At 47.7% G+C, this 71,130-nt stretch overlaps 5 protein-coding genes and 1 pseudogene across 5 annotated transcripts in view; 4 read left to right on the top strand and 2 right to left on the bottom strand.

Moving 5' to 3' along the window:
* Positions 1–787, top strand: part of LOC140265102 (olfactory receptor 14J1-like) — a 1,680-nt gene extending 893 nt beyond the window's left edge. The window contains exon 2 of the mRNA XM_072360983.1: positions 174–787. Within this exon, the coding sequence (XP_072217084.1) occupies positions 174–787 (614 nt within the window). The remainder of the gene's footprint in view (positions 1–173) is intronic.
* Positions 788–12,926: 12,139 nt separating this feature from the next.
* Positions 12,927–13,892, bottom strand: LOC140265179 (olfactory receptor 14J1-like). The gene has a single exon (XM_072361064.1). The coding sequence runs from the start codon at positions 13,890–13,892 to the stop codon at positions 12,927–12,929; it is 966 nt and encodes a 321-aa protein (XP_072217165.1).
* A 9,787-nt stretch (positions 13,893–23,679) lies between these two features.
* LOC140265186 (olfactory receptor 14J1-like) lies at positions 23,680–24,615 on the top strand. The gene has a single exon (XM_072361071.1). The coding sequence runs from the start codon at positions 23,680–23,682 to the stop codon at positions 24,613–24,615; it is 936 nt and encodes a 311-aa protein (XP_072217172.1).
* Positions 24,616–31,226: 6,611 nt separating this feature from the next.
* On the top strand, positions 31,227–35,408 carry LOC140265101 (olfactory receptor 14C36-like; annotated as a pseudogene).
* Positions 35,409–53,513: 18,105 nt separating this feature from the next.
* Positions 53,514–54,083, bottom strand: LOC140265100 (olfactory receptor 14J1-like). The gene has a single exon (XM_072360981.1). It carries the CDS (start codon positions 54,081–54,083, stop codon positions 53,514–53,516), a length of 570 nt encoding a protein of 189 aa, XP_072217082.1.
* Positions 54,084–62,389: 8,306 nt separating this feature from the next.
* On the top strand, positions 62,390–62,956 carry LOC140265099 (olfactory receptor 14J1-like). Its single transcript, XM_072360980.1, has one exon. It carries the CDS (start codon positions 62,390–62,392, stop codon positions 62,954–62,956), a length of 567 nt encoding a protein of 188 aa, XP_072217081.1.
* Positions 62,957–71,130: the final 8,174 nt, after the last annotated feature.

Genomic DNA, 71,130 nt, shown 5'->3' with positions numbered 1-71,130 from the left:
CCGCCGCCTGCACACCCCCATGTACTTGTTTCTCCTCAACCTGGCCCTCCTCGACCTGGGCTGCATCTCCACCACTCTCCCCAAAGCCATGGCCAACGTTCTCTGGGACACCAGGGCCATCTCCTACGCAGGATGTGCTGCACAGCTCTTTTTCTTTGTCTTCTTCCTCGCAGCAGAGTGTTCACTTCTCACCATCATGTCCTATGACCGCTACGTTGCCATCTGCAAGCCCCTGCACTATGGGACCTTGATGGACAGCAGAGCTTGTGCCACCATGGCAGCAGCTGCCTGGGGCGCTGGGGTTCTCAATTCCCTGCTGCACACTGCCAATACGTTTTCACTGCCTCTCTGCCAAGGCAATGTTGTCAACCAGTTTTTCTGTGAAATCCCCCAGATCCTCAAGCTCTCCTGCTCAGCCTCCATCCTCAGGGAACTTGTGCCTATCATTTTTAGCGTCTGTTTAGCATTTGGGTGCTTTGTTTTCATAGTTGTGTCCTATGTGCAGATCTTCATGGCTGTGCTTAGGATGCCCTCTGAGCAGGGACGGCACAAAGCCTTCTCCACGTGCCTCCCTCACCTGGCCGTGGTCTCCCTGTTTCTCATCACTGGCTTTTTTGCCCACCTGAAGCCCCCCTCCATTTCCTCCCCATCCATGGACCTGATGGTGTCATTTCTGTATGCAGTGGTTCCTTCAACACTGAACCCTATTATCTACAGCATGAGGAACAAGGAGATCAAGCACGCTCTCAGCAAGGTGTTGCAATACGCACTATTCCTGCTTCCATAAAGTGCACATTTTCCTCACACATTTTCCCAGTGATGGTTCTTTATGTTTTATGCATCATTGATTGTTTGATTGTGTGTGATATAAAAACCTGCAAAAAAATGTTACTGAACTTATAAATAAAAATTTATTGCAATTCTTTCCTACCTAATTTCCATTTTCTCACTCCAAGCGCTCATGAAAACTTGGAACCAGACTCCCTGGAAAAGTTGAAGGATTCCTAATAAGCTTTCAAAATGGACTTTTCCTTAGCTCTCCTCTCTCTTCTTACCTTGTCTGGGTCTGGGAGAGGTACAGCCACTGACAGCAGCACAACGTGCTCCTTTCATTCTTGCTCACTTTCCACTGCCACAGTGCTCTCACATCCTCTCATTTGTGCTGGACACAAATTTGTGTGTTTTGTGTGTCTCACAACCGTCCTGTTGTCTCTACAGCAGCACTCTGGGGCTGCAGTCAGTAGCCGGCAATATGAACGGCTGTGTCAGAGCTGGTCTTCTTGCTGGCACTGCCGTAACAAGAGGGCTCCTTCAGAGCAGGACCAGAGAACTGGAGGCCTCTTCCAGAGCTGGTGTAAGGAATAAACCTCAGGAGCTGCTCCCTGAGAAGACCTCGAGATCTTCTGGTGCTCTTCACTGAGTGACGGGGGCAGACTCAAGACAGTACTCAAAACGGGGACACACTGTTTTGAGGTTTAAATTATATGCATTGAGGTAAAAAGAAAAAGTATAACAATTATGACAAATATATTTATACATCTAAAAATATATTATATTACTACATATGTACCATACATTCATTTGCAAACATATATGCATAGATAATAATTTATATGAATAAATATTTTCAAATCCAGGACCTGTTGCAGGGCTTTTAACAGCCTCAAGCTCACTGTAGGAGCTGAAGGGGCTGATGGGCTGTTGCAGGATTTGGAGCAACTGCAGAGCTCATTGCCAGAGCTGGAATCACCACAGGACCTGTCACTGAAGTTGGAGCAGCCACTGGGCTCATTGGAGGGGTTGGAGTGACCACAGGGCTGTAGCTCCTGGCATGCCTCACTTCCCTTGGGAGGCATTTGCTTCATTTGATTAACTTCAATCCTAGAACCATTGAATCACCAGGGCTGGAAAAGACCTATAAGATCATCTAGTCCAACTGTTCACCTATTACCAATAGCTCCCAGTAAACCATGTCCCTCAACACAACATCCAGTCATTCCTTGAATGCCTTCAGAATCGGTGATTCCTGCACATCCCTGGGCAGTCCATTCCAGTGCCTGACCACCCTTTCCGAGAAGTAATACTTCCTAATGTCTGGCCTGAATCTCCCCTACTGCAGATTGCAACCATTCCCTCTACTCCTATGACTAAAGATACGAGAGAAGAGGCTGACCCCCAGCTCACTACAACCTCCCTTCAGAAAGTTACCGAAAGCAATAAGGTTTCCCTGAGCCTCCTCATATGACTTCAGGTTCAGGGACACAGACAGTGGTGCCAGTGCCAATGCCCTGTGACTAAAGCCCGGTGTCCGCCGCTGTGCTTCCCTGCTGCCTATTTCATGTCCCTCATCCTCCAGGTGACTCCAGATCTCCTAAATAAATGGCTGTGGTTAAGGCCATGTTTTCAGCAGGCCATCTAGACGCATGCTCCTGCCACTGCCCTCCAGATTTCTTCATCCCTTGCTCTTTGTTCACTCAGATACCTCCCAATTATCTGTCTGATTTCTGACTTTCAAGGGGATTACTCAAATTTTCTCCATCACTCCAACGTCTGATGGACAGTGTTGTCAAATCCTTCACCGTGACTCTATCTATCCTTTCATATCATTTTTCTTTTTCTTCTTTTCCTTTTTCTTCTTCTCTTCTTTTTTCTTTTTCTCTTTCTCTCTCTCTCTCTTTTTTTTTTTTTAAAGCACAATGTCTGAGTGATGTTCATTAATGTCAGTGAAAGTGAAAAAGTGATTTGAAGACAAAGATAGAAATGAATAACTTTGTACCCTCATTTACACTTTCACATACCCTCAAGTACACTTCCATTAGCCATTAACAATTACACTTTCTTATACCATCAAAACAGTTTGTCAAACAATACAGTTCTTCAGTTCCCATACGACCCTTAATGCCATATATCTTTCCATTAACAGTCTGTATTATTCAGTTATAAACACCTCAATGCAGAACCAGCACTGACTGTCCCACCTCCCTCACACACTTTCTCACAAGCAGAACATAGTATTACATAAATGGGTTGACACTCATTAAATATGATAATAAAAAGTGCTTTTTAAAGTATGTTAAGAGTAAAAGGAAGACTAGGGAAACTGTGGGTCCCCTGCTAAGTGAGGGGCGTGGTCTGGTGACAGGGGACGCTGAGAAGGTGGTGATACCAAAGGCCTTCTTTGTTTCTGTCTACAGTGAAAAATCTCTCAGGAATCCCAGGCCCTTAAGCTTAGTGGGAGGGTCTGGGGAATGGAAGACTTGCCTTTAGTCAGGGATGAGGTGGTCCATGAGCACCTAGGCCATACCAACGTTCATAAATCCATGGGACCAGATGTGGTGCATCTACGGGTGCTGAGGGAGCTGGAAGAAGTGACAGCCGCTCTCTATAATCTTCGAGAGGTCTTGGAGAATGGGAGAGGTGCCTGAAGACTGGAGGATAGCCAATGTCGCTCCAGTCTTCAAAGAGTGCATGAATGAAGATCCAGGTAATTATAGGCCAGGCAGCTTCACCTCTGTCCCTTGAAATGTGGTGGAACAGCTTGTGCTGGATGCCATCTCCAGACAGCTGGAAGAAAGGGAGGTTATCAGGAGTAGTCAGCATGGGTCCACCAAGGGGAGGTCGTGCTCGACCAACCTGGTAGCCTTCTATGACATTTTCACTGGCTTTGTAGATGGGGAGAGAGCAGTGGATGTCATCTACCTTGATTTCAGCAAGGCATTTGATACTGTCCCCATGACATTCGTATAACAAAGCTGAGGAAGTGTGGGATAGATGAGTGGACAGTGAGGTGGGTTGAGAACTGTCTGACTGGCAGAGCACAGAGGGTCGTCGTTGGTGGTGCAGAGTCTGGTTGGTGACCTGTAAGTAGCGGTGTCTCCCAGGGGTCAGGGCTGGGTCCAGTCTTGTTCAACATCTTTATCAGCAAACTTGACAAGGGAATAGTGGCCACCAACATCAAGTTTGTTGATGATAGGAAGTTGGGAGGATTGGCTGACATGCCTGTGGGCTGTTCTTCCATTCAGCGAGACCTGGACAGGCTGGAGAGCTGGGCAGTAAGAATCCAGATGGGGTTTAAAAAAAGCAGGTGTAGAGTCTTTCACTTAGGGAGGAATAATTGCATGCACCAGGACAGGCTGGGGGATGCTGGAGAGGAGCTCTGCAGAGATTGACCTGGGTTTCCTGATGGATGACAGGTTGGCCATGAGCCAGCAGTGTGCCCTTTTGGCCAAAAAGGCCAATGGCATTCTGGGGTGCATAGAAAAGAGGGTTGCCAGGGGGTCGAGGGAGGTGATCCTTCACCTCTAATCTGCCCTGGTAAGGACTCATCTGGAGTACTGTGTCTAGTTCGGGAACATCTTTAAAAAAAACAAACAAACAAAAAAAAAAAAAAATAACAAAAAACAAAAAACAAAAAAAAAAAAAAAAACATGGATCTCTTGGAAACACTGAAGTAAAGGGCTACAAAGATTGCGAAGGGTCTGGATCATCTGTCATATGAATAAAAGCTAAGTGAGCTGAGTCTGTTTAGCCTTGAAAAAGAAGTCTGAGAGGGGTCCTGATCCAGGTCTATAAATACCTGAGGTGTGGGTGGCAAAGTGGTGAGGCCAAACTCTTTTCAGCAGTGTGTGGAGACAGGACAAGGGGAAATGGCCGGAAACTGGAGCATAGGAAGTTCCACACGAATGTGTGCAAGAACTTCTTTAAGGTGAGGGTGACGGAGCACTGGAACAGGCTGCCCAAAGAGGGTTGTGGAGTCTCCTTGTCTGGAGATAGTCAAGACCCGCATGGACACCTAGCTGTGCGCCTACTTGGTGTTCCCCAGAGGTCAGTGCTGGTGACTTTCCTCTTCAGTTTCTTTATTGTTGACCTAGATGAGGGCATCGAGTGAAACCTAAGTAAGTTTGCAGATGACACCAAATTGGCTGGGAGTGTGGATCTGCCTGGGGTTAGAAAGGCCCTACAGCGGAATCTGGACAGGCTGGAGAGATAAGCTGAAGTCAATGGGATGAAGTTCACCAAGACCAAAAACCGTGTCCTGCACTTTGGGACGTGGAATGGACTTCCCAGGGGTGTGGTGAATTCACGGACCCTGGAGGTGTTCAAGGAATGATTGGATGTTGTGTTGAAGGACATGGATTAGTGGGAGCTATTGCTGATAGGTGAACATCTGGACTAGATGATCGTGTAGGTCTTTGCCAACATTGGTGATTCTATTATTCTATGCTATTGTGTCCTTGTCTGTGTGCCCTTTTAGTTTCAGCAAACACTCTCTGGGAGGACTCACCACGTCTGGAATTAGTCACTGACCACTAGAAATCTGGTGTTAAATTCAACAGATTTTAATGTGCTGTCATGATGCTGTTGTCTTTCAGGAGCTGTTGACCATGAAAATCCCAAACATCTCAGGAGAGACAAGTGGGAAGGATAAAGATGATATCCTCTGTTACTGAGCTGGGCTGGGCTCCTGAGACACAGGAAGCTCAACCAGGGCCATCTCCTACGCAGGATGTGCTGCACAGATCTTTTTCTTTGCTTTCTTCCTCTCAGCAGAGTATTCCCTTCTCACCATCATGTCCTATGACCGCTATGTTGCCATCTGCAAGCCCCTGCACTACGGGACCTTGATGGACAGCAGAGCTTGTGCCACCATGGCAGCAGCTGCCTGGGGCACTGGGGTTCTCTATTCCCTGCTGCACACTGCCAGTACGTTTTCACTGCCTCTCTGCCAAGGCAATGTTGTCAACCAGTTTTTCTGTGAAATCCCCCAATTCCTCAAGCTCTCCTGCCCAGGCTCCTACCTCAGAGAACTTGTTCTTGTCATTTTTAATGCCAGTTTATTGTTTGGGTGCTTTGTTTTCATAGTTGTGTCCTATGTGCAGGTCTTCCTTGCCGTGCTGAGGATGCCTTCTGAGCAGGGAAGGCACAAAGCCTTCTCCACGTGCCTCCCTCACCTGGCCGTGGTCTCCCTCTTTCTCTGCACTGCATTCTTTGTCTACCTGAAGCCCTCCTCCATTTCTTCCCCACTCCTGGATCTGACAGTGGCACTTGTGTACACAATGGTGCCTCCAACACTGAACCCTATTATCTACAGCATGAGGAACAGGGAGATAAAGCACGCTCTCAGAAAGGTGTTGCAACATGCACTATTCCAGCTTCAATAAAGCGCACATCTTCCTCACAGGATTCCCAGTGATGGTTCTTCATGTTTTATGCATCTTTGATTCTTTGATTCTGTAAATGTTATACGGCAATCTGCAATGAAATGTTGCAATTAACTTCTCTTCTTCTTTCCTGCCTACTTTCCATTTTCTCACTCCAAGAGCTCATGTAAACATCGAACCAGATTCCCTGAATATATTAAAAGATACCTAAAAGGCTTTCAAATAAAGATAATACCTTTTGTTTTCTCTCTTCCTACCTTGACTGGGTCTGAGGGAGGTACAGCCACAGACAGCAGCACAACGTGCTCTTTTCATTCCTGCTCTCTTTACACTGCCACAGTGCTCTCAAGTCCTCTCATTTGTGCTGGCCTGAAGGTCTTGTGTGTCTCACAACAGTCCTGTTTTCTCTACAGCAGCACTCCGGGGCTGCAGTCAGTAGCTGACAATATGAACGGCTGTGTCAGAGCTGGTCTCCTTGCTGGCACTGCCATAACAATAGGCCCCTTCAGAGCAGGGCCAGAGAACTGGAGGCCTCTTCCAAAGCTGGTGTAAGGAATATACCTCAGGAGCTGCTCCCTGAGAAGACCTCGAGATCTTCTGGTGCTCTTCACTGAGTGACAGGGACAGTTTCAAGAGTCTAAATGAGATCTGTAAGGGACTCAGGACAGTGCTGTGCTTTAGAATTTGTGGGTTGAAGTAAAGCTACTTACTGAGACAGAGAATAAAAAATGCGTAATCATTATGACAAGTACATGTATATTTGTATTTGCACACACATACATGTTATATATATGGTATATTTTCACATATAGTCAATATATGCTGTTGCAAACATATATGCATAGATACTAATATGTATGCATATAAGTTTGCAATTCCAGGACCTTTGGCAGGGGTTTTGACAGCCACAGGGTTCACTGTAGGAGCTGTAGCAGCCGCTGGGCTGTTGCAGGAGCGCATCTCATTGCCCTATCTGGAATCACCACAGAACCAGTGACAGAAACTAGGGCAGCCACTGGGCTGATTCGAAGGGTTGGAGCAACCACATGGCTGTACCTGCTGGCACAGCGCACCTCCTCTGGGAGGAATTTGTTTCATTTTGCTATAGCAGTACTTGGAACAGCTACAGGACCTGTTGCAGAGTGACTGCAGAGCTCATTATAAAGGGAGAAGTGACAGCGGGATCTGTCCCAGATCTTGGAGCAACTGCAGGACGTGCAGCAAAGCCTTGGAGCTGCTGCAGGGTCTGTGCCAGGAGTTGCAGATGCTGCAGCACTGTCTGCAGATCCAGCTCTCTTCCCCTTGAGGATGCTGAAGAGTGTTGAACACAGCTCAGTAGGTGTTGGCCAGGCCCTTGCACACTGCAGTCACTTGTGCCTCTATGGGATTACCAGGGCCACAGCAGACCTTCCCCCATATTCTACCAGGTTCTCAGGATTCTGCAGTTGTTCGGAGATGAAGTTCCAAAGCCCTGGGTTGTGCCCACCATTCCAGGCAGCTGCCCAGACCGTCCCAAAACCCCTGCCATGCAAAGCTGTCTCACCGTGGTTCAGATCTCTCAGTGATATTCTTGATTAATTGTTTAATCTGAGACATAACCTGAAACACATTAACGACATGTAGCAATGGGAGCGTGTAGGTTTGAGCTTCCCATGGATAGTCAAAATCCTCAGGAGCTATTGGAACTAGCTCTGGAGCTCCAGGGAAAGAAGAAGTGAGAGGGAGGCAGAGGGACTGCTGGAAAGTGTCCTCCTTTCTCTCCTCCTTAGCCAGACTCCCTAAAAAGACAAAGTATAGGGTGTAATTACTGATCATATCAACAATATTCCTTCCAAAACCCAAAGATGAACATAGAGCTGAATGTGCACAGAACTTCACTTTGTCAGCTGCCATTTTATCGTGATATAAACCAAGGTCAAACAGCATAGCAAAATAAATACCCGAATCCAGTTCCCAGAGTTGACAAACAGTGCAGCAGGGAAAACAAGCAGCAAGCAAGGAGCTGTGCAATGCAGCTTCATGAGAAGACACAACAAGCTCCACAAACAGGGAAACAATCAGCATCATGGCCAGCAATTCTGCAGCTTCCACAGAGCCCTGTGTTAACTCGCTCTGGACAGATGTGCTGTTATCTCAATCCTTGGAGCCCCACATCGGGCACCAAAATGATGGTGGTGCATAGGGTAACCTATTACAGGCTTGAAGCCATTTCCCCTAGTCCAATCATTAATGGCACAAGAGGCCAACCCCCAGCTCACCACAACCTCCCTTCAGGAAGTTATAGAGACCAGTGAGGTCTCTCTCCTGAGCCTCCACTTTTCCAGGCTGAACATTCCCAGCTCCTGCAGCATGGCTCCACCAGGCTCCTCCCAGACCCCTCACCAGCTTTGTAGCCCTCCTCTGAACACGTTCCAGGGCCTCAATGTCTTTCTTGTGCTGAGGTGCCCAAAACTGGACACAGTGCTCAACGTGTGGTCTCACCAGAGCTGAGTACAGGGGGACAATTACCTCCCTGTTCCTGCTAGTAACACTGTTTCTGATGCAAGCCAGGATGCCGTTGGCCTTCCTGGCCATCCAGGCACACTTTTGGCTCATGTTCAGCCAAGCATCAGTCAGTACCCCCAGGTCCATTTCCTCTATGCAGTCTTCCAGCCACTCCGCCCCAAGCGGGGTTGATGTAGCCAAAGTGCAGGACCCGGCATTTGGTCTTGTTGAACCTCATCCCATTGGCTTCAGCCCAGCTCTCCAGCCTGTCCAGATCCCTCTGTAGGGCCTCGCTACTCCCAGGCAGATCCACACTCCCAGCCAATTTGCAAACTTACTGAGGGTGCACTCAATGCCCTCATCCTGGTCATCAATAAAGACATTGAAGAGGACAGGCCCCAGCACTGACCCCTGGGGAACACCACTTATGAAAGGTCGCCAGCTGGATTTAACTCCATTCACCACCACTCTCTGGGCCCGGCCCTCCAGCCAGCTCTTTACCCAGCCTAGAGTGTACCCATCCAAGCCACGGGCTGCCAGCTTCTGCAGGAGAATAGCATGGGAGACAGTGTCGAAGGCTTTGCTGAAATCTAGGTAGAGCACATCAACAGCCTTTCCCTCATCCAGCAGATGGGTCACTAGATCATAAAAGGAGATCAGATTGGTTGGTCAAACAGGACCTGCCCTTCATGAACCTGAAGAACAACAAAACCGCTCTTGAAAACTATGTTGAAAGCAATGGGTGGTGGAACATCTAAGCACTGGGAAAAGCATCTGGCAGAAGCCACTTGGTTGGTCAATACTAGAGGATCTGTCAATCGTGATGGCCCTACCTAGCCCCCTACACACTATAGAAGGAGATAAGGTACCTGTTGTACATGTAAAGAACATGTTGAGAAAAGCTGTTTGGGTCCTTCCAGCCTCTGGAAAGGGAAAACCTGTCCGTGGAACTGTTTTTGCACAGGGACCTGGGTGTACTTGGTGGGTGATGCAGAAGGATGGGGATGTTCAAGGTGTACTGCAAGGTAAATTAATGCTGGGGGAGTGCAGTCAGTAATTCTATGTATCTATATATATATTTGCATGTGTAGTGTATTTTAGTTATTATAGCCATACATTTTGTTATATTACATTTAATCTATTTTATCATAGTTCATATACATGTATATATATATATGTATAACCATGATGTAATAATGTAGAATAAGGGGTGGAATGTCATGGTTTTGTGCTGTTGCTGTTAATATTCTACATCATGACATCATGTGCAGTATGAATCACACTTCAGGTATTTATAAACCTGGATCAAGTCCCCTCTCAGCCTTCTTTTCTCAAGGCTAAACAGACCCAGTTCCCTAAGTCTCTCCTCATAGGGGAGATGCTCCAGACCCTTCACCATCTTTGTGGCCCTCCGCTGGACTCTTTCCAAGAGATCCCTGTCTTTTTTGTACTGGGGAGCCCAGAACTGGACACAGTACTCCAGATGAGGCCTCACCAGGGCAGAGTAGAGGGGGAGGATCACCTCCCTTGACCTGCTGGCCACGCTCTTTTTAATGCACCCCAGAATGCCATTGGCCTTTTTGGCTACAAGGGCACACTGCTGGCTCATGGCCAACCTGTCGTCCACCAGGACACCCAGGTCCCTCTCAGCAGAGCTCCTCTCCAGCAGCTCATCCCCCAACCTGTACTGGTGTATGCAGTTTTTTCTACCTAGATGCAAGACTCTACACTTGCTTTTGTTAAACCTCATCCGGTTTCTTACTGCCCAAGAGAAGAGCTGCTCCAAAGTAATGCCTCCTCTTCTATTAACTGGGCTGTAAAATCAGAGGCGTATGTTGGAGGTTTGGCTGTAGAGGTCGAACATTGCCACCAACATCCTATAAAATTTGCTATTGTGTGACAGATGACAGCAGAGGGGCAGCCTGACAGAATGGCATCTGACATGGAGGTGCACATGAAGAAAAGGTTTGCCACTGAATTCCTCCAAACAGGAGACAGGTGCACTGGTTGACATCCACCAAAACTTGCTGAATGTTTCTGTAGACCAAATGGTGGATGTGAGCAGGGTGAGGCAGTGCGAGGTGTGTTTCAGCATTACTAAGTGTGGGTAACCTTTGCTTGGTACGTTTGCTTATGAGCATGGCATGTAGGCTCCTCTTCCCTCCCCTCAGTTTCCCATTGGTGTTCTCCAGGCTTCTCCTGACCTCCTCATGTCAGTCATCTCATTAGGGGCAGCTTTCCACCTACCAGCCTAGGCTCCAGAATGGCTCCTGTGGAACCTGGGTAACTTTAATCGGACCTTTGTGCAGGATTCCTTTACTACAGACCATCCTGGAGGCAGTGACCTCCTCTGTGTCCAAAATGGAAGAAGCCCTGAAGGAAGCTCTGATCAATGGAGTGGAATTGTGGTCAATGGAGTGAAATCCAGTTGGCGGCCGGTCACAAGCGGTGTCCCCCATTGCTCAGTGCTGGGACCGCTTCTGTTTAACATCTTCATTGATAATCTGGACGGGGGGATTGAGTGCACCTTTAGTAAGTTTGCAGACGGCACCAAGTTGGGAGGGAGTGTAGATCTGCCTGAGTGGAGAAGGGCACTACAGAGGGACCTGGAGAGATTGGATTGGTAGGCCAAGGTTAAGGCATGAGTTCCAATGGGACCAATTGTTGGGTCCTGCATTTTGGTCACAACAACCCCAGGCAACCCTACAGGCTTGGGGAGGTGTGGCTAGAAAGCTGCCTGATGGAAAGGGACCTTGGTGTGCTGATGGACATTCGGCTGAATATGAGCCAGCAGTGTGCCCATGTGGCCAAGAGGGCGAGTGGCATCCTGGCTTGTATCAAGAATGGTGTGGTGAGCAGGACTGGGGAACTCATCCTGATACTGCAATAGCATTGATGAGGCCAAACCTCGAATACTGTGTTCAGTTTTGGGCACCTCAGTACAAAAAAGACATGGAGGTACTGGAGCAGGACCAGAGAAGAGCAACGAGGCTTGTGAAGGGCTGGGAAAATCGACCCTATGAGGAGAGGCTGAGGAAACTGGGGCTGTTTAGTCTGGGGAAAAGGAGGCTGAGGGGAGACCTTATTGCTCTCTTCTAGTATCCATAAAGAGTTTACAGTGAGAGCAGGGCAAGTCTCTTCTTACTGGTGACATGTGACAGGATGAGGGGAAATGGCCTCAAGTTGCTCCAGGGCAAGTTCAGGTTGGACAGTAGGAAACATTTCCTTACAGAAAGGGTAGTTAAATGTTAAATGTTAAATGATAAATGTTAATGTAGACAAAACAGTGGATGTGAGCAGAGTGAAGCAGTGGGAGGTGAGTTTCAGCAGTGGTAAATGTAGGTCACCTTTGCTGGTGCAGATGGTTATAAGCAGGGCACATAGGCTTCTCTTCCCTCCCCTCAGGCTCCCATATCTGTTCTCCAGGCTTCTCCTGACCTCCTCATGTCAGTCATCTCATTAGGAGCAGCTTTCTACCCACCAGTATATGCACCAAGAATGGCACCTGTAGGTGATGGATAACTTTTCCCGGACCATGTGCAGGATTCCTATACCTCAGACAATCCTGGAGGCAGTGACCACCTCTGTGTATAAAACGGAAGAAGCCCTGGAGGAAGCTTGGAAACTTCTGACATGATAACCCATATCCAAGAACTTGTCCTGTGCAGGGTCTCACAGGGAATATGGAAGAGGGGACCTGACAACCAATCTGCAAACCAGCTGCTGCTGCTGGCCTCTCAGAGGCACTGACAGATGTGAGCCTGAAAGCACAGACCCCAGCCAGAAGCCCAGGGATGGCCCGTCAGTTCTTGCAGGCTGAAGGCACTGCACAGTTTGATGAACAGATGTGTGCTTCCTGCTGGACTGTGGGTTTCTGAGAACATCTGACCCCAAAAGCTCCAGTAATGTCTCACAAGAAGGACAGACAGAGTCACTGGACATCCTTTATTCTGTTAAGGTTCACAGAGAGCTCAGGGATATGACTTAGCAGAGGGATGTTAGAGTTAGGGTACAGTGGTTAGGCTGTGGTTGGACTTGATGATCTTCAAGGTCTTTTACAACCTGGATAATTTTATGATTCTATGTTTATGTGCAGTGTGTCTGGGCTACAATACAAAGGTACAAGCTGAATAAAAATTGATTTGAGTAATGATGTTTTACAGAAAAACATTACAGTACTTAAAAAAAAGAAAAGAAAAAAAAGAAAAAAAAGGAATAAATAACACACATAAAATGGACAGAACAACAATAAAAGAGAGTTTGATTCAGAAAAAAACTGCATTATAAGTCATGAATTCGAAAAGATGGGCCATTCACTGCTATTGAAACAAATTTGGAAATCACTTTCCTTATTGCATCTTTGACCTCCTGGTTCCTCATGCTGTAGATGAGGGGGTTCACTGCTGGAGGCACCACCGAGTATAGAAGTGCCATCATCAGGTCCGAGGATGGCGAGGAGACAGAGGGGGGCTTCAGGTAGGCATAAATACCAGTGATGATAAACAGGGAGACCACAGCCAGGTGAGGGAGGCATGTGGAGAAGGTTTTGTGCCGTCCCTGCTCAGATGGCATCCTCAGCACAGCAAGGAAGATCTGCACATAGGACACAACCATGAAAACAAAGCACCCAAAGGCTAAACTGACACTAAAAATGATAAGCACAAGTTCCCTGAGATTTGATTCTGAGCAGGAGAGCTTGAGGATCTGGGGGATTTCACAGAAAAACTGGTTGACAACATTGCCTTGGCAGAGAGGCAGTGAAAATGTACTGGCAGTGTGCAGCAGGGAATAGACAACTGCTACACCCCAGGCAGCTGCTACCATGGTGGCACAAGCTCTGCTGTCCATCAAGGTCCCGTAGTGCAGGGGCTTGCAGATGGCAACGTAGCGGTCATAGGACATGATGGTGAGAAGGGAAAACTCTGCTGAAAAGAAGAGGAGAAAGAAAAAGATCTGTGCAGCACATCCTGCGTAGGAGATGGCCCTGGTGTCCCAGAGGGCGTTGGCCATGGCTTTGGGGAGAGTGGTGGAGATGCAGCCCAGGTCGAGGAGGGCCAGGTTGAGAAGGAAGAAGTACATGGGGGTGTGCAGGCGGCGGTCGCAGGCTACGGCTGTGCTGATGAGGCCGTTGCCCAGGAGGGCAGCCAGGTAGATGCCCAGCAAGAGCCAGAAGTGCAGGAGCTGCAGCTGCCGCGTGTCTGCCAACGGCAGCAGGAGGAACTCGCTGATGGAGCTGCTGTTGGGCATCAGCTGTTGCTGGGCTTGGAGTCCTGCTCAGAGTGCAGAAGATAACGACAAGTCCAGACACTTCTCAGACACACTCCTCCTTCTGTAATATGATATGATTTTATTCTCCTACAGCAGTGTACATTTAGCACCACAACTTGCATTTAATTTCATGTATTTCAGCATTCTATAAGCAGAAGCAGCATATGGAACTCTAACCTTCCTCTTATTTTCTTATCATATCCCGTCTCCCTGGATTTTTTCATCTTTTTCATGTCTCATATCTTTACCCCAACTGCTTTTAGATCCCCAAACCCAGCCTCTGTGCCGTTCAACTTCAGTTTGAAAAAGCTGCTTGTTCGCAGGTTAAGTGAATTATTCATGTCTACTGAAAATGATGATAATTTCAATTGGTTCCATCCTTTGAGAAAGAGGAGACTGACAGCTCATCTTGTGTGACTGTTCACAAAACAAGCCATTGATTGAAGAAAAGTTCTCAGAGCTGTGACAGTCCCTATGAGATTTCTGCCTCCAATCATTTCTGCCTTCCCTCAGAACAGGAAATGGAAAATCCCATCCTTGGCTCTCCTCTCACAAAGTACCCTCACAAACATCCTGCTGTGCAGTGGAGCTGTGATCCCCCTGCCCCAGGCAGCAGCTGTGGCAGCAGAAGCCCTGCCGGGGGCTCCTTCCCCCCACACATTTCCCTCTGAACAGCAGGGACCCTGCTCTGCAGGACAGCCCTGGGCACCCGCCTGCAGCCCCGGCTGCTCAGCCTGCAGCCGTGCTGGGACACGCAGCCCTCAGGGCTGTGCTTTCATACTGCAGCACGGAAGCCCTCAGCTAAAGCAGAAGGCTTTTTCCACAGTAAAGAAACACTCAGTGCCTGCAGCCAGATCGGCTGCTAAATGTCCCAGTTTAGATAACCCTCTATGAAAAGCAGCTCATGGTCTGCAGTGAGGCTTACCGTGTCATGATCTGTCAGCAATGCTCCTGCAATGAGCTCACAGCCTGCTCACACCGTACACATCCTGCAAGCTCTCTCCCCTTTCTCTCCTCTCCTTCTGTCACCTGCAGGCTGTGCTGTGCACAAGAGCTGCTCCTGGGCACAGCTGTCTATCTGCAGCGCTGCCCTCTTGTATGAGCTCCCTGTGTCCCAGGAGCCCAGCCCAGCTGAGCAGCAGAGGACAACCTGTTTATCCTTCCCACTCGTGTCCCCTGAGATGTCCCTGGGACTTCTTGGCCAACATCTCCTGAAAGAAAACAGCTTCATGACTGTACTTTGAAATCTGATGAAGTAAACACCAGATTTCCAGTGGTCAGTGACTAATTCCAGTCATATAGGGAGTCCTACCAGAGATCGTTTGATGAAACAATAAGGGCACCCAGAGAAAGACAGAGAGTGGTGGACTTCCCCTGTGCAGGGCAGTGATCCATCTGAGTTATTGCAGGCATCTCATCCCTGAAGGGAAACCCTGACACTGAAATGGGATTCAGCTCCCCGTGGACTCATAGGAGCTTGGATTCCTCTGGTTCTGTTCTGATGTGCTCAAGGAGTTGCCTGCATGTGAGCTGCTGATCTGAGTCCTAGTCCTTCAGCAGGGAGGCAGTTGCTCACACACAGACACTGGGTGATGGCCAAGGTGTCTGGGCTGCTCCTGGATGTGTGACAGTGTTGTAAACCATGTGGGAAATCCCTGAGATAGAAACATCCTTTCTGAGCATCAGCTGGAGGCCAGATAGGGGATAGCACCGTCTGTCTGGTGAACTCACATGCAGCTGCAAGTGCAGCACAGGGCCTTCAGGAAAGCCATGCCCTAGGAGTGTCCTTGCTGCTACATACACTCCTAGACCCACAGTGGGACTAATCCCTGTGTGCCACCTTCTGCACACTAATACCATAGATGAGCTATCCAGTCAGGCTATGTCCAGTGATGCTTTCCAATCAGGATGTTTACTTCTGTGGGTTTTGCACTAATGAGAGCATCAACACATGATGAGCCAGAAATATTTGTAGAGTTGCAGGCCTGAGCTCTTGTTTGGGCCACAGAGACACAGTTAAATGGCTTCCACATCTGCACTGTAGCAGAAGGGGGATACCAAGTCTTTACAATGGATGGGCAGGGAGACAAGGAAGGGAGACTGCCCTTTGTGAGAGTGCACTGAGCTCAGCCTGGGGATGGCAGAGCAGCCAGGTCAGAGCTAATGGAAATGGCAAACAGAGGAGACCAACAGTGCCTGTTCCCAGCTTCCTGATCAGGATGAGCAAGTGGAAGGCACCCTTTGCAGGCAGATGGGAGCCTGATGTTGTCAGGCCCGTATCCCCTTTAGGGGCCTTTCTCACTCCAGTATCTGCTTTAGGGACAGAACAGCAGGGCATGTGCCATCCAGGAGATCCCTGGAGAGCACAGATGGAAGCTTCTTGACCAAGCCGTGGTGGAACCAAAGAGGAGAGGTGCTCTGCTGGATCTCATACTCTCCGGCAAGGAAGGTCTGGGGGTAACTGTGAAGGTCAAAGGGGCATCAGGCCATGAGCAAGACGCAAATGGATGTCTTTTTATTAATTAGTTAATTAATGTTGAGGCTGTAAGCTTAAATGATGATCATAAATGTCAATAAAACTGAGACAAAGAATTGAAGACAAAGATAGAAATCAATGAAAATGTGTTAACCCTTCTCAACATGAGAAAATCTCATGTGCCCTGTCCGTTTTGAGTTGTAAACATGAGTACTTGAGGGGATTTTGTGTCTGTTTTTCTTTTCCTGTGTTTACGATCTTTTCCAGAGCCGTGTTTGCAGGACACAGATGCCTTCATGTTCAGGGACACAGACAGCGGTGCCAGTGCCAACACCCTGTGACTAAAGCCCGGCGTCCGCTGCTGCTCTTCCCTGCTGCCTATTTGATGTCCCTCATCCTCCAGGTGTCTCCAGCTGTCCTAAATAAATGGCCGTGGTTAAGGCCACGTTTTCAGCAGGCCATCTGGACACACGCTCCTCCCACTGCCCTCCAGATTTCTCCATCCCTTGCATTTTGTTCAGTCAGATACCTCCCAATTATTATCTATCTGATTTCTGACTTTCAGGGGGATTACTCAAATTTGATCCATCTCTCCAAAATCTGATGGACTGTGTTGTCAACTCCTTCACCGTGATCCTATCTATCCCTTCCTATCTATTCTTTTTCTTTTTCTTCTTTTCTTTTTTCTCTTTCTTTTTAAAGCACAAAGTCTGAAAGATGTTCATTAATGTCTGTAAAGGTGAAGAAAAGTGTTGAAGACAAAGACAAATCTATGAGAATGTGTTAACCCTTCTCAGTGTTTGAATTACTCACAAGTCTTGTTCAGTTTTAAGTTGATACCTCCCAACTACCTGGCTGATCTATCCCAGGGAGATTACTGGAATTTGCTCCATTCCTCAAAAGTCTGATGGACTCTGTTGTCAAATCCTTCACTGTGATTCTATCTATCCCTTCCTGCCTGTGTCTAACTCATTTCTTGTACAACCATTCCCTGCGAAAGACAAACCTCAATAGAAGCAGCTGGGACAAAACATGCAGTTGATCACTGTGTTTTACTGTTCATTCTATTGCATCACCTTTCCTTCTGTTTGTTGGCTAAAAAAAAAGAGAATACCTTCCTTGCCCATGTGCAGCAGGTTCTCTGTGGAAAGCCAGAGGGAGTTGGTGCAAAGCAGGTTTAACACTGAGCGGGTGACGGCAGAGGAGAAGAGTGATGTGAGGAACAGTGATGCAAGTCCCATGGGGCCAATGTGAGTAGAAACAGGATGGGAAGGTTGAGGAGCAACTTTGTCCACACAGAAACAGAATAGAACTCAGTGGGGGCATCCTGGATTGACATCAGTTGCACAGTGCTGCTTTAATGTCTTGTTTGAACACAACTATAAATAAACAGACAATAAATGTCTGCTGGATTATTCCTCTTTAAGCTCTCTCCAGAGATCTCTCCATTTTGCTGAACAAGTTCTGAAAACCTGAAGAGAATGACAGGAAGGCACAAGGCTCAGGAGGCTCTTTAGGTGGTAAGGAGCCCCAGGCGGCATTTGTTGCTGAGTCCATCAACCTCCAGTGCAGAGAGAAAACTGCTCAAAGTGCTCAACAAGACAAAGTCAGAAGTAACAGTGAAGTTACTTGTAGTATTAATGGGCCCACTGAGGATCATTAGCAAGCCAGTTTTCCAAGGGACTTGTTAGAGCAGATAATTGGAAGCCATGAGTACAGTCAGGCAAAGGCACTGGCATGGTGGCTCTGATGCTGAGAAACTCCCCCTTTGTCTTATGAAGCAGAAAGGCCAAACCTTGATCTCCAGACTTGGCAGGGAGATCCTGTCCCTCATGTTGGCTCAGGGCCCTTCCTGGGGGAGGAAATGGAGAACTGTATGATGTCAAATGAAAGACAGAAGGACAGAAGATCCCAGGCTCTGCATGTGGTGCAAGGACACTGTGAGGTTCATGTCCCATGTGTGCACTGTGTCTCATCGCAGGATGTGGGATGTAAGAAAGGCCCAATCTGATCATGTAGTCAATCCCAATGAAACTCTGAACTTCAGATCTCTCAGTACCAGTGCCCTCCTTTGCACACCCCCCCATAGTTTGATGTTCTTTGCATTCTGCGGTGCCCAGAAGTACACCCAGTGCTCCAGGTGAGGCTGCAGCAATGCAGAGCAGACAGGAACTATCCTTTCTGTTACCCACCTAGCAATAACTTGTTTCCTGTGCTCCATGCGACCGCTGGCCTTCCTGGCTGCCTGGACACACTGCTGTTCAATTTGATGCTGACCAGGACCCCCAATCATTTTCAGTCAGACCTCTCTCCAGTGTCTCATATCCAGTCAGTGTGTATGTCCAGGGTTGCCCCTACCCAGGTGCACAATCAGGCTCCTGTTATACTTTATGCACTTGGTGCATAGTACCAACTGGTACCCACTTCTCTGACTTGTTCACATGTCTCTGCAAGACCTCTCCACCCTCAGTGGAGGCAACAGCACCTACAACCAGCAAACTTGCTCAGAACATCTTCTAGTCCTGCATGCAGGTCATCCACAAATACATGACAGAGAAGTGGCCCTAAAATGGAACCCTGGGGTACCCCGATAGTGACCATCTACCAGCCCGATGGAACCCATTGGCAATAATCCTTTGGGCCTGAATTATTGGCCAACTGTTCACTGACCACATCCTGTTTCTTTCTAACTGTATGCTGGACATTCTGTCCAGGAGGGTGCTGTGAGAAACAGTATCAGAAGCTCTACTGAAATCCTCAAGGATAACATCACCTTGCTTCCCTTGGTCAACTAAATGGATAACCTTGACAGAAATGGACCATAAGTTAAACAGGACCTCCCATTCAGAAAGTTTTGTTGGCTCTGACAAGTGACAGAATTGTCCTTCAGCTGTTTTTCAGTCACTCCCACCATCATTGTCTCCATAATTTTACCAGGCTCTGGAGTGAGACTGACAGGTTCATAATTGCCCCTGTCATATTTCTCGCTCTTCCTTACAATGAGACAACATTTGCCAGCTTCCTGTCATCTGGCATGACCCCAGACTTATGTAGATGCCATTGAAATGAGAGCCCAGAACAAACTGAATTGTCATCAGTGCAAGAATGTAGACGGGCCATAGCTTTGCAATGCCTTGAACTCCAGAGTATGCCACAGATGGAGAGGAGATCTGTCTCTTCTGTTGTGACCTCACCCATTTCCTAAGTAGAATAACACTACATGATACATGGGGACAGTGTCTCTGCTTTGCTCTGCTCAAAGGGGAAGGGTGTGGGGGGTTGCTGTCATGTCTGTGCAGATAAACTCACTTCCTCTTAAACCCTTTTTCCTCTGTAAACTATTCCACTATTTGTACCCTCATTTACACTTCCACATACCCTCAATTACGCTTGCACATACCATTAACAATTACACTTTCATATACCATCAAAACAGTTTGTCAAACAATACTGTTTTTTAGATCACATATACACCCTTACTACCATTTATCTTTCCATTAACAGTCTGTATTGTCCAGTTATAAACACCTCAACGCAGAACCAGCCCTGACTGGCCCACCTCTCTCATACAGTTCCTTGCGATTAAAACGTAGTATTACATAAATTGGTTGACACCCACTTAAAAAAATATAAGAATAAAAAATAAAAAATAAATAAATAAATAAATAATAATAATAAAAAACTTTTATATTTATATATATATTTTAAAGTATGTTATGAATAAAAGGAAGACTAGGGAGACAGTGGGTACCCTACTAAGTGAGGGGGGTATTCTGGTAACGGGGGATGCTGAGATGCTGGAGATACTGAACGCCTTCTTTGCTTCTGTCTTCAGTGAAAAAGCTCTCCCTCAGGAATCCCAGACCCTGGAGCTTAGTGAGAGGGTCTGAGGAATGAAGACTTGCCTTTAGTCAGGGAAAAGCTGGTCCATGAGCGCCTAAACAGCACTAAGGTCCATAAATCCATGGGACCTGATGGGGTGCATCTGTAAGTGCTGAGAGAGTTGGCAGAGGTGATTGCTGAACTGCTCTCTGTAATCTTTGAGAGGTCTTGGAGAATGGGGGAGGTGCCTGAAGACTGGAGGATAGCCAATGTCACTCCGGTCTTCAATAACGGCAAGAAGGAAGATCAGGGTTATTACAGACTAGGCTGCCTCACCTCAGTCCCTGGAAAGATGATGGAACAGCTTGTGCTGTATGCCATCTCCAGACAACTGGAAGAAAGGGAGTTAATCAGGAGTAGTCAGCATGGGTCCACCAAGGGGAGGTCATGCTTGACCAACCTCGTAGCCTTCTATGACATTTTCCATGGATGGGTGGATGGGAGGAGAGTGGTGGTTATAGTCTAATTTGATTTCAGCAAGGTATTTGGTACTGTTCCCCATGACATCCATAGAACAAAGCTGAGGAAGTGTGGGATAGATGAGTGGACACTGAGGTGGGTTGCGAACTGTGTGACTGGCAGAACACAGAGGGTCGTCGTTGGTGGTGCAGAGTCCAGTTTGTGATCTGTATGTAGCCGTGTTCTCCAGGGGTCGGTGCTGGGTCTGGTCCTGTTCAACATCATCATCAGTGACCTTGACATGTGGATAGTGGCCACCCTCAGCAAGTTTGCTGATGACACGAAGTTGGGAGGATTGGCTGACACGCCTGAAGGCTGTGCTGCCATTCAGTGAGACCTGGACAGGCTGGAGAGCTGGGCAGTAAGAAACCAGATGAGGTTTAACAAAAGCAAGTGTAGTGTCTTGCACCTAGGGAGGAATAATTGCATGCACCAGGACAGGCTGGGGGATGAGCTGCTGGAGAGGAGCTCTGCTGAGAGGGACCTGGGTTTCCTGATGGATGACAGGTTGGCCATGAGCCAGCAGTGTGCTCTCATGGCCAAAAAGGCCAATGGCATTCTGGGGTGCATAGAAAAGAGGGTGTCCAGGGGGTCGAGGGAGGTGATCCTTCGCCTATAGTCTGCCTTGGTAAGGCCTCATCTGGAGTACTGTGTCCAGTTCTGGGCTCCCCAGTACAAAAAAGACATGGATCTCTTGGAAAGAGTGCAGCAAAGGGCTACAAAGATTGTGAAGGGACTGAAGCATCTCCCCTATGAAGAAAAGCTATGAGAACTGCGTATGTTTAGCCTTGAGAAAAGAAGACTGAGAGGGGACCTTATTCAGGTCGATAAATATCTGAGGTTGGTGGCAAAGTGGCGAGTCCAGACTCTTTTCATCAGTGTGTGGAGACAGGACAAGGGGAAATGGCCAGAAACTGGAGCATAGGAAATTCTGCATGAATGTGCGCAAGAACTTCTTTACAGTGAGGGTGACGGAGCACTGGAACAGGCTGCCCAACAGGGCTGTGGAGTCTCCAGCTTGTCTGGAGATACTCAAGACCCACCTGGACGCCTACCTGTGTGCCTACTTGGTGTTCCCCAGAGGTCAGTGCTTTTGCCTTTCCTCTTCAGTTTCTTTATTATTGACCTGGAAGAGGGCATTGAGTGAACCCTAAGTAAGTTTACAGATGACACCAAATTGGCTGGGAGTGTGGACATGCCTGGGGGTAGCGAGGCCCTACAGAGGGCTCTGGACAGGCTGGAGAGCTGGGCTGAAGCCAATGGGATGTTGTTCACCAAGACCAAATGCTGCGTCCTGCACTTTGGGACCTGGAATGGACTGCCCAGGGGTGTGGTGGAGTCACCGACCCTGGAGGTGTTCAAGGAATGAATGGATATTGTGTTGAAGGACATGGAATAGTGGGAGCTATTGGTGATAGGTGAACAGCTGGACTGGATGATCGTGTAGGTCTTTGCCAACCTTGGTGATTCTATCATTCTATGCTATTGTGTCCTTGTCTGTGTGCCCTTTTAGTTTCAGCAAACACTCTCTGGGAGGACTCACCACATGTCTGGAATTAGTCACTGACCACTAGAAATCTGGTGTTAAATTCAACAGATTTGAATGTACTGTCATGATGCTGTTGTCTTTCAGGAGCTGTTGACCATGAAAACCCCAGACATCTCAGGAGAGACAAGTGGGAAGGATAAACATGATATCCTCTGTTACTGAGCTGGGCTGGGCTCCTGAGACACAGGAAGCTCATAAAAGTGGATGGTGCTTCAGAGACAGCTGTGCTCAGGAGCAGCTCTTGTGCACAGCACAGCCTGCAGGTGACAGAAGGAGAGGAGAGAAAGGGAGAGAGCTTACAGGATGTGTGAGGTGTGAGCAGCCTTCTGAGCCTGCTGCAGGAGCATAGCCGACAGACCATGACAATGTAAGTCTCACTTCAGGCCATGCAGCTGGTTTTCATAGAGGGTTATCTTAATCAGGGACATTCAATAGCAGATCTGGGTGCAGACACTGCATGTTTCTTTATTGTGGAAAAAGCCTTCTGCTCCAGCTGAGGGTTTCCATGCTGCAAGATCAGAGCACAGCCCTGAGGGCTGCGTGTCCCAGCACTGCTGCAGGCTGTGCAGCCGGGGCTGCAGGCGGGTGCCCAGGGCTGTCCTGCAGAGCAGGGTCCCTGCTGTGCCCCAGGGGCTGTGTGCCGGCTATGGGACTCTGCCGCCTGCCAGGCTCAGCACTCAGCCTGCCCGGGGAGCTGCCCAGGGTGCTGCAGGGAGACGTGTGGGGGGAAGGAGCCCCCCGGCAGGGCTTGTGCTGCCACAGCTGCTGCCTGGGGCAGGGGATCACAGCTCCACTGCACAACAGACTCTTTCTGAGGGTCCTTTGCAAGAGGAGAGCCAAGGCAGGGATTTTCCTTTTTCTGTTCTGAGTGAAAACAGAAAGGAATGGAGGCAAAAAATCTAAAAGCGGCTGTCAACATTGAACACAGCTCAGAGACTCCCCAGTATTTCTCCAATCAGTTGGCTGTTTTGTGAAAAGTCACACAGGTTGTGTTTTCAGCCTCACCTACCTAAAAGGGTACAATCAGCTGAAGTTATAGTTCTTTTCTGCAGGCATTAATAGTTCAGTTGTCCTGCAAACAGGCTGATTTCTCTAAGACAAACTGAAGTGCAAAGAGGCTGGGGCTGTGGTCTCAAAGAGCAATTGGAGTAAAGAGGAAAATATCCAGGAGGCTGGGGTATGATATAGGAAATGAGAAGAAAGTAAGAGCTCCCCAGTCTTCTACTCGTTACGGGATGGTGAAGCTCATGATAGTATACACAAGTTCTGGAGTTAAATAACTATTTTCCTAAGGGAAATGAAAATTTACATAGTATAGCAGGAGGAGTGAGTTTGAGAGTGGTCTGGACTTGTCATTATCTTCTGCACTCTGAACAGGACTCCAAGCCCAGGAACAGCAGATGCCCAACAGCAGCTCCATCAGCGAGTTCCTCCTGCTGCCGTTGGCAGACACGCGGCAGCTGCAGCTCCTGCACTTCTGGCTCTTGCTGGGCATCTACCTGGCTGCCCTCCTGGGCAACGGCCTCATCAGCACAGCCGTAGCCTGCGACCGCCGCCTGCACACCCCCATGTACTTCTTCCTGCTCAACCTGGCCCTCCTCGACCTGGGCTGCATCTCCACCACTCTCCCCAAAGCCATGGCCAACGCCCTCTGGGACACCAGGGCCATCTCCTACGCAGGATGTGCTGCACAGCTCTTTTTCTTTGTCTTCTTCATGTCAGCAGAGTATTCCCTTCTCACTATCATGTCCTATGACCGCTACGTTGCCATCTGCAAGCCCCTGCACTACGGGACCTTGATGGACAGCAGAGCTTGTGCCACCATGGCAGCAGCTGCCTGCAGCGCTGGGCTTCTCAATTCCCTGCTGCACACTGCCAGTACGTTTTCACTGCCTCTCTGCCAAGGCAATGTTGTCAACCAGTTTTTCTGTGAAATCCCCCAGATCCTTAAGCTCTCCTGCTCAGCCTCCTACCTCAGGGAAGTTGTGGTGCTCCTTTTTAGTGTCATTTTAGTCTTTGGCTGTTTTGTTTTCATAGTTGTGTCCTATGTGCAGATCTTCCTTGCCGTGCTGAGGATGCCCTCTGAGCAGGGACGGCACAAAGCCTTCTCCACGTGCCTCCCTCACCTGGCTGTGGTCTCCCTGTTTCTCAGCACTGCCTTTTTTGCCCACCTGAAGCCCCCCTCCATTTCCTCCCCACTCCTGGATCTGACAGTGGCTCTTCTGTATGCAGTGGTTCCTCCAACACTGAACCCTATTATCTACAGCATGAGGAACCGGGAGATCATGCACAGTCTCAGGAAGCTGTTGCAATATGCACTGTTCCAGCTTCCATAAATTACATATTTTCCTACCACAATTCTCAGTGAACGTTCTTTATGTTTTATGCATCTTTGATTGTTTGATTGTGTGTGATATAAAAACCTGCAAAAAAATGTTACTGACCCTATAAATAAAAATTTATTACAATTCTTTCCTACCTAATTTCCATTTTCTGACTCCAAGCGCTCATGGAAACTTGGAACCAGACTCTCTGGAAAAGTTAAAGGATTCCTAATAAGCTTTCAAAATGGACTTTTCCTTAGCTCCTCTCTCTTCCTTCCTTGTCTGGGTCTGGGAGAGGTACAGCCACAGACAGCAGCGCAACGTGCTCTTTTCATTCCTGCTCACTTTCCACTGCCACAGTGCTCTCACATCCTCTCATTTGTGCAGGCCTGAAGGTCTTGTGTGTCTCACAACAGTCCTGTTGTCTCTATAGCAGCACTCCGGGGCTGCAGTCAGTAGCCGGCAATATGAACGGCTGTGTCAGAGCTGGTCTCCTTGCTGGCACTGCAGTAACAAGAGGGCCCCTTCAGAGCAGGACCAGAGAACTAGAGGCCTCTTTCAAAGCTGGTGTAAGGAATAAACCTCAGGAGCTGCTCCCTGAGAAGACCTCGAGATTTTTTGGTAAATGTGTAACCATTTCAGATTGAAGTGTCCCAAGGAGATCTCTAAGGGACTCAGGGCAGTGCTGCGGTTTAAAACTTATGGGTTGAGATAAAGAGAAAAAGAAAAGGATAATAATTATGAGAAATGTTTTTATACATATATAATATGTTATAGAAATGTTTGCTCATTAAAGCCGGGACGTGTTAATAGTTTAATAAAATGTTTGTTCTTTAAAACCAGGTTGGGGGTTGCGGGACGTGGAGACCGCGGGGATTGTGTTCTGCCTAGTTACAGGGGGCGGGGCTGGCGGCGCCGGCGGCGCAGGTGAAGGCAGTGTGGAGCGGCCCCGGAGAAGCGCGCCTCGAAGGATACAAAGTTTCCTGGAAGAACCAACCAGGTGATGGCACACCATTTGCGCGATTACGGCTGACCAATCAGAGGACAACAAGCTCAGAGTGGACTTTACAAAAGAAGTTGGAATGGGGGGGGGGCGGCGCGGCAGTTTGCGGAACAGCGATTCCCCTGTCGCCCAGCGCTGAGTTGCCTTTTTGTTTTAACCGTTGTGATTAATAAAAAGTTATAATTGGAATACCATAGTCTTATTGATTTATTACTAAAATTGATAACAATTTGGTGCCGTGACTCGGATGGGAATATTGGAGTAGATATAAGGAGCCTGAGGGGGCGCCCCGCCTAAATAGGCAGCCTCGGTTCCTATTCTCCCGCCCTATTCCCACCGACGATCCAAAATTTAAAACAAAAAGGCAAGGAAGAACCGGTTAACCCCTTAAATTTCGTGCACGAAAGTCCGGACGAAGACACAGGATAGGTAAGTATAATCCGGACGGGGTTTGGGAATCCGGCGTGTGACGAGTGTGGTGTGTGAATGAGAGGGGAGCTGGCAGCCGGCATCAACCCAAGCGAGTGCGGACCCCACAGTAGTGCGGTTCCCATTGCCCGCGAGGGCGTGGGCCACGACCTGGGGGAAGCGAGTGAATTCCACACTGTGTGAGGGCACGCCGAAGGGTGGATACAGGGTAAAACGGGACCCTTTTAAATTACCACCATAACTCCTAGAGCTGAGGGCGCTAGGAGAATTCATATAAGATTGTACCCCTAGAGCTAAGGGCGCTAGGAGAATTCATATAAGATTGTACCCCTAGATCTAAGGGCGCTAGGAGAATTCATATAAGATAGTACCTAGAGCTGCGGGCACTAGGGGGAGCTACAGACGTTGAATAAAACAAGAGAGCAAGAAGCAGAGAACGAGATGGGGCAGAGAAAAACCAAACCATCCGCCCCTTCTAAACGACCACCCATTCCTACGGATTCACCTTTAGGGTTTATGTTAAGTACATGGACACATTATCCAGGAACGAAAAATAAGGATAAGGCAAAGATGATATATTATTGTGTGGAAATTTGGAGTGGACAACAAATTGGTCCGGCAGTATGGTGGCCTAAGTATGGTTCTAGTGAAGATTGGGTACAACAACGACTAAATTTTTGGGTAAACTCTAAAACCCCTTTCGACCAGGAGGAAAGTGACTATGCAGCAGTATGGGTCACTCGTCCAGAAGGTTCAGGGGTTTCAATTTTTAATTTAACACGAACAGAAAAAGATGCTGAAAAACGTAAGTCCCGAAGGGAAGAGGAGGCCTTGGTGGGACCCCCACCATATGCATTACCACCAACAACTCCCCTGCCTCCTCCTCCTCAATTGGATCATGGGCAGCTGGATCCGAGAGAGGGAGAAGAAGTACAAAGGATAGAAGGGGGAGGGCCTGTAACACGGGCAAAGGCACGACAAAATAACCTCTACCCCTTAAGAGAAATGCCCATGGGAGGTCCACAACCTCAGATGGGGTTTATATCAGTGCCCTTAAATTCAGGGGATGTTAGAGATTTTAAGAAAGAAATGGGTAATATATTAGAAGATCCCCTGGGAGTAGCAGATAGAGTAGATCAGTTCTTAGGGCCCAATGTTTATACCTGGGAGGAACTACAATCTATTTTAAGTATATTGTTCACAGCAGAAGAGAAAGGTATGATTAGGCGTGCGGGGATGCGCATTTGGGATGCTCAACATGCCCACGGGCCCGCTGCAGATACTAAATGGCCTCTGCAGAATCCACAATGGGATCATCAGAACCAACATCACAGGACTCACATGCAGGACTTACGAAATATCATCATCCAGGGTATTAGGGAGGCGGTCCCAAGAGGTCAGAATATAAATAAAGCTTTTAATGAAAGACAAAAGAAGGAAGAGACACCCACTGAATGGTTGGAAAGGCTGCGTAAAAATTTACAACTATATTCAGGGCTGGATCCCGATACGCCGATAGGAAAGGCTTTGCTCAAAACCCAGTTTGTAGCTAAGGCTTGGGAGGATATCCGGAAAAAGCTGGAAAAGATAGAAAACTGGCAGGATCGGGGGCTTGATGAACTTTTGAGGGAAGCTCAGAAGGTATATGTAAGAAGGGAGGAAGAAAGACATAATAGGCAGGTTAGGATGATGGTAGCAGCGGTCAGAGAAAGTAGGGAGGTGGAAAGAAAAATGGGGGGACGGACACAAAATCGAACCATGGAGCAACAAGGATTCAGGAAGCCTGAAGGCAGAAAGGAGGAGAGGATATGTCATTATTGCAGGAAGAGGGGGCACCTGAAGAGGGACTGTAGGGTTAGAATGAGAGATGAAAAGTCCTTCCAAGAAGATTAGGGGTGTCAGGGGCTATATATATTGGGGACCCAGACTCAGGAGCAGAAAGGTCTACTATACAACAACTACCTCTAGGATGCAAGCTTTCTCGAGAGACTACAAAAGTAATAGGAGCAAAGGGAGAACCCTTCACAGTAGGAATAGTTAAGAACGTGATGATAGAAGCTAAGTCCAAAGTGGGGTTGGGTGATTTCTTAATACTGCCTGCATTCCCCTTGCCCTCTTAAACCTTAGGGCCCAACCCCGGGCCGATATAGGAATATCTCCCTTCGAAATGTTATATGGGATGCCATATGATGTGGGAACCCCTAAAGATCACCCAGGAGTGCAAGATAAGAACATCCAAATTTATATCACGGAATTAATGAAGTATAAACAGGAGCTGTGGAAAAAGGGACAACTGACTCAGAGACCCCCTCTTGACATTGCCCTTCATCAGATAAAACCGGGAGATTGGGTCCTGATAAAGACCTGGAAGGAAACCACACTGCAGCCTCGCTGGGAAGGCCCCTATCTGGTATTATTGACTACCAATACAGCTATCAGAACTGCTGAAAAGGGATGGACACATGCCAGTCGTGTTAAGGGTCCAGTACAAAATCACGAGTGGAGAGTTACTAGTCCAGCGGGTGATTTGAAAGTAAAACTGTCACGAAACCCTCCATCAAGGAAAATGAGAACATGAATTAACAACGATTGTATAAATGTATCAGTATAAAATTTAATGTAGAAGGGAATATTTTGGTTTAATATGTATAAAACACCTTGTAGTATGTGCCTATTGTGAACGCAACTGTTGGGATATATTTTAGAGAGGTAGTGGACCCACTGCGAAAACAGGGATAAATAAATTGGTTATTGGCTTTGAGAGTGCCTGTGGAAATTCTAATAGAAGGGGGTAAACTTGGGGGGGGGTGAATTTGGATCCTTATCAGCATCACTTAAGTGTGTAACTAGTGGGAAAAAGAATAGGGCGCAGTACCCCAAAGACCAGGGGGGGAATCAAAATTTGCACCCTGCGACCCACTTAAAAGGGAAGCAAGAACCAGCCTCTCCTGAAGAATACTCTTGCTGCCGAGAAGATGAAACACCCCATGGCTCGAGGCAACCGAGTCGATGGGCGAGGCAGAGGAGATACAACATGTGGAGGGGTTTGCTTCATTAGGAATGAATCCAAAAACCTAGGATCCAGACGATACCCCGAGACCGGAAATAATCCCCCCAAACAATTAAAGACTCACTACTGCAGTGGGAAAACTGCCTATCTAAAACTAGCTCAATTGATAATGGTATTAAATCTCATTAATGAGGGTTGGGGTACAGAAGTACAGACACATGAGCCATTTAAGTGGTCCCTAATCAGATGGGAAGATCAGAAGGTGCTAAGCACAAATGTGACCCCAGGTGCTCCCATCCTTAAAAGTCATGTATGTGACCTAGTACAAATGCAACCATGTCTGGATTATACGGCAATTTATGCGTGCCCAGCATCAAATCCAGGGAAAAGTTATTGTAATTACCCGGGGGAATATTATTGTGGGTACTGGGGTTGTGAAACGGTTGCACTAGGGTTTTCACCAGGGGGGGGACAAGATGAATATATATCAATTAGTTGGGGTCCCTCAGGTTGTACACCTCCGATTTATGGGGCTGACGGTAGTATATATGACAGTAGTGGGGGAACATGCCAACATTTGGAGATAAAAATCCTCAAAATAGAAGACACAGTGTGGTGGGTAGGAAAGACTTGGGGGGTACGAACGTGGGAACCTGGAAGGGACCAAGGGGGTTACTTTCTTATTAAAAAGGAAAGGGCTCCACCAGACCCCCCGATAGGTATAGGACCTAATGTAGTAATAAATAATAACCAGGGAAAACCCCAAGTAGAGAATAAGACAGAAGCTGTTACTGTAGGTCCGACCGAAGCAGACCCTTATAACACCGAATATGACACCTTTTGGAAAATAATTCAGTCTAGTTTCAAGGTGTTAAATAACACTCACCCAGAATTAACCAAAGAATGCTGGCTATGCTATGATATAAGACCCCCTTTTTATGAGGCAATAGGATCAGTAGCAAAGGTTAGGAGAAGAAATGGGACTAACCCAGCAGAATGCCTATGGAAGAAAGGAAGACCTAATGCCCCAGGGATAACTCTAGCACATGTTACTGGAAATGGTGTGTGTGTGGGAACTATACCCTTGAGAAAGCAACATCTATGTAATAGAAGTGTAGAGCTACAGAGTCAGGAGAAGCCCTCAGACTGGCTCCTACCCGCAGCCAATGCCAAATGGATATGTGCCAAATTAGGGGTCACTACATGCTTGTCGACCAAGATATTTAACCAAACCACCGATTATTGTATACAAGTAATCATAGTTCCACGAATCATTTATCACCCCAAGGATTATGTGATCAGTCAACAAGAAACTGCTGAACATCACTTGACAAAAAGAGAACCATTCACTGTCCTAACCGTTGCAATGTTATTAACTATAGGAGGGGCCGGGCTAGGGACTGGAGTAGCATCCTTAATAAATCAGCAGCAAGGACTAAAAACTCTTAGGCAATCTGTGGATGAAGATCTACAAAAAATAGATGAAGCCATCGATGCACTTACAAAATCGGTACGGTCTTTATCAGAAGTAGTGTTACAAAATAGAAGGGGATTAGATCTCCTCCTATTACAGCAAGGGGGATTATGTGTGGCTCTCAAAGAACAATGTTGCACCTACGTTGACAAAACGGGGGTAGCAATAGACACAATGGCTGAATTAAGAAAACAGTTAGAACAAAGAAAAAGAGCTCAGGAGTCTCAAAGAAGTTGGTATGAAAATTGGTTTAATGGTTCCCCCTGGTTCACTACATTAACATCAATAATGGGACCAGTTATTATAATAATATTAGGTCTGACCTTTGGACCCTGTATTTTAAATAGAATAATTGCTATCGTTAAGAATCGGTTAGAGGCAGCTCACCTAATGGTGGTTAAGGAAAAATATGAACCCCTTGATGGAGGACAAGAAGAAGAAGCCTTAGAATGGAGTCGACAAGAGCTAAAACGGTTTAATGAGCAAAACAAAATGGTACAATAAAAGAAAGGGGGGACTGTTATAGAAATGTTTGCTCATTAAAGCCGGGACGTATTAATAGTTTAATAAAATGTTTGTTCGTTAAAACCAGGTTGGGGGTTGCGGGACGTGGAGACCGCGGGGATTGTGTTCTGCCTAGTTACAGGGGGCGGGGCCGGCGGCGCAGGTGAAGGCAGTGTGGAGCGGCCCCGGAGAAGCGCGCCTCGATGGATACAGGGAGCGGCCCCGGAGAAGCGCGCCTCGAAGGATACAAAGTTTCCTGGAAGAACCAACCAGGTGACGGCACACCATTCGCGCGATTACGGCTGACCAATCAGAGGACAACACGCTCAGAGTGGACTTTACAAAAGAAGTTGGAATGGGGGGGGGGGCGGCGCGGCAGCTTGAGGAACAGCGATTCCCCTGTCGCCCAGCGCTGAGGGGCGGCGCGGCAGTTTGCGGAATAGCGATTCCCCTGTCGCCCAGCGCTGAGTTGCCTTTTTGTTTTAACCGTTGTGATTAATAAAAAGTTATAATTGGAATACCATAGTCTTATTGATTTATTACTAAAATTGATAACATTCTCTCTTCCTACCTTGACTGGGTCTGGGGGAGGTACAGCCACAGACAGCAGAACAATGTACTATTTTCATTCCTCCTCCATTTACACTGCCACAGTGCTCTCACATCCTCTCATTTGTGCAGGTCTGAAGGTCTTGTGTGTCTCACGACAGTCCTGTTGTCTCTATAGCAGCACTCCGAGGCTGCACTCAGTAGCCAGCAATATGAACGGCTGTGTCAGAGCTGGTCTCCTTGCTGGCACTGCCATAACAAGAGGGCCCCTTCAGAGCAGGACCAGAGAACTAGAGGCCTCTTCCAAAGCTGGTGTAAGGAATAAACCTAAGGAGCTGCTCCCTGAGAAGACCTCAAGATTTTTTGGTAAATGCGTAACCATTTCAGATTGAAGTGTCCCAAGGAGATCTCTAAAGGACTCAGGGCAGTGCTGCGGTTTAAAACTGATGGGTTGAGATAAAGAGAAAAAGAAAAGGATAATAATTATGAGAAATGTATTTATACATATATAATATATTCAGTATTTTTTCACACATATACAACATATGCAGTTACAGACATATATGCACGGATAAAAATTCCTATGCATATCTGTTTTCAAGTCCAGGACCTGTTGCAGGGGTTTTAACAGCCACAGGATTCACTGTAAGAGCTGAAGTGGCTGTTGGGCTGTTGCAGGAGTTGGAGCTCATTGCCAGTGCTAGAATCACCACCAGACACGTGACTAAGTTGGAGCAGTCACTGGGCTCATTGGAGGGGCTGGAGTGACCACATGGCTGTACCTCCTGTCACAGCACACCTCCTCTGGGAGGAATTTGTTTCATTTGCTTATAGCAATACTTGGAACAGCTACAGGACCTGTAGCAGGAGTGACTGCAGAGCTCATTATGAGGGGTGGAGTGACAGTGAGAACTTTCCAGAACTTGGAGCAACCGCAGGACATGTAGCAAAACCTTGGAGCTGCTGCAGGGTCTGTGCCAGGAGTTCAGAGGCTGCAGCACTGTCAGCAGATCCAGCTCTCTTCCCCTTGAGGATGCTGAAGAGTGTTGAACACAGCTCAGTAGGTGTGGGCCAGGCCCTGGCACGCTGCCGTCGTTTGTGCCTCTATGGATTACCATGGCCACAGCAGGCATTCCCCCATATTCTACGAGGTTCTCAGGATCCTGCAGTTGCTCAGAGATGATGTTCCAAAGCCCTGGGTTGTGCCCACGGCTCCAGGCAGCTGCCCAGACCATCCCACAACCCCTGCCATGCTGAGCCATCTCACCTTGGAGCTGATCTCTCAGTGATATTCCGCAATAATTGTTTAACCTCAATCCTAGAATTGTAGAATCACCAAGGTTGGAAAAGACCTACAAGATCCTGCAGTCCAACCATTCACCTATTACCAATAGCTCCCACTAAATCATGTCCTTCAACACAATATCCAGTCGCTCCTCGAACAGCCCCGGGCTCCCAGAGGAGACAATGTAAAATGTGTAATTCCTAATCATATCGGCAATATTACTTCCAAAACCCAAAGATGATCGCAGATCTGAATGTGCACAAAAATTCACTTTGAAAGCTGCCATTTTATCGCAACATAAACCAAACCAAACAGCATAGCAAACTAAATATTCCAATCATGGCCCCAGAGTTGACAAACAGTGCAGCAGGGAAAACAAGCAGCAAGCAAGGAGCTGTGCAATGCAGCTTCACGAGAAGACTCAACAAGTTCCACAAATAAGGAAACAATCAGCACCATGGCCAGCAAATTCTCCAGCTCATACAAAGCTCTGTGTTAACTCGCTCTGGACAGATGTGCTGTTATCTCAACCCTTGGAGCACCACATTGGGCACCAAAATGATGGTGGTGCATTAACTCAACATGTGGCTCCGTAGCACACAGTGCTTTGTGCACTGCCCACTTCCCAGTGGGATGGGGAAGGGAACTGGGGGAAAAAAGGTACAACTTGCGAGTTGAAATGAAGCTATTTACTAAGAGAGATGAAAGGAGAGGTGTAATCGTCATGACCATATACCCAGATATATATGGTATAGTACATTACAACTGATTCACACGCACATGCTCAGCATCACCAGAGTGATGCCCAGCTGGCTCCTGAGCAGCAGAAGAGAGTGAAATGATCTCCCACCCCTTTCAATACTCCTTCTGCTTGTTGACAGATGGTGAGGAACATCCCTTTGGCCACTTTAAGACAGCTGTCCTCAGTCTGTTCCCCCCAGTTCCTTGAGCACTTCACTGACCATGGCACTGGCTCTGTACAACACTGCTTAGAAGCAGCTGTAAACATCAGAGTGTTATCAATGCTTTTCTCCTAGAACCAAAACACTGCACCATAGCAGACAGTCTGAAGAAAACAATTCCATCCCAGCTGTAACTCAGATACCTGCCTGTCCCCCTCCTCTTGTTCTTCCTGATCAGGAAGCAAGGAACAGAATCTGCTGCTCTCCTCTCTGAGCCCTTTCCATCAGTTCTCAGCTGGCTTCTCTGCCATCCCCAGGCAGAACTCAGTGCACTCTCACTGAGGGCAGCAGCCTTTCCTCATCTTCCTTGGCCACCCGTCAGAAAGAGTCCGTACCACATTTGCTACAGTTCAGAGGTGGGAACCATCCCACAATGTCTCTGTGAGCCAAACCAGACCCTAGGCCTGCAAATGCACAGAGATTTGGAGCTCACTGAGTGAATGTTTGTGGTCTTCTCATTGGTGTAAAGACTCTTCAGAAAGCATCCCATTCCAGAAGCATGATTTGATATCGCCTGTCTGGGCCTCACATCTACACCATGGTACTGGTGTTCATAAGGTGGCATGCAGGTACAAGACCCATTCTGGGGCTCACAGTTGTCCAGTGAGCACTGACACTACCAAGGCATGGCTTTCCTGAAGGTCCTCAGCTGCATTTGTTGGCTGGCTGGGGGTGCGTTGGAGGCCCCACGGAAATGCCATTCAAACGTGAGCCCAGAACAAAGAAAGGTGTCACCAGTGAGAGAATGAAGGTGTGTCACAGCTTTCAAATGCCTTAAGCTTTGCAATAGGCTGCGACCGCCGACTGCACAACCCCATGTACTTCTTTCTTCTCAACCTGGCCCTCCTCGACCTGGGCTGAATCTCCACCACTCTCCCCAAAGCCATGGCCAACGCCCTCTGGGACACCAGGGCCATCTCCTACGTGGGTTGTGCTGCACAGTTCTTTTTCTTTGCATTCTTCATCTCAGCAGTTTTCCCTTCTCACCATCATGTCCTATGACCGCTACGTTGCCATCTGCAAGCCCCTGCACCTTGATGGACAGCAGAGCTTGTGCCACCATGGCAGCAGTTGCCTGGGGCACTGGGTTTCTCAATTCCCTGCTGCACACTGCCAGTACATTTTCACTGCCTCTCTGCCAAGGCAATGTTGTCAACCAGTTCTTCTGTGAAATCCCCCAGATCCTCAAGCTCTCCTGCTCTGGCTCCTACTTCAGGGAAGTTGTGTTTCTCATTTTTAGTATCTGTTTAGGTTTGGGCTGCTTTGTTTTCATTGTCATGTCCTATGTGCAGATCTTCCTTGCCGTGCTGAGGATGCCCCCTGAGCAGGGACGGCACAAAGCCTTCTCCATGTGTCTCCCTCACCTGGCCGTGCTCTCACTGCTTGTCAGTACTGCCCTATTTGCCTACCTGATGCCCCCCTCCATCTCCTCTCCATCCACGGACCTGATGGTGGCAGTCCTGTACTCAGTGGCGCCTCCCGTTTTGAACCACCTCATCTACAGCATGAGGAACAAGGATGTGAAGGGTGCAGTGAGGAAAGTGATGACCAAATGTGTTTCAGAAGCAGTGAACTGCACATCTTTTTGAATTCATGACTTGTATTGTGCTTTTTACTGAATCAAACTCTCCTTTTCGTATGTTTTGTGCAATTTTATAAGTGTAATTTTTTTTTTTTAAATACCATAATGTTTTTCACTAAAATCTCATTTTTGTAACAAGTTCTTATTCAGCTTTTACCTTTGTAGCATAGCCCAGATACACTGTACATTATGAACTAGGCTCTCCTTGAACCTTAACAAAATTAAGGACATGTAGTGACTCTCTCTGTCCTGCATCTTCTGAGACATTTCTGGAGCTGTTGGGGTCGGATGTTTTCAGAAACTTATAATCCAGGGGGAAGCACACGGCTGTTCATCAGTCTGCGCAGTGACTTCAACCTGCAGCAGCTGACGGACCATCCCTGGGATCCTGGCTGGGGACTTTGCTTTCAGGCTCACATCTGCCAGTGCCTCTTTTTTGTGGTTTTGTGATTTCTGTTGTCTGTATTCTGCATCAGAACATCATACAGAACAGTGTCAGTCAAAGAGTTCATGTTCTGGTTCCATGTTACCACCATTTTCAGCGTTTTGGGTTCCCGGAGTCGGAGAGAGGGGGGGTCATCCCCAGAGGACTTGGCCTTAAGAGGAAGTGGGGTGGAACTCCGGACTAGGGCCCAGCCGCTCTCTGCCTGTGGCCTTCTCAGCTCCCCACAGAGAAAAGCACGTGCTGCCCTCGCACTACCATGGTTTGACTCCTACTTTGGGAACTCTTCTCTCTCTTGTTTTGTTTGATTTTTCTGCTCTCCTGCAGGCTGGGATGATCACAGCTGGAAGGCAGAAGTTGAACTGGAGGCTGCAGGGACAAGAGAAATGGCAGGGAAGCTGTGAGGAAATGCAGTAGTCACTGTCCCAGCCCACCCCTCCCCAGCCCTTCTGCAAGGGGTGGCACAACAGGCCCTGCACAGGAAAACAATGAGCAGCAACACTGGTAACACTCTGGGTAATGCGGATTACAAATGAAGATGTTGCCCACGGGGTCCCCAAGGGGAAATTGGGAGCTGCGGGGTCAGGTGGTGGGGAGTGGAAATTCTCCCCTTGGAGACTTCACATGAAGACACTCAAAAGGAGGCATCAGGGAGTTTAAAGCTTCCATCAGTCCATGTATGTAGAGCTGCAGAGCGAGGTCATCTCATGTCTCCCGTGGCCCAGAGCAAGTAAAGCAGTCCCAGCTGCTCTCTGAAACAGAGAGCCAACCATGCAGCAGAGAATGCTCTACTCCGTTCCTTGCTGTCTCAGCTGCAACCCCTTCCTGCACCCCTTGGAGCCCAACCTGGGCCACAACACGCCTGGGAACCGCTGCTCCCCTGGTTGCAGCCCATCTGGCCCAGCAAACCTGCTGCACTGTGCAGGAGCTGGAGCTGGGACCAGGGTCACACCTGGGGTACAGCAGGGCCGATTCCACTCCTCCCAGTGCCACTCCCCGCTCCCCTCCCAGTGCTGCTGGCAGGGGGCAGGAAACGTGCGCTCCTCTGCACGAGCCACGAAGGGCACCTACATTTGGTGTGAAGCAGGCTGCTCCTAACTCTAGTGTAGGCAACCGGGCTCCTTGGAGTCGTGTAGAGCAGAGGATGCCAAGTGCCTTCAGCCCGGAGGTGGCCGCAGGATGGCCTTGGTGCACTTCCTGGCATCAGATGGCTTCTAGACAGGCTCTCGCCGCTTCTGCACAGGCTCATGTGCCAAGCAGGAATTCCCACAGTGAGTACGTCCCAAGCCGGCTGCCACCGTTCGTCATTTTCATAGCTTATTCACATGGCATATCTTCACCCGGGGGAGGAAGGGATGGGGACTGTGATTTGTTACACTAATAAATATTTGTTATGCTAATGAAGCATTTCTTTCTGCTGTCTCTCTTTGCTTCCTTCGGTGGGGCCATTCGCACATCCTTCTGGTCAGGCATCCCTACATTGCTGTCCTGGCATTCCTTTCACTCCTCTCACCCACAAGTATGTCTCATCAAGGGACAATCTCTGGTACAACACCAGGCTCCATTCTGTGTTGGACAAAACTCTTCCAATGGAATGGAGCTGTGGGTAGGAGCTCAGCCCAGAAGCTGCTGTAAGAATTCAAACCTTCCCAAGATCCTTGACTAAGGGTTCTACTTAGTCTTCTGTACAGTGATACCATGGTGTTCTGCGTGGGTTTGTGGTCCATATGGCTGGCCATACCTAGCCTTGGATTGCACTGGGCAGTGTACTTGGGGGTGACCCTACCTACCCACTGCAATACATTCCAAATAGTCACAGACACCAACAGACTGCCGTACTTTTCTCACCAGATGTCGATGTAAATGAACTGCTTGGTGGCTCTGTGCCCTGGCTGTCTTCTCACCACAAGCTGCACATCTCTCCGCTGAATGGTAGCACCACACATGAGAAAAGTCCAGGAGAATCACGTATCCAAACGGACCTCTGCCCAGGAGGGTTCTGTTATAGATTCTCATGACAAAACCAGACAAAGTCTAGTGTGATACATAAAAGGATAGCTTTAATTAATTAAGCAAGGCAGTAAAGTGAGCAAAACAGTACTGAGTGCCCAAGGGGAGTCTACACGCCACCAAGGTCATGATTTGAACAAAGGATTGCCTCTGTATTTATACAGTTCCTATCTCCTGCATACATTCCAGTCATTCTTGCAGCTGCACAGGTTGTTGCTGGGGTCCTTGATTGTTGTTGAGGATTCATTTTCCTGCCTCCTGATGGTCAGTAATCTTTTCCATTATTCTTTGCTTATTTTCTAGCAGCATATGTGCCCTGGCAATGTGTATTTTGCAGTGCCTACAGCTTCTTAGTTTCCACCATCTATTACAACACTATTTACATTTTACAACACTATTTACATTCCTGGACACCTGAAAAAGCACCACTGAGTTTTGATTTGACTAACAAACTTAACCCTTACCTATCACAATCCCCCCTCTTCTATTTTATCCTGATTGTGTTCATCAAATTGTTTTACTGCTTCTTTAGCCCTTTGGAGGATAAGTTCATCCTCTTCCTTGCTATTGATTTGTTCATACTGTTTTCTTACTAACATTAAATGGGCTATTTCTAACCGTCCCTTAACAATAACAATAAGTTTATTGAACAGAAATGGTCCCAAAGTTAGTCCCAGGATTAATAAAATAAGAAGTCCCACTAAAGTGGACAGCAAGGTAGTCAGCCAGGGAGGATATCAAGGGTATCACAGAATATGGGACTACTCATCTAATTGCTTAGTTCTTTTCAAAGTCAGTTTTAGTCCTTGGGGGGTCCCACCACTTTCCAATTCACTGATTCTCAAAGTGCCTTCACTCTAGACACGTGTCCATCCACACTCAGTAGTCCGGATAGCAGTCTCTGTGGTGAGCAAGACAAGAAAGTGTCCCTCCCAGCAAAGAGTAATAGATGACTCCTTCCAATTCTTTATTAATGCTTTATCTCCTGGTTTTATGGAATGCATGTCAATTTCGAAAGGGGGTCTCTGTACCACCATTGCCTTTTTACGTACTTCTTCTCTTCTGGACATTAGTTGCATAACATAAGGTTGCAAGTTCCTATCGTCTAACATGGAATGCTCCAGGGGTAGGTCAATGTTACAAAGGCATACCGTATAACATCTTGAAAGGTGAAGGCCCGGTGTCAGGGTGGGGTTGTGTTCTAATATTTAGAAGGGCTAAAGGCAGATACTTCACCCGTGATAATTTTGTTTCTAACATTAACTTTGTAAGTTGTCTCTTAATCTCTCCATTCATCCTTCTACCTTTCCTGAGCTTTGGGGGTGATACAGTGTATGGTATTCCCATTTAGTACTTACTAACACCACCACCTCTAATACTGTCTTTGAGGTGAAACGAGGTCCCCGGTTGGAATCAGTGACCATGATGACCCCGTATCAGGGAACTGTTTCTTCAAACAAAATTTGAGCACTGTGTGTGCAGTTGCTCTAGCCATAGGGAACGCCTCAACAAAGTTTGTGAGGTGGTCCACCGTAACAAGAAGATATCTAAATCTTCCAACCTTAGGGAGCTCGGTAAAGTCTACCTGTAACCATGCAAACAGGCGATGGGTCCTTTCCCTTCCCCCATGTATTTTCCCCTTAATTGATATTTGTTAATCTTTGGGCAAGGTAAGCACTCCCCTACAACTCTTCTAGCTACATCATAGGCCCCTATGCACATAAAATTTATTGCAAAATGATCGTTTAGTGTTTGCACTCCCCAGTGTGTTCTATATTTCTCGTGGTATCTCCTCAGTACTCTGAGTGCCATTGCTTTTGGGAGCACTTCCCTTCCATCGGGTAATCTCCACTCCCCATGTTTTTCCCATTTACTGTAACTTTTCCTGATTCATGAACCTCAATTCAGGCTCTTGAAAGTTAGTATCTGTTCTTGCCAGTTCTGTTCTTAAGGGTATTAAGGCAGTCCTTCTCTTCATCAGCTAAATTATTTCCTCTTATTCTTGAATTGAAATCCTTTTGGGTTCCTTTATATGTACAACAGCTACTCTTTCAGGCCCCCTAAGAGCCTCCAGGGTCTGAGTTACTAATGTTTCATGAATTAATCCCTTTCTTTGGGAATTTATGAACCCTCTCTCTTCCCAAATTTTTCCAAATATATGTACTAGAGTTGGAACTAGAGTTGGAAGCCACCTGCACAGCCCCATGTACTTCTTCCTCCTCAACCTGGCACTCCTCGACCTGGGCTGCATCTCCACCACTCTCCCCAAAGCCATGGTCAACACCCTCTGGGACACCAGGGCCATCTCCTACGCAGGATGTGCTGCACAGCTCTTTTACTTTGCCTTCTTCCTCTCAGCAGAGTATTCCTTTCTCACCATCATGTCCTATGACCGCTACGTTGCCATCTGCAAGCCCCTGCACTACGGGACCTTGATGGACAGCAGAGCTTGTGCCACCATGGCAGCAGCTGCCTGGAGCGCTGGCGTTCTCAACCCCATTGCTCTCATTGCTCTCCATAACTTCCTGAAGGGAGGTTGTAGTGAGCTGGGGGTTGACCTCTTCTCTCGTGTCATTAGTGATAGGACCAGCGGGAATGATTTCAAGCCACAGCAGGGGAGATTCAAGCTGGACATTAGGGAATATTACTTCTCAGAAAGGGTGGTCAGGCACTGGAATGGACTGCCCAGGGAGGTGGTGGACCCTGGGGGTGTTCAAGGAATGACTGGATGTTGTGTTGAGGGACATGGTTTAGTGGGAGCTATTGGTAATAGGTGAATGGTTGGACTGGATGATCTTTTAGGTCTTTTCCAACTTTCGTGATTCTATGATTCTACTACCCCATAAGCATATCTGGAATCTGTGTAAACGGTTCCCACCTTCCCTTTTAATGACTGAAGGGCTCTAAGGACAGCACAGAGTTCACAGGCTTGGGCGGACCAGTTAGGGCTCAGAGGCCCTGATTCTAGCACTTTCATGTCTAACCCATTAATAACCTGACTTCGGTTTCCTATTTAGGATTCTTGAGGATCCATCTACAAATAGCCTGTCCCCTTCTTCCAGCTCCTCTTCCCCTTGGTCAGGTCTGATTTTTACCTGTTCCTCTACAGTTCTTAAACAGTCATGGGTAAGTTCTTCCACCAGTTCCCCATATAGAAATTGTGCTGGGTTCTGGAGACTAGCTGTTTCCACTTCCAGTTTTGGGGAATTGATTAGGATCCCTCCATATTTTAAGAGCCTTGCGTCTGTAATCAATTTTTCTGCCTTTTGTTGTAAAACTGCCCTAGAGTTATGGGGGTATATACTTTCAATTGTCCCCCAAAGGTGATTTTGTTAGCTTCTTCCACCAGCAGGGCTACAGCCACTATGACTTGCAGACATGTGGGCCATCCTCAACAAACAAGGTCTAGTAGCTTAGAGGTATATCCTACAGGCTTCTTTTTTCCCCGCCCATTCTTGAGTTAAAACTCCAAAGGCAGTACCCTCTTCTGCATTAACAAGTAAGTAAAATGGCCTTCTTACATCTGGTAAACTTAAGACTGGGGCATTTATTAGTTCAGTTTTCAAGTTCTATAACTGTTCCTCATCTTCCCAAGTCCACTTCAACAATCTCTTCTTAGTTAACTTTTGGTATAAGAATTTTACCTTTCCACTAGAATTTTCAATCCATTGCCTGCAGTAGCCTAATAATCCCAATAACTGTCTGACCTGCCTCTTGCTCTGGGGAGGTTGCAGAGATAATATTCCATTTACTCTTTCGGGGTCTAGCTTCTTACTTCCCTTACTAATCCAGTGTCCTAAGTATTTTACCTCCTCTTCAGTAAATTTGATTTAGAAACCTTCAAGCCTTGTAAACCTAAAAAGCTCAGTAATTTTACACTTCCTTCTCTCACAGACTCCTGGGTGTCCCCTGCAAGTAGTAAATTGTCTGTGTATTGGACAAGGTGATTCCTTTTCCCAGATTGTAACCTTGGAGAATTTGCTCCAAGGCCTGACCAAATAAATTAGGGGATTCTGTGAATCCCTGGGGAAGGACTGTCCATCTAATTTGCTGTTTCCTATGGGTCTCCGAATCCTCCTTAAACTGCCTTTAAGAGGCAGGCCCAGAAGGCATCGTTCAAGTCTATAACACTGTACCACTGATTTTCCGGGCTTAATTGGCTTAATTGGCATACTATGGGGGTTACCTACTGCAGGAAACCTGGTTACTGTTCTTTTGTTTATTTCCCAGAGGTCGTGGACCAGTCTATAACTTCCATCTGGTTTTCTTATGGGTAATATGGGAGTGTTGAATGGGGACATGCAGGGCTCAAGAAGGCCCCTTTTTAGCAGCCCTTTAATTTCAGGCTTTAACCCTGGCCTCCCTTCCTGAGATAATAGTATTGTTTGATCCTAACGGGGATCTCAGGGTTTTTGATGATTACTTCAAAGGGGGTAATATCCAACCTCCCTACAGTATCTGGGGTATACCAGACATCTGGATTAATTCTCTCCTCATCCTGGGTTGTGAGGGCACATATTCTTACTTTTAGCTCCTTTCCCTCTACCTCTAGATTCCTAACTCAACGATTAGGTCTCTGCCTAATAAATTGTAATCCTCTCTGGAACTAACAAGAAGGATCCAATGATGTACCTACCTTCTAATTCTATTTCTACATGTTTGATGACTGGAGCTTTAAATGGTTTCCCTTTTGCTCCTACTACATTTATGCTTTCAGATGTGATTTTACACTCAGGAGGTAAGGTCTGGACAGTCAATTGTTGGGGTGCTAAGTTGTCTTTGTAAGGATTTATGAATGCGGGTTTTCCAGTTTTGCTCCCTGAAAAATCATTTTAAGTGTCGATCCCCCCCCCAGGTTCTGTTGCACGCCACGTTCAGTTGTGCCCAGAGCAGAAAACTCTGTTTTTTTCCCTCCCTCCCCTCCTGCTGTCCCACTTTCCGTCTGCTCTGGGGAAAGTGCTCATGTTGCAGACATGAGAAGTCTGCACAGAGAAGAACGACATGTCCCAGAGGATGTCATGGTCAGAGAGGGAAATACGTCACAGAAGTGACGCTCTCTCTCTCTCGCTGCCTGGCAGCAGGTGTGGGTGTGCTTCCAAACTGTGTCGACTTCAGTTTCAAAGTAGGCTTCTTGGCCTTTGGAAACCTCTCTCTCATTTGTTTTACTTGATTTATTAGTCTCAGTTTCAGTTAGATTGTATTATATTGTGTCATCTTGCATTCCGATATCATAGTTAGTAAAATAAGTTTTCCTCCTTAGATCATTGCCACTGCTCTGTTTTATTTCCTGGAGCCCAGCTCCCATCTCCCTACCCCTTATCCCTTTTCCCTTCACACTTCTGGGGACCGGGGGCCTGCAGGCCTGCTACACCCCTGTCACAGACATAGGTTGATCTAGATAACTCCGTGACAAACCAAAACACGCTGGGACCACTCCCATGATTGGAATACTGTGATGTATGGTTACAAGCTATTGTAGGGACAGACAAGGAAGGAAAGATGGTGGTGTGGCCTTTTCTACCATTTGATGTTGAATGAGCTTGGGGTTGGGAATGATGAAGTCAAGTGTGTGTGGGTAAGGAGGATCTGGGGAACTACAGGCCTGTCAGCCTGACCTCAGTCAGGGAAAGTTACGGAACAAATCACCTTGGGTGAGATCATACAGCTTGTGAGTGACATCCAGAGGATCAAGCAAAGCCAGCATGCGTTTGTGAAAGGCTGGTCGTGCTTGACCAACCTCATTTCCTTCTATGACTGGGTGACCAGACTGGTCGATGAGGGAAAGATTGTTGATGAAGCCTACCTAGACTTCAGCAAAGCCTTTGGCACTGTCTCTCACAGTATTCTCCCAAGGAAACTGGCTGCCAGTGACCTGGACAGGTATACCCTTCTTTGGATAAGGAACTAGCTAGAGGGCCGTGCCCAGCAGGTAGTGGTTATTGAAGTTCAGCTAGTGACCCATTACAAATGGTGTCCTCCGGGACTAGGTACTGGGGCCCATCTTGTTTAACATCTTCATTGATGACCTGGATGAGGGGATTTAGTGTACCTTCAGTAAGCTTGAAGATGACACAGAGTTGGAGGTGGTGTCGATCTGCCTGAGGATAGGGAGGCCCTTCAGAGGAATCTGGATAGGCTGGATCACTGGGCTGAGGTGAATGGGATGAGGTTCAACAAGGCCAAGTGCCGCATCCTGCACTCTGGCCACAATAACCCCATGCAGCACTATCAGCTTGGGGTTTAGTGGCTGGATGACTGTGAGGAGGAAAAGGACCTGGGGGTGTTGGTTGATGCTCGGCTGAACATGAGCCGACAGTGTGCCCAGGTGGCCAGGAAGGACAACAGCATCCTGGCCTGTATTAGAAATAGTGTGGCCAGCAGGAGTAGAGAGGTGATCATCCCTCTGTACTCAGCTCTGGTGAGGCTGCATCTCGAGTACTGTGTTCAGGTTTGGGTTCCTCTCTACAAGAAAGACATTGAGGCCCTGGAACATGTCCAGAGAAGGGCAACAAAACCAATGAGGGGTCTGGAGCACAAGTCTTATGAGGAGTGACAGAGGAAGCTGGGTTTGTTTAGTCCGGAGAAGAGGAGGCTCAGGGGAGACCTCACTACAACCTCCTGAAGGGAGGTTGTGATATGAGGAGGGGCTTGGCTTCTTCTCTCAGGCAACACACAGGACCTGAGGAAATGGCCACAAGTTGGACCAGAAGAGGTTTAGATTAGACATAAAAAAAAAACTTTTTCTCTCAGGGATTGGTCAGGCTCTGGAATGGCTGCCCAGGGAGGTGGTGGAATCACTGTCCATGGCAGTGTTCAAGAGGTGTATGAATGAAGAGCTACAAGATATGGTTTAGTGGCTTGTGGTGGCAGTGGTAATGGGAGGATGGTTGGACTAGATGATCTTGTAGGTCCTTTCCAACCGTGTGTTTCTATGATTCTATGAACTGTACTACCAGCTGTATATCCCTTGAATTTCTTTGGTGATAGACCAAATCAAGGCATGATCATAGAAACACAGAAAAGAATCACAGAATCATTAATGTGGGAAGAGACCCCTAAGGTCATCTAGTCCAAGCATTGACCCATCCCCACCATGTCCTCTGAACCATATCCCTCAGTACTGCATCTCCACATTTCTTGGAAAACTCCACGGGCAGCCCATTCCACTGCCTGACAACTCTTTCTGAGAAGAAATTCTCATAACATCCAACCTAAGCCTCCCCTGGTCATTCCCTCTCATTCTATCACTGTTCCCTAGGAGAAGAGACCAACCCCCACCTCACCACAACCTCCTCTCAGACAGTGGTAGAAGGCCATAAGGTCTCTCCTGAGTCTTCTCCAGGTTGACCCATCCCAGTTCTCTCAATTGCTCCTCATAAGACCTGTGCTCCAGACCCCTCACCAGCTCCGTCACCCTTATTTGGACACATTGCTCCTGGGCAGTTGTCTTTGGCTGATCTGTTTGAGCAGGGGCAATGGACTGGGAGATCTCAAGAAGTCCCTTCCAATCTCAAAGGCTTTGTGATTCTGTGATTCTATATTTTGTGTTGAGAGACAGCTCTGAGGAGCTGAGACAGCGCTCATACCAAAGAGATGGAAGAGCTGGGCCACAACTGCCAGTCTGGGGAGGAGGCTCTTCCTTCCCCTTCCCTCTTCTTCAGAAACCACATCCCTCTGCCATCCACTGCAGGAGCCCTCTGTGCTGGAGTCATGGTAGTGTTGGAAGCACTTAAGGCACAGTAGGATGGGGTCCTGGACAGCCTGGTCTAGTGGCTGGTAACCCTGCCCATGGCAGGGGGTTGGAACTCAGTGATCTTTAAGGCCTTCTCCAATCTAAGCCATTTTATGATTCCATTTCCTGTCATCGTTCATCTGCTGCTTGAGGCCACTTCTCTGCTCTGACACCCCAGAAAATATTGCAGAAAGGAGACCAAAGCATGCAGATGAACATGTTGGCCATGGTGGGAGTCCCTGGGGCTGGTAAGCAAGGGGGTTTCTGAAAAGCGTGTGTCCACATGGAGTAACTTTTCTTGTCAGCAGTGGTTTCAGAATCTATTTTAGTGCAACTGTCTGAGAAACTTCAAGGTCTTAGTCTTGTTGTTCCCTTACACTTTATGTCATGAGGCTGTGGATCAAACCCCATGGATTTCAAAACTCAAGCAGATCTATTTGTTTGTCTGTGGAAGCTGTGGGACCAGGACCTCCTTTGGGATATATACTGCCACACTTCAAAATGTTTACTGCGAAAGTTTTTTTTTGCTTTTTTTTTTGTTTGTTTGTTTGTTTGCTTAATTAACGTAAGTCACAGATGGTGTCAGTGATGGACATTTGAGCTCAAAACATAATTCTTCAATTCCCACTTTTTTTTTTCCTCAGGGTGTTTAGGTATGTCCCATGTTAAGTCGTTTCTGCTGGAAGGCAGAAGGGAGCGGCTGCAAAACAGGGCCGATGGCTGTTGGTGAATGACTAAAACTTCTGTTGGATGATAATGTGCCCATGAGAACAAGTGCTGAATTCCTCTTGTTTCTTTAATCTGTAATTGCCCAGCTTTCATTTTCTTCTGCTTTTTTTTTTATTTTTTTTTTTTATTTATTTATTTTTTTTTTTCTAAGCCTCACATTTTCTCTTGGGGAATTATCTGCTATGTTCTCTTTTCTGCAAGGAAGCATGACACCAATCATTATTTGCTATGTTCTCTTTGCTGCAAGGAAGCATGACACCAATCATTATCTGCTATGTACTCTTTGCTGCAAGGAAGCATGACACCAATCATTATCTGCTATGTACTCTTTGCTGCAAGGAAGCATGACACCAATCACTGCAGAAACCAGAAATAATTACTCTGAAGTCAAACACAAATTCCATTCAGCTTTTGGCCACCTGTATTCTGAGGCAAACTATTTAATAACATTGGTTTGCCCCCTTGGGAGGTTACTCGAGATGATTTTAATGAGGTCTCAGTAGATGCTTGACAAAAGTCTATGCCTGACAAATGGCAGTGATGCAACTCAGTGCTTGAATTTAAGTGTGTTTAAATTGGCTCTGCTGTGCATTATTAGAGTCTCAAGGTTTCTCTCCTTGAAGTTAGCAGCTCTCCAATTAGGCACCCAGGCTTGACTACGGCTCTAATGTAGGGGACAGCAAAAGACTGCCCCAAAGGAAATATGGCTTAAGGTGTCAGCACATTTAGCCACTGGTGCTGAGCAAGTCACATTAAGTCCTGTGTAAGTATTATACAACATAATGCCTTTGTAAGCTTTGATTTGTAGCTCACTTTGAATGCTAAACAACCAAAGACTTATCGGGCTACAGGCCAATACACTTGGGAATGTACTTCAGCAAATGTGGAGGCTGAGTTATCAGCACTGGGTTGTTAAGAGCAGGCCTGGGATTTGACATACCAGTAGGCAAACAGCCCCCACACAGAGTGGAGGCCCAATCTGAGGTCAGTCCCAAACCAGCACTGCTTGCCCAGTGGCACAGCAAAGTGCTTTGGAGCAAAGGGCCATGGATGTGACATCGCCCTCCCATGCCTCTCTGTCTTAAAGAACTTCTTCCTTAGACCCAGCCTAAATCTCCCTTCTTATACTTCTCCTTATGATCAGTTCTAAGATGCTTTTCATCAAGTGAAAGGACAATCATAGACAAATAAAACTATTACATCACCCCCAAGCACTTGTAACTCCTTGGATTTGCTGGAGTTACTCTGCCCAGCAGAGAATACCGTGATCATCATTAAGGAAATGGAAGGCAAGCTCCCCAGCACAACAAAGTCTGAACCACAAGTCCAATTGGTGACAGGAGGACAGCTGGCCTGGGTGATCTTGGAGGTCTTTTCCAACCTTGGTGATTTGTTATGATTCCATGAGTAAATCGATCATTCATTTCAGTTACAAAGAATATTTTTAGTAGAATCACTCCAAAATCATTACGTGAATACATAAAAAACCCAACATCCCTCACTCTGAACACAAAATACTACAAAGACACTTGTTGTCATGGTTTTGTGGTGTTGCTGTCAGTATTCCACATCATAACATCATGTGCAGTATGGATCATTCATACTCCAGTTCCGTAGAATGGCAGCATCCCGAGTACTCAGCTCTCAGAGAAGAACTACAAATCCCAGAGGATGCCGTGTCCAGAGATAAGTCACGGGAGGAGGACATCTATAATCTCGCTCCCAGGCTGGAGCTCTCTCTCTCTCAGACTCTCAGGGATTGGGAAGCGTTCCGGCCATGTCGCCTAGAGTTCACAGTAGGCCTCTCGGTTTTCGGGGACTCTCTCTCTCTGTTTTGTTCGATTTATTAGCCTCAATCATACTATATTATATTGTGTTATCTTGTATTCCGATAGCATATTTAGTAAAATAAGTTTTCCTCCTTAGATTGCTGCCACTGTTTTTTTTTCCCTTCCTTTCCGGAGCCCTGGGGTGGGGGAGGCCCTACGGGGCGGCTGCCCTGTCATGGATACAGGTAAATCTAAGTAATCCGTAAACATTCATTTGCTGGAGAATGAGAGCAGGAGCTGCTTCTTTTTAGCTTTTCGAATGAATCATCCCTCTTTGTTCTCAGAGAACTTTGTTAGCTGTGTTGTCTTCTCATAGCTGCTCACTGAGAACGTGACCTTGAAATTCCAGGCGAACTGTCAACATTCAGGGATAGCTGTACACTCTGAGCATTGCTATCTTGCTTTTGTAAAGAAAACAAAGAGATTCTCTTGCTCTCTCAGAGCGCAGCTAGCTGGCTCTGACTTTCACAGTGTCTGCTAGTTACCACCAGCTATGAATCTACTCTCCATTCCAGCTGCTCTGTTTAAGGGATTGAAAGCAATTATGATCTTCTCAACGTATTGGCCATTTGTCCATTCCATGATTTATTGCTGTGGAATTGCCTCTGTTCCCCTGGGAGTTTTCCTGTGCTCAGCCATGATGATGGCCCATAATAGGGACCCATAATATTATTTCTTTTTGAACCCTAAGCCATCCTCCTTCTCCCACCTGCCCTCCTAAGACCTCTATCAATTGTTGGTATCTTGGTTTTTTAATCTCCTTTTAAATTTCTACTGTCTGGAACCAATGTCTGTGCCTCCATGTCCTCCATTTCTGTATACTCTCCGTGGTCAGCCCCACCCTCTCCCTCCCCCCCACCCCCCACCCTCCCCCACACACACACATTAATTTCAGCAGACATGGATGAACTGACAGACTGTAACTATCCATGCCAGACAGACCCTCTCAACATAATCATGAGACACCTAGTGTGGGTTTTAGCAGACGCTATAAAGACCAATGGCAAGTCCCACCAAACCTGAGGTGGCTTGAAGTGAGTGTTAAGGAGCCATGGGTTCATGGCTGACAAAGGAGCAGATGGCAAATACAGAGGAGCAGACGGCAGAGTGCCAAACGGTGGAAGAGGAGCAGACGGTGGATTGCCAAATGGTGGAAGACCCCATCACTTGTGCATGGATCCCACTCTATGTTGTCCTGGTAAGGACAGCAGGGGGAGGCATCAGGGGGAGACGAGCTGTGCAAAAGGAGGTGAGAGCGAACATGGAGCTGCATCTCACACAGGAATGGTTTCATGGCAGGATGGAAACAGGGCGTGGTGGGTGGCACATTGCTGAGTGGCTTCTGACAGAGTACTGCACTGAGATGGGGGCCCCCGATGGCTCCTTTCTTGTCAGGGAGAACCAAACATTCGTTGGTGACTGCATTCTGTCCATCTCGTATAATAGGAAGGTGCAGCATTGTCACATCCACCGGCGGCAGGACGCCAGCATCCACAGGTTCTTTCTGACTGACAGCCGAGAATTTGACAGCCTCTACAACCTCATCACCCACCACCGGGAGATGCCGCTGTGGTACAACAGAACTGAGATGAGGCCGACAGAGCTGGTGCCTCAGTCCAACCCTTGCAGCAACACAGACTGGGTGCCACGGGATGGCACAATTGGACCATGCCAATTCCCCTGATAATTTTGTAAGCGGTGTATGTGGATATGCTACCAATGGATATAAATCCTCCACTATTCTGTTTCTAGCCCTTGAATCTTGTAGTATCTGGTAGTTCCTGTACAGTTTTCGAATCAGGAGGATGGTTGCGTTGTATTTTTGACTCACACTCCACCAACAACCTGAGTTTCTGAAAATGATCAATTATTGGCTGGATTGCTTTCCTGTATTTGAGTATGAGGGAGTACTGTTTAATCCAAACCGACTGAGCTCCCTGCTTTATTCTGAATGCCATTGGTGCTGCATCCTTAGCCCTTCCTTGGGTTTGCACCACACACACTTAAGGGTGAACTTGATCACTTATTTCATCTGAAATCCCAGTCCCTGCAGGGGTAGTGATCAGTGCTAAACTAAGCACCTCTATTAACTGTTCTTTTACCTCAGACTCCAATTTTCCTTCAGACTTTATTTCAACTCACAGTTGTTCTAGTAAATCTTGCCCTAGCAAAGGCTTGGGGGAATGTGGTATATACAAATCTTTGTGTATTCCTACCTGTTTACCTGGAATAAATTGTAAAGGCCTAAGAAAGTAAGCCTTTTCACTTTGGGGCAGTAGTTTGTACTGCTGTTGTAAAATCATATATGCACAGTAAGAAGCACCCATATCCACCAGAAAGTAAACCTCTTTATTCTGCTCCCCTAGCTACTATTTCATCAGTGGATCTGCTAAGGTAAACTTTGCAATCGAAGATGGTACCCTCTCACTCAGCTTGGTAGGATTACTCCACCAGTGTCCCACTGCAGTTTGCACACTGCTTTCATTCCAGTAGGGCAGAGCCCTCCCTGGGCTCATTCAGCACCCCTCCCACACCCCCACTGACCTCTTCCTGAGGGAACCTCTGGCTCCTAAGTCCCTACCCCAGCACTGCAACAGTAACAGCTGCTGTTAGTTTTAATTTCTTTACTATCTCTGTTTTTTAATCAGTTGTTTCTTTCTTCCCATCTTGCTACCCTCTTCAGCCGTGACATCCCTGTTACACCTTGATCATCTTTGCCTTCCTCAGCCTGAGTCCTACCCAACTTCCTCACTTTCCAAACCCTCATTATTACATCAACTACTAACATCATATTTCAGTCCCACCTCCTCCTCTCCAGAGGCTTCTGGTGCTAACACTGGGATTTTGGGTTTCCTAGATCTCTGCCAGCTCTTCTCAATTCCCTTGCCCTGTCCTCTCCACCTCCCCCTTTGCAAGTAGTGCTCTTTGCAGCAGCAGTCTCTGACCCCAACTCACTCTCTCACTCCGAGAGTTCTGCTCTGCTCGCAGGGGAACGGTGCAGGGGGTATTGCTCTCATGTCAGTGCAAATAAAATCACTTACTGTTTAACCCTATTTCCTCTCTACACTATTCCACTATTTGTACCCTCAAGTACACTTCCACATGCCATTAACAATTACACTTTCTTATACCATCAAAACAGTTTGTCAAACAATAGCGTTCAGTTCCAGTAAACACTTTTAATACCATATAGCTTTCCTTAACATTCTGCATTGTACAGCTATAAACACCTCGCCGCTGAACCAGCATTGATTGACTCAGCTCCCTCACACACTTCCTCGCAAGCATGCCATAGTATCACATAAATGGGTTGACACTCATTTGTCGGGTGGAATGTACACCTCTCCTCAGGACCCTCTTCCTAATCTATAGAGTACAAACTCCCATCTTCTTACATACAAGCAGGAAGTACATATGAGTGGACAGACAACACAGAGTCTTTCACTTTGTCTATCTCCAGCCATTTCCCTCACAGGAGGAAGGAACCACAGATTGGGACTCCACGCTCGCCCCGCAGCTGTGCTGTGTCTCACTCACACCACAGTCACTCTGACATTTAGATCAGAAACCATGGTTTATTCATAATGCACAATGCTGATGATGTCTTCTAGCTGGAATCTTAATTACGCTCATACCTTGGTCGACCAGTGGAAAACTTTAAGATTTTTTCGCAGTCATCTTGACCTGTAATGATTAGATACACGGTACTGAACACTTACAAAAGATTATAATAGTGATCATACAACCTATAACCCCCACAATTACAGCTAGGTGAACCCAGGATACCATTTCACAGGATATCCACTACATTCCATACCTGTAGGAGAGACCAACCTAGGACTGTCCAATTGACAACCACCTAGCAGAGAGCACTTGCTCTTTCTTCCATGCATACCACTTACAGGTCGCCTTTTTGGGAACTCCCCCATCAGGATGTCTCTTCGCGACTTATAGGCTCCCATTACCATACACATACATGGTCCACCTGTGGAGGGTTCATGTCTGTCCCCGCAGTGAACAGGTGAGGAAGGGAGTCCTTATGAGAAATCTCAGGGTGAGCCAATCGTGTCTCCCCTCTCAACTGGTCCAGCAGCTGAACAGTGCTGGCCCCATCCGTGTCACCAAATTGACTTGTGGAATCAAACAATATAATCCAGCTTCAGGTTATAAAGCAGAAATGCATTCATTTGGTGCTGGGTACAAAGGGAATCACTGCTCTGTCTTGCACACCAGCAAGCAGAAGCATTACATATTTAAAAGCCAAGCTCATGCATATTCAACACATTTCCTGGAACTCATCTGCATATTCACTGTTGCCTGTAACTCATTTACATAGTGCCCCTCCCTCTGAGAGTTGCACTGTGACAGGAGGTCCAGCCCTGTGGTCACTTCAGCCCCTCCAATGAATCCAGTGGCTGCCCCAACTTAGTCACAGGTCCTGTGGTGACTCCAGCTCTGGCAATGAGCTCTGCAGTTGCTCCAACTCCTGCAACAGCCCAACAGCCCTGCACTTACAATAGATATGCTTACGTTTCAGTATCTAAGCATATTGATTTGCAACTGTAGATGTTATATGCATGTGAAAATATAATAAATATATTATGCATGTATAAATACATTTGTCATAATTATTATTCATTTTCTCTTTATATCAACCCCTACACTTTAAATCACAGCACTGCCCTGAGTTCTATACAGATCTCCTTGGGACACCTCAATCTGACCCAGTCACGCAGTGAAGAGCACCAAAAGATCTCAAGGTCTTCTCACGGAGCAGCTCCTGAGGTACATTCCTTACACCAGCTTTGGAAGAGGCCTCCAGTTCTCTGGTCCTGCTCTGAAGGGGCCCTCTTGTTATGGCAGTGCCAGCAAGGAGACCAGCTCTGACACAGCCGTTCATATTGCCGGCTACTGACTGCAGCCCCAGAGTGCTGCTGTAGAGACAACAGGACTGTCGTGAGACACACAAGACCTTCAGGCCAGCACAAATGAGAGGACTTATTAAGAGCACTGTGGCAGCATAAAGAGGGCAGGAATGAAAAGAGCACGTTGTGCTGCTGTCTGTGGCTGTACCTCCCCCAGACCCAGACAAGGAAGGAAGAGAGAAGACAAAAGGAAAAGTTTTATTTTGAAAGTTTTTATTTATCTCTTAACCTATTCAGGGAATCTGGTTGAATGACTACATGAGCTCTTGGAGTAAGATAATGGAAAGTGGGTAGGAAGGAAGTAGTTACATAACTTGCAACATTTTTATTGCAGATTGCCATATAACAATTATATATATATATAACAAAGATGCATAAAACATAAAGAACCACCACTGGGAATCATGTGAGGAAGATGTGCACTTTATGGAAGCAGAAATAGTGCTTACTGCAACACCTTCCTGACAGCGTGCTTGATCTCCCTGTTCCTCACGCTGTAGATAAAAGGGTTCAGTGCTGGAGGAACCACTGAGTACAGAATTGCCACTGTCAGATCCAGGAGTGGAGACGAAATGGAGGGGGGCTTCAGGTAGGCAAAAAAGCCAGTGATGAGAAATAGGGAGACCACGGCCAGGTGAGGGAGGCACGTGGAGAAGGCTTTGTGCCGTCCCTGCTCAGAGGGCATCCTCAGCACGGCAAGGAAGATCTGCACATAGGACACAACTATGAAAGCAAAACACGCAAGAACTAAACTGGCACCAAAAAAGAGAAACACAACTTCCCTGAAGTAGAAAACAGAGCAGGAGAGCTTGAGGATCTGGGGGATTTCACAGAAAAACTGGTTGACAACATTGCCTTGGCAGAGAGGCAGTGAAAATGTACTGGCAGTGTGCAGCAGGGAATGGAGAAGCCCAGCGCCCCAGGCAGCTGCTGCCATGGTGGCACAAGCTCTGCTGTCCATCAAGGTCCCGTAGTGCAGGGGCTTGCAGATGGCAACGTAGCGGTCATAGGACATGATGGTGAGAAGGGAAAACTCTGCTGAGATGAAGAAAAGAAAGAAAAAGAGCTGTGCAGCACATCCTGCGTAGGAGATGGCCCTGGTGTCCCAGAGGGCGTTGGCCATGGCTTTGGGGAGAGTGGTGGAGATGCAGCCCAGGTCGAGGAGGGCCAGGTTGAGCAGGAAGAAGTACATGGGGGTGTGCAGGCGGCGGTCACAGGCTACGGCTGTGCTGATGAGGCCGTTGCCCAGGAGGGCAGCCAGGTAGATGCCCAGCAAGAGCCAGAAGTGCAGGAGCTGCAGCTGCCGCGTGTCTGCCAACGGCAGCAGGAGGAACTCGCTGATGGAGCTGCTGTTGGGCATCTGCTGTTCCTGGGCTTGGAGTCCTGTACAGAGTGCAGAAGATAATGACAAGATCAGACCATCCTCAGAGACAGTCCTTCTGCTGTACTGTGAAATGTTTTCCTCTTCCCTTTGGAAAATGTTCGTTTAACTCCATAACCTGATTTTTTTTTTTTTTTTTTTTTTTTTTTTTTTTTTCATGAGTTTCACCATCCCTAAAGAAGTAGAAGATTAAGGAGATCTTACTTTTTTTCTCATTTCATAATCCTATCCCATCCTCCTGAATAATTTCCTCTCTGGAGCTGTTTAAACATCTCATATCTTTACTCTTACAGGTCTTAGAGCCCCCAACCCCAGCCTCTATGCACTTCAGTTTGTCTTAGACAAATCTGCCTGTTTGCAGGATAAGAGCACTATTAAAGTCTGCAGAAAACAATAAAAACATAAACTGATTCTGTCCTATTTGAAATGAGAGGCTGAAAGCACAACCTGTGTGACTGTTCACAAAACAATGGATGGATTGAAGAAATATTTGGGAGTCTCAGAGTTGTGCTCTAATTTGAAAGCCTTTTAGATTTCTGCCCCCAATTCTTTCTGCCTTCCCTCAGAATAGGAAATGAAAAATCTCTGCCTTGTCTCTACTCTTGCAAAGGGCCCTTACAAGCATCCTCTTGTGCAGTGGAGCTGTGATCCCCTTCCCCAGGCAGCAGCTGTGGCAACAGAATCCCTGCCAGGGCGCTCCTTCTTCCCATACGCCTCCCCCTGAACAGCAGGGACCCTGCTCTGCAGGACAGCTCTGGGCACTTGCCTGCAGCCCCATATGCACAGGCTGAATCCGTGCTGGGACACGCAGCCCTCAGGGCTGTGCTCTGATGCTGCAGAACAGAAACACTCAGCTGGAGCAGAAGTCTTTTTCATAGTGAAGAAACACGCAGTGCCTGCAGCCAGATCTGCTATGGCATGTCCCTGATTAAGTTAACCCCCTATGAATAGCATCTGCATGGTCTGCAGTGAGACTTACCGTGTTGAGATCTGTGTGCAATGCTCCTGCAGTGAGCTCACATCCCGCTCTCACCGTTCACATCCTGAAAGCTCTCTCCCCTTTCTCTCCTCTCCTTCTGTCACCTGCAGGCTGTGCTGTGCACAAGAGCTGCTCCTGGGCACAGCTCTATCTCTGCAGCGCTGCCCATTTGTATGAGCTCCCTGTGTCCCAGGAGCCCAGCCCAGCCCAGCAGATTAGGATGGCATTTTCATTCTTCCCACTCCTCTCCCCTGAGATATCGCTGGGTCCTCATGGCCAACAGCTCCTGAAAGGAAACAGCATCATGACTGTGTCTAACTCATTTCTTGTACAAGTATTCCCTGTGAAAGACAAACCTCAGTGGAAGCAGCTTGGACATGGCATGCAGTTGATCACTGTGTTTTACTGTTCATCCATTTGCAACACCTTTCCTGCTGTTTGTTGGCCAAAAAAAAGAGAGAAATCTTTCCTTTTACATGTGCAGCTGGTTTTCTGTGGAAAGCTAGTGGGAGTTCGTGTAAAGGAGTTTTAACACTGAGCGGGTGAATGCAGAGGAGAAGACGTATGTGAAGAAATATGATGCAAGTCCCATGGGGCCAGTGTGAGCAGAAATTAGTTGGGGAGGTTGAAGAGGACATTTGTCCACACAGTAACACAACAGAACTCATTGGGAACATTCCGGATTGATACCAGTTGCACAGTGCTGCTTAAATGTTTTGTTTAAACTCAAATATAAATAAATAAACAATAAACGCCTGCCGGATTCGGACACTTTAAGCTCTCTCCAGATACATCTCCATTTTGCTGAACAAGTTCTGAAAACCTGAAGGGAATGACAGGAAGGCACAAGGCTCAGGAGGCTCTTTAGGTGTTAAGGAGCCCCAGGCGGCATTTGATGCCGAGTCCATCAACCTCCAGTGCAGAGAGAAGTTTGCACAAAGTGCTCAACAAGACAAAGGCAGAAGTAACAGTGAAGTTACTTGGAGTATTAATGGGCCCACTGAGGGACACTAACAAACCAGTTTCCCAAGGGACTTGTTAGAGCAGATAATTGGAAGCCATGACTGCAGACAGGCACAGGCACTGACATGGTGGCTCTGATGCTGAGAAACTCCCCCTTTGTCTTATGAAGCAGAAAGGACAAGCCCTGATTCCCAGACACTGGCAGGGAGATCCTGTCCCTCATATTGGCTTAGGGCCCTTCCTGGGGCAGGAAATGGAGAACTGTATGATGTCAAATGAAAGACAGAAGGACAGAAGATCCCAGGCTCTGCATGGGGTGCAAGGACACTGTGGGGTTCATGTCCCATGTGTGCCCTGTGTCTCATCACAGGATGTGGGATGTAAGAAAGGCCCAATCTGATCATGTAGTCAATCCCAATGAAACTCTGAACTTCAGATCTCTCTGTTCCAGTGTCCTGTTTTGCACACCCTCCCATTGTTTGATGTTCTTTATACTACGTGGTGCCTAGAATAGCACCCAGTGCTCCAGGTGTAGCAATGCAGAGCAGAGAGGGATGATCCTTTCCCTCACCCAGCTGGCAATACCTTACGTGATGCACTCCAGAGGACTGTTGGCCTTCCTGGCTTCCTGGGCACATTGCATACTCAAATTCAATTTGATGCTGAGCAGGACCCCTAATCCTTTTCAGTCAGAATGCCCTCCGTTGTTCCTTATCCAGTCAGTGTATATGTTCAGGGTTGCCCCTATACAGGCGCACAATCAGGCACTTGTTATACTTTATGCACTTGGTGCTTAGGACCAACTGGTACCCACTTCTATGATTGTCCACATCTCTCTGCAAGCCCTCTTCACCCTCAGTGGATGCAACAGCACCTCCTCATCTGGTCTCATCAGCAAGCTTGCTCAGAAAATCTTCAAGTCCTGCATGCAAGTCATCCACAAAAACATGAAAGTAAAGTGGATCTAAAATGCAGCCCTAGGGAGCCATTACAGTGACCATCTACCAGCCTGATGAAAACTATTGACTATAATCCTTTGGGCCTGACCTAATGGGCAACTGATCACCCACCATGTTCTGTTTCTGTCTAGCCGTATGCAGGACATTCTGCTCAGAAGAGTGCTGTAAGAAACAGTATCAGAAGCTCTACTGAAATCATCAAGGATAGCATCAACTGGCTTCCCTTGGTCAGCTAAATGGATAACTGTGTCATAAATGACCTGAATTTAAACAGGACCGTCCCCTCGGGAACTTGTGTTGGCTGTGATCAATGGCAGAATTTCCTTCAGCTGTTTTTCCATAACTCCCACCATCATTGTCTCCATAGTTTTACCAGGCTCTGGAGTGAGACTGACAGGTTCATAATTGCCCATATTATCTTTCTCTTTCTTCCTTACAATGAGACAACATTTTCCAGCTACCTGCCAACTGGCATGACCCTAGACTTCTTTAGATGCAATTGAAATAAGAGCCCAGAGCATACTAAGGTGTCATCAGAGAAAGAACGTAGATGGGCCATAGCTTTGAAATACCCTCAACTCCAGAGTATGCCAGTATGCCACAGATGGAGCTGAGAGGAAGATCTTCCTCTTCTGTTGCGACCTCATCCATTTTCTAAGTAAAAAGACACTACATGATACATGGGGACTGTGTCTCTGCTTTGCTCTGCTCACAGAGGTGCGGTGCAGGGGGTTGTTCTCATGTCTGTGCAGATAAACTCACTTCCTCTTTATCCCTTTTTCCTCTGTAAACTATTCCACTATTTGTACCCTCATTTACACTTCCACATACCCTCTGGTACACTTCCATATGCCATCAACAATTACACTTTATTATACCGTCAAGACAGTTTGACAAACAATACTGTTTTTAAGATCCCATATACACCCTTACTACCATTTATCTTTCCATTAACAGTCTGTATTGTCCAGTTATAAACACCTCAATGCAGAACCAGCCCTGATTGTCCCACCTCTCTCACACAGTTCCTTGCAAGCAGAACTTAGTATTACATAAATTGGTTGACACCCATTAAATATATATATATATATATATATATATATATATATATATATATATATATATAAGTATGTTATGAATAAAAGGAAGACTAGGGAGACAGTGGGTACCCTACTAAGTGAGGGGGGTATTCTGGTGACGGGGAATGCTGTGACGCTGGAGATACTGAAGGCATTCTTTGCTTCTGTCTTCAGTGAAAAAGCTCTCCCTCAGAAATCCCAGAGCCTGGAGCTTAGTGAGGGTCTGGGGAATGGAAGACTTTACTTGCATTTAGTCTGGGAAGAGGTGGTCCGTGAGCACCTAGGCCACACTGATGTTCTTAAAGCCATGGGACCTGATGGGGTGCATCAATTAGAGGTGTGGGAGATTGCAGCAGTGATTGCTGAACCACTCTCTATCATCTTTGAGAGGTCTTGGAGAATGGGAGAGGTGCCTGAAGACTGGAGGATAGCCAGTGTCACTCCGGTCTTCAAAGAGCGCATGAAGGAAGATGGAGGTAATTATAGGCCAGGCAGCTTCACCTGTGTCCCTTGAAATGTGGTGGAACAGCTTGTGCTGGATGCCATCTCCAGACAGCTGGAAGAAAGGGAGGTTATCAGGAGTAGTCAGCATGTGTCCACCAAGGGGAGGTCGTGCTCGACCAACCTGGTAGCGTTCTATGACATTTTCACTGGCTTTGTAAATGGGGCGAGAGCGGTGGATGTCATCTACCTTGATTTCAGCAAGACATTTGATACTGTTCCCCATGACATCCATAGAACAAAGCTGAGGAAGTGTGGGATAGATGAGTGGACAGTGAGGTGGGTTGAGAACTGGCTGACTAGCAGAGCACACAGTGTCATCGTTGGTGGTGCAGAGTCTGGTTGGTGACTTGTAACTAGCGGTGTTCCCCAGGGGTCAGGGCTGGGTCCAGTCTTGTTCAACATCTTTATCAGCAAACTTGACAAGGGAATAGAGGCCACCAACATCAAGTTTGCTGATGATCGGAAGTTGGGAGGATTGGCTGACACGCCTGAATGCTGTGCTGCCATTCAGCGAGACCTGGACAGGCTGGAGAGCTGGGCAGTAAGAAACCAGATGAGGTTTAACAAAAGCAAGTGTAGAGTCTTGCACCGAGGGAGGAATAATTGCATGCACCAGGACAGGCTGGGGGAAGACCTGCTGGAGAGGAGCTCTGCTGAGAGGGACCTGGGTGTCCTGGTTGGCCAAGAGCCAGCAGTGTGCCCTCATGGCCAAAAAGGCCAATGGCATTCTGGGGTGCATTAAAAAGAGTGTGTCCAGCATGTCAAGGGAGGTGATCCTCTACTCTGCCCTGGTGAGACCTTATCTGGAGCACTGTTTCCAGTTCTGGGCTTCCCACTACAAAAAAGACACGGACCTCTTGGAAGCACCCCTGCAGAGGGCCACAAATGTTGGTGAAGGGCGTGGAGCATCACCCCTATGGAGAAAGGCTAAGTGAGCTGGGTCTGTTTAGCCTTGAAAAAAGAAGGCTGAGAGGGGACCTGATCCAGGTCTATAAATTTCTGAGGTTTGGGGAACAAAGTGGTGAGGCCAGACTCATATCAGCAATGTGTGGAGACAGGAAAAAGGGGAAATGGCAGGATCTGGAACATAGGAAATACTGCACGATTGTGTGCAAGAACTTCATTATGTTAAAGGTGACTGAGCACTGGAACAGGCTGACCAATTGGGTTGTGGAGTCTCCTTCTATGCAGATATTCATGTCCTGCCTGGCCGCCTACCTGTGCACTTAGCTGGTGTTCCCCAGGGGTCATTGCTGGGACCTGTCCTCTTCAACATCTTTAGTGATGACTTGGATGAGGGCATTGAGTGCACCCTCAGTAAGTTCGCAGATGACACCAAATTGGCTGAGAGTGTGGATCTGTCTGTGGGTAGCAAGGCCCTCCATGGGGATCTGGACAGGCTGAAGAGCTCAGCTGAAGCCAATGGGATGAGGTTCAACAAGACCAAATGCCGAGTCCTGCACTTTGGGACGTGGAATGGACTGCCCAGGGGTGTGGCGGATTCACGGACCCTGGAGGTGTTCAAGGAATGAATGGATACTGTGTTGAAGGACATGGAATAGTGGGAGCTATTGGTGATAGGTGAACAGCTGGACTGGATGATCTTGTAGGTCTTTGCCAACCTTGGTGATTCTATGATTCTATGCTATTGTGTCCTTGTCTGTGTGCCCTTTTTGTTTCAGCAAACACTCTCTGGGAGGACTCACCACAGGTCAGGAATTAGTCACTGACCACTAGAAATCTGGTGTTAAATTCAACAGATTTGAATGTACTGTCATGATGCTGTTGTCTTTCAGGAGCTGTTGACCATGAAAACCCAGATATCTCATGAGAGACAAGTGGGAAGGATAAAAATGACATCCTCTGTTACTGAGCTGGGCTGGGCTCCTGAGACACAGGAAGCTCATAAAAGTGGATGGTGCTGCAGAGACAGCTGTTCCCAGGAGCAGCTCTTGTGCACAGCACAGCCTGCAGGTGACAGAAGGAGAGGAGAGAAAGGGAGAGAGCTTCCAGGATGCGTGAGGTGTGAGCAGCCTTCTGAGCTCGCTGCAGGAACATTGCTAACAGACCATGACAAGGTAAGTCTCACTTCAGGCCATGCAGCTGCTGTTCATAGAGGGCTAACTATAAATGGGACATTCAATAGCAGATCTGGGTGCAGGCACTGTATGTTTCATTACTGTGGACAAAGCCTTCTGCTCCAGCTGAGGGCTTCTGTGCTGCAGTGTCAGAGCACAGCCCTGAGTGCTGCGTGTCCCAGCACGGCTGCAGGCTGTGCATATGGGGCTGCAGGCGGGTGCCCAGGGCTGTCCTGCAGAGCAGGGTCCCTGCTGTGCCCCAGGGGCTGTGTGCCGGCTATGGGACTCTGCCGCCTGCCAGGCTCAGCACTCAGCCTGCCCGGGGAGCTGCCCAGGGTGCTGCGGGGAGACGTGTGGGGGGAAGGAGCCCCCCGGCAGGGCTTGAGTTGCCACAGCTGCTGCCTGGGGCAGGGGATCACAGCTCCTCTGCACAACTGAATGTTTCTGGGGGTACTTTCCAAGTGGACAGTCAAGGCAGGGATTTTTTTCTTTCCTGTACTGAGGGAAGGAAAAAAGGATTGGAGACAAAAATCTAAAAGCGGATCTCACTGCTCTGAGAATTTTTCTTCCATACATTGGATGTTTTGCTATCCGTCACAAGTGATTTGCTTTCAGTCTCTCCTGTCTAGTACGGTGGAACCAGTTGTAATTATTATCATACTCTGAAGACATGAATAATTCACATATCCTGCCAACAGGCAGCTTTTTCAAAAAGAGATTGAAGGTAACGGAGGCCGGGGTTGGGTGCTATAAAAGCATTTGGGGTAAAGACATCTGGCATGAACAATATGAAAAAATCCAGGGAAATGGGATAAGATCAGAAAATCAAAGGAAGTTTAAAGCTTCACAGGCTTCTTCTTCTTAAGTATGGCTAAACTTCATGAAATGAAATGCAAGTACATGTGCTAAATGAACATTATAGTAAGAGAATCAACATATTTCATAGCACAGCAGAAGGAGTGTGTCTGAGAATGGTCTGGACTTGTCATTATCTTCTTCACTCTGAACAGGACTCCAAGCCCAGGAACAGCAGATGCCCAACAGCAGCTCCATCAGCGAGTTCCTCCTGCTGCCGTTGGCAGACACGCGGCAGCTGCAGCTCCTGCACTTCTGGCTCTTGCTGGGCATCTACCTGGCTGCCCTCCTGGGCAACGGCCTCATCAGCACAGCCGTAGCCTGCAACCGCCGCCTGCACACCCCCATGTACTTCTTCCTGCTCAACCTGGCCCTCCTCGACCTGGGCTGCATCTCCACCACTCTCCCCAAAGCCATGGCCAACGCCCTCTGGGACACCAGGGCCATCTCCTACGCAGGATGTGCTGCACAGCTCTTTTGCTTTGTCTTCCTCATCTCAGCAGAGTTTTCCCTTCTCACCATCATGTCCTATGACCGCTACGTTGCCATCTGCAAGCCCCTGCACTACGGGACCTTGGTGGACAGCAGAGCTTGTGCCACCATGGCAGCAGCTGCCTGGGGCGCTGGGCTTCTCAATTCCCTGCTGCACACTGCCAGTACGTTTTCACTGCCTCTCTGCCAAGGCAATGTTGTCAACCAGTTTTTCTGTGAAATCCCCCAGATCCTCAAGCTCTCCTGCTCAGAATCAAATCTCAGGGAAGTTGTGTTTATCATTTTTAGTGTCAGTTTATACTGTGGCTGCTTTGTTTTCATAGTTGTGTCCTATGTGCAGATCTTCCTTGCCGTGCTGAGGATGCCCTCTGAGCAGGGACGGCACAAAGCCTTCTCCACGTGCCTCCCTCACCTGGCCGTGGTCTCTCTATTTCTCAGCACTGCCTTTTTTGCCCACCTGAAGCCCCCCTCCATTTCCTCCCCACTCCTGGATCTGACAGTGGCACTTCTGTATGCAGTGGTTCCTCCAACACTGAACCCTATTATCTACAGCATGAGGAACAGGGAGATTAAGCACGCTCTCAGGAACGTGTTGTAATATGCACTATTCCAGCTTTCATAAAGTGCACATCTTCCTCCCAGTGAATGTTCTTTTTTGTTTTAAGCATCTTTGATTGTTTGATTGTGTGTGATATAGCAACCCAGAAAAAAATAATGTTGTTGAACTTATAAATAAAATTTTATTTAACTTCTTTCCCACCTACTTTCCATTTTCTCACTCCAAGAGCTCATGTAAACATGGAACCTGATTCCCTGAATAGGTTAAAAGATTCCTTAAAAATCTTTCATAATAGACTTTTCCTTAACTCTTCTCTCTTCCTGAATTGACTGGGTCTGGGTGAGGTACAGCCACAGACAGCAGCACAACGTGCTCCTTTCAGTCCTGCTCTATTTACAGTGCCACAGTGCTCTCAAGTCCTCTCATTTGTGCAGGCCTGAAGGTCTTGTGTGTCTCATGACAGTCCTGTTGTCTCTACAGCAGCACTCCGGGGCTGCAGTCAGTAACCAGCAATATGAACGTCTGTGTCAGAGCTGGTCTCCTTGCTGGCACTGCCATAACAAGAGGGCCCCTTCAGAGCAGGACCAGAGAACTGGAGGCCTCTTCCAGAGCTGGTTTAAGGAATGTACCTCAGGAGCTGCTCCCTGAGAAGACCTTGAGATCTTCTGGTACTCTTCACTAAGTGACAGTGACAGTTTCAAGAGTCTAAATGAGATCTGTAAGGGACTCAGGACAGTGCTGCGCTTTAGAATTTGTGGGTTGAAGTAAAGCTAATTTGTGAGACAGAGAATAAATAATGCGTAATCATTATGACAAGTACATGTATATTTGTATTTACACACACATACATGCTATATATATGGTATATTTTCACATATAGACAATATTTGCTGTTGCAAACATATATGCATAGGTACTAATATGTATGCATACAAGTTTGCAACTCCAGGACCTGTGGCAGGGGTTTTAACAGCCACAGGGTTCACTGCAGGAGCTGTAGCAGCCACTGGGCTGTTGCAGGAGCGCATCTCATTGCCATATCTGGAATCACCACAGAACCTGTGACAGAAATTGGGGCAGCCACTAGGTGGATTCGAAGGGTTGGAGCGACCACATGGCTATACCTGCTGGCACAGCTCAACTCCTCTGGGAGGAATTTGTTCCTTTTTGCTATAGCAGTACTTGGAACACCTACAGGACCTGTAGCAGGAGTGACTGCAGAGCTCATTATGAAGGGAGGAGTGACAGCGGGATCTGTCCAGAGCTTGGAGCAACTGCAGGACGTGCAGCAAAAACTTAGAGTTGCTGCAGGGTTTGTGCCAGGAGTTGCAGATGCTGCGGCACTGTCAGCAGATCCAGCTCTCTTCCCCTTGAGGATATTGAAGAGTGTTGAATGCAGCTCAGTAGGTGTGGGCCAGGCCCTGGCACACTGCAGTCATCTGTGCCTCTATGGGATTACCATGGCCACAGAAGACCTTCCCCCATATTCTACCAGGTTCTCAGGATTCTGCAGTTGTTCAGAGATGAAGTTCCAAAGCCATGGGTTGTGCCCACGGCTCCAGGCATCTGCCCAGACCATCCCACACCCCCTGCCATGCAGAGCTGTCTCACCTTGGGGCAGATCTCTCAGTGATATTCTTGATTAATTGTTTAATCTGAGACATAACCTGAAACACATTAACGGCATGTAGCAATGGGAGCGTGTAGGTTTGAGCTTCCCATGGATAGTCAAAATCCTCAGGAGCTATTGGAACTAGCTCTGGAGCTCCAGGGGAAGAAGAAGTGAGAGGGAGGCTGAGGGACTGCTGGAAAGTGTCCTCCTTTCTCTCCTCCTTAGCCAGACTCCCTGAAAAGATAAAGTATAGGGTGTAATTACTAATCATATCAACAATATTCCTTCCAAAACCCAAAGATGACCGTAGACCTGAATGTGCACAGAACTTCTCTTTGTCATCTGCCATTTTATCGTGATATAAACCAAGGTCAAACAGCATAGCAAAATAAATCCCCGAATCCAGCCCCCAGAGTTGACAAACAGTGCAGCAGGGAAAGCAAGCATCAAGCAAGGAGCTGTGCAATGCAGCTTCATGAGAAGACACAACAAGCTCCACAAATAAGGGAACAATCAGCACCATGGCCAGCAAATTCTCCAGCTCCTCCAAAGCCCTGTGTTAACTCGCTCTGGACAGATGTGCTGTTATCTCAACCCTTGGAGCCCCACATCGGGCACCAAATTGATGCTGGTTGTTGAACCCAGCAGGTGACTCAGCAGCACACAGTGCTTTGTGCATTGCCCCTTCCCAGTGGGATGGGGAAAATAATTGGGGAAGAAAAAGTGCAACATATGAGTTGAAATGAAGCTATTTACTAAGAGAGATAAAAGGAGAGGTGTAATAGTTACCACTATACATCCATTTATATGGAGTAGTATGTAACAACTGAAGCACAAGCACTTGCTCAGCACCACCACACTAATGCTCATCTGGCCCCTAGGCAGCAGAATAGAGCAAGATGAACTCCCACCCCTTCCAATTCACTTTCTGCTTGCTGTCAGATGGCACGGAACATTTCTTTGGCCACTTTAAGGCATCTGTCCTCACTCTGTTCCCTCCCTGCTCCTTGAGCCCTCCACTGACCATCGCCTTGGCTCTGTACAACACTCCAGAGATTACCAAGTCCAACCCCCCTGCCAAAGAAGATTCCTTACACCATGTCATAGAATCATAGAATCACAAGGTTGAATAAGTCCTAAAAGAAATCCAGTCCAATCTTTCACCTATTACCAATAGCTCCCACTAAATCATGTCCCTCAATACAACATCCAGTCGTTCCTTGAACACCTTCAGGTTCAGGGACTTCACTACTTCCCTGGGCATTCCATTCCAGTGCCTGACCACCCTTTCTGAGAAGTAATATTCCCTAATGTCCAGCTTGAATCTCCCTTGCTGCAGCTTGAAACCATTCCCCCTAGTCCAATCACTAATGACACAAGAGTCCGACCCCCAGCTCTCTACAACCTCCCTTCAGGAAACTATAGAGAGCAATGAGGTCTCTCCTGAGCCTCCTCTTCTCCAGGCTTAACATTCCCAGCTCCTTCAGCCTCTCATCATAAGGCCTGTGCTCCAGACCCCTCACCAGCTTTGTTGCCCTCCTTTGAAAACATTCCAGGGCTTCAATGTCTTTCTTGCAGTGAGGTGCCCAAAACTGGACACAGTGCTCAACGTGTGGCCTCACCAGAGCTGAGTACAGGGGGACAATTACCTCCCTGTTCCTGCTAGTAACACTGTTTCTGATGCAAGCCAGGATGCCGTTGGCCTTCCTGGCCATCCGGGCACACTTTTGGCTCATGTTCAGCCAAGCATCAGTCAGTACCCCCAGGTCCATTTCCTCTACGCAGTCTTCCAGCCACTCTGCCCTAAGCCTGTACTGTTGACTGGGGTTGATGTAGCCAAAGTGCAGGACCCGGCATTTGGTCTTGTTGAACCTCATCCCACTGACTTCAGCCCAGCTCTCCAGCCTGTCCAGAGCCCTCTGTAGGGCCTCGCTACTGAAGAATTTAAGACCCTAGAAGTCCGCAGCTGGGCCAATTACCGAAGTAACACCAAGAGGATGAGCGGTAAAATGGCAATTTCTTAAAGCAAACACACACTTATATAAACTATGCTCTTCGTGTACACCTCTCTAGTACACGTCATTGATACTTCCAGAAATTGGGGAGGGCCTGTCGCGTGACAGCCCGATATCCCCATATTTCGCTTAATACAACATCTCCCCCTCCCCATGCTAGGAAAACTTAACCCGTTACAATACGCAACACTATAAACCTAACCAATACTTAAAGCTTATCCTGCATTCTATGGTATTCTATACTCTAATGGAAATACCTAAAGAAACTCTATTGAATTATCCGTCTTATTTGCTATACCTTAACATACTATGCATAACCTTAAAATACACTCTTACCATAACTAATATTATATAGTACTCTATATAAACCCTTAACTAAACCTTAACAAACTCTCTATAATATAATCAGTAGCATAAGGCACAACCATGTTATGAAAACACCACCACAACTGTGTGAAGCAAGTGATTGAATATTCCTCTTGTTGTCAGGAACCTTTCGAGCAGCAATTCTTGTCTGCGATGTTTTCCATCCCTCTTCATTCTTCTTACGCCTGATGTATCTTCTCTGTATGGTGAACATCCGTCAAAGTCTTTCTGTCCATATCCTCGATAGCGTCCATCAGCTCATCAGCACATGGCATCATGCACCATCGTTGCATTAACGCGTACTCGATATGTAGTGACTAGGTAACTAGAATCTCAACCTATAGGATAAGAAGATCACACCTTAAGAGATAAGTGAAGTTGCAACCACAGATTAAGTGTGAATCTACTGTTGGCTGAGACCCAACAATTCCAGACTGAATCCCAAAGGTCCCTGCACCTGTTGTTTGAGCGATACTTATCACTGAGACCAACAGGAGCAGAACAACCTCAGGTACCAGATTCGCCATTGACTGCTCCTGTAAAGAAAGAACTCTTATCCCACTTCCCATAGTCAGTAAAGCGAGAAATGAAGCAGGACCCATTGTGAGTCTTAACGTAACTGGATAAACCAACCACAGCAACAGCGATTGTCCAATGGTATCGGACTGCAGTCGAGCCAGACCTGACATGCTGAGTGTCCATAATGACAATAGAGGAGGTACTCACAGCAATAACCAACCATTGGCAGGGAGACAAGCAAGGCTCCCAGGTGACATCCATTTGCCAGATCTGCAGCGATCCAAGGCCAATGACAGGTGTGCTGGTAACTATCTGCTGTTGCATTACCTGTGGCAAAAAGGCTTTGCACCCCAGAGTGACCACACACACGTAAGGGTGCAACAGGAGCTGTGCGGAAGACCAAGGCCTCTTCCAGAGTTCCAGCAGCCTCTGTACTTGAGAGACCCTCCTGGCCCATCCGGGCCAACTGCTTGACTGCAAAGATGGAATCAGCAACAATGTTAGAGGGTATCATTCGCCAGAGTTGCACTGCAGCTGTTACAGCCATCACCTCAAGCATCTGCACGCTGACCTTTCTGTTTGTGAAGACAGCAGCCTGTGAACTACGGTTGGGATCCTGCCAAACCATTGCCCTGAGACTAAGAGTCTCATGCTGCACAAGCGATCCTTCCATGCAGCTCTGTATGATCTTTTGCCAAACTGCAGCCCTTCCATTAGACCGATTTTTGGGTTCTTCTGCATCGGATCCCTTTAGCTGACCATACAAGGGTTTCCTCAATCCTGAAGGCATTCCCAAAGCACTCCGAACCCACTGGAGGGTTCCTACCACATTCTGCACATCCCATAGTGTCTTTACATGTGGTTGAATATCAAGACCCACCAGCTGCATTATCTCAGGACTAAACTTATATCCCAAGCACTCTGCTCTAATCCTCCCCTGCATGCCTATACCATGCACAGGGTGAAAGGAATCATCCTGCTCAGCTGCCAACACTCTCCCAAGCTCTGTCATCCACCCTTCTTTCCAGAGTGTGTATTGCACCCACTTGAGAATCACGTATGCGAGGCTTTCAGTGTCATGAGGGAGCACAGGGCCATGCACCGTCAAAGTTTCCGCTGTGTTTAAAGCTAGAGGCAAACGAAACTCTCGGCAGCAGCCAGCAGCCCGATGCCGGAAGGCGGAGCGGCCCCGCGCCGGCGAATCGAGCCCCGGTCCCCTGCATGACAGGCAGGCAGCAGGAGCCACAGCGAGCAAACAACTTGCAGCTGCGGGCCCTGTCGGTCCCCTTTGGACCTGGCTACTCCCCCCCCCGGGATAGCACCACGTTTGCCCTCCCCCCGGGTCTGGAACACGCCTACTTCTCCAACCACTTGAATTAACCACACGCTCGCACTCCCCGCCCCCCAATGACAAAGGAGAGGGGTCGAGAGGGGATGCGGTCGACTGGAATTCGCCATCTCCCTGTGGGGGTGCAACCAGCGCCGTTAGAGCAGCAGCTGACTGCAACTTTGTTCTCTCTCCGGGAGGTGCAGCTAGCACTGGAGCAGCGACTGGCTGTAATACTTGCTCTCCCTGATCCAATCTCTCAGCTGCTTTTCCAGGCTGGTCCCGGTCAAGTACAAGCCCAAGCGACAAACACGCTTCAACAAGCTTCCCCTCCATCCTGGAGGCTTTAAGAGAACCCAAAATCAGACCCCAGGTCGCAAGCTCTGCAAATGTCTGGGTAGTCTCTGCATGCTCTGCAAGCACATCAGTGAGCGGATCCCATTTACGATAGTCCAGGATCTCGCAGGGTGATGAAAGTTCCCTGTCCCGCTCAAGATAACTAAGTACTGCAGCAATCTCCTTCACAGATGGAGCACTTTCTCCACAGTATTCTTTGCAAAGAGAAAACAACACCTCACTGATACGCTCCCTGCTATCACTTTTCCCACGTTGCGCAATAACTCCTCTGGCCGACTCATGGGTGGGTGCTGAGGGGCCACATCCCCCCTGGACGGGCTCCTGTGCTGCCCACATCGAATCACCACCCCCACATCCACATCCACGTCCACTATCACACTGGGCGGTGCGATCCACCCCTTTTTGGGAGTGGACACAGCAGCAGGCAGATCCCGACAGTAGGGAAGTACTGCCCACCTCCTCAGATTTCATTGGCTGCACCACACCTCCCCCATTCGGCTCACCCGCCCCCTGCACGCTGTTATCAGCTTCGTTACTAACATCACCACACTCCTCAGGGGGCCCCCCTCCCCCCTTGTCCCTGAAAAGTTTCAAGGAAGGATATAGGCTCCGAGCGGGATAAGGAGGCGGGAGTAGGGTGTACTCTGGAGCTGACTGGTCTTGATCAACGTCCTTCTTCGTCGTTCTCGAAGGTGAAGCGTTGGGTGGGATCGAGGGGGTCGGCGCCATCTTGGCCCCTTCCGAACCTGCAGAGGAGACAAGACTCCCCCCCGCTTCCAACCCCAGCAGTTTCCTAGTGCGCTGGTATGCAAGCTTCTCCTCCCACGCTGCCTTTAGCGCTTCTAAGATAAATCCCCAGTCCTTGAATTCTGACACTTTTCGGGCGGCTAGCGTTCCCTGAGATAACGCTGCCGTAATTCCATCCCAGTTGTCGGGATCGTATAAATCAGAGGGGGATACTAATAGCCCTTCATTCTCCAGCAGCAAGAGGACTGCTATAACCTCCTTCTTAGAAGGAGTCTGTTTTCCACAGTGAAGATTACAGGCATGAAGAATTACCTTGATAACAGCTTCCATGTCGCCCCGGCCCAAATCTCCGTCCGCCTCCAGGCGCTTCCCAGACAGCTCCTGGGGGTTCCGAGCGCTCTCTCTCTCCCGCTTAACGAAGAACCTTGGCCACGATCTCTCCATCCCGGGCATCTACCACTCACGGCAAAGGGAAGTAAGGCGCCGCCCTGTAGTAGGGATCTTGCCGTTACACAGACAGCTGCCCTGTTTCTTCTAGGTCTTCTAGGTCTCCTTATCAGTCTGCACTGTTGTAAATTGCAGCTTATCACGTCGGGGTCACCATTTGAAGACTTTAAGACCCTAGAAGCCTGCAGCTGGGCCAATTATCGAAGTAACACCAAGAGGGTGAGCGGTAAAATGGCGATTTCTTAAAGCAAACACACACTTATATAAACTATGCTCTTCGTGTACACCTCTCTTGTACACGTCATCGATCCTTCCAGAAATTAGGGAGGGCCTGTCGCGTGACAGCCTGATATCCCCGTATTTCGCCTAATACAACAACTCTCTATCATCTTTGAGAGGTCTTGGAGAATGGGGGAGGTGCCTGAAGACTGGAGGATAGCCAGTGTCACTCCGGTCTTCAAAAATGGGCAAGAAGGAAGATGCAGGTAATTACAGGCCAGTCAGCCTCACCTCTGTCCCTGGAAAGGTGACGGAACAGCTTGTGATGGATGCCATCTCCAGGCAACTGGAAGAAAAGGAGGTTATCAGGAGTAGTCTGCATGGATTCACCAAGGGGAGATAATGCTCAGCCAACTTGGTAGCCTTCTATGACACTGTCACTGTCAGGGTGGATGGGGGGAGAGCGGTGGATGTAGTCTACCTTGATTTCAGCAAGGCATTTGATACTGTCTCCCATGACATACCATGGCAGTGAGGTATAGATAAGTGGACAGTGAGGTGGGTTGAGAACTGTCTGACTGGCAGAGCACAGAGGGCTGTTATT

This window comes from Excalfactoria chinensis, unplaced genomic scaffold, assembly GCF_039878825.1.
Source record: "Excalfactoria chinensis isolate bCotChi1 unplaced genomic scaffold, bCotChi1.hap2 Scaffold_68, whole genome shotgun sequence".
Classification (NCBI taxonomy): Eukaryota; Metazoa; Chordata; class Aves; order Galliformes; family Phasianidae; genus Excalfactoria; species Excalfactoria chinensis.
The sequence above is the reverse complement of the archived record's forward strand: the minus strand, read 5'-3'. Positions and strand labels throughout refer to the sequence as shown.

What these genes read in the sequence shown, in the direction of transcription:
- LOC140265179 (XM_072361064.1), bottom strand. Translation starts at nt 13,892, where the DNA reads ATGCCCAACAGCAGCTCCATCAGCGAGTTCCTCCTGCTGCCGTTGGCA.
- LOC140265186 (XM_072361071.1), top strand. Translation starts at nt 23,680, where the DNA reads ATGCCCAACAGCAGCTCCATCAGCGAGTTCCTCCTGCTGCCGTTGGCA.
- LOC140265100 (XM_072360981.1), bottom strand. Translation starts at nt 54,083, where the DNA reads ATGTCCTATGACCGCTACGTTGCCATCTGCAAGCCCCTGCACTACGGG.
- LOC140265099 (XM_072360980.1), top strand. Translation starts at nt 62,390, where the DNA reads ATGTCCTATGACCGCTACGTTGCCATCTGCAAGCCCCTGCACTACGGG.